The sequence below is a fragment of the Pimephales promelas genome, chromosome 1, assembly GCF_988280905.1.
Source record: "Pimephales promelas chromosome 1, fPimPro1.hap1.1, whole genome shotgun sequence".
Lineage (NCBI taxonomy): Eukaryota > Metazoa > Chordata > Actinopteri > Cypriniformes > Leuciscidae > Pimephales > Pimephales promelas.
The window spans coordinates 44,335,753-44,407,841 of record NC_142769.1 but is presented as its reverse complement, the minus strand read 5'-3'; the positions used below and the strand labels follow the sequence as shown (position 1 = coordinate 44,407,841).

The following is a 72,089-nucleotide window of genomic DNA, read 5'->3' as shown; positions in this document are numbered from 1 at the left end:
TACTGCGGAAACAAAGACACCATCTTGGATGCCCTTGAGGTAAGCTAAAACCTACCACAAATTAATTTCAAAGTGAACCATCCCTTTAAGTACACTAAATTTGCATTGAGATTTAACGTAATCATAAGTTTTAGTTCAATTAATTCCAAACAGTCTGACAGACTGATTTCAAAAAGTAACTTTTTGAACGATTTATTAAACAAAGTCATTTGCTCGTGTATCTCAAAACGCTGGTTGCATAACACTTTTTTCACTAAAAAAGAATCCGCTCATAAGAGTCATTTGCTTGTGAATCAGACATTGGACATGCAGGATGGAGAAATGGGTTTTCTTTGATTTTTTAAAAAAAAATCTAATATCACATTCAACACTGAAACTGCAAAGTCCCATTCATAGCTCGGGTAAACAAAGCAATATCCCACTGACATATCTATCGAAAGAAGGAGGACTATTGCATTTTTACATCTTCTCTTTGTTATTTCATAATCAATCTACTCTGTATTGAACAGCCAAGTATTTTTAAGCTGGCATCCGTTCAGGCCTGAACATGTGCACATTAAAGAGCAGGGCAACGGAGCCAAAGATCAATTACACTCATATTAAAGAGGGCCGGGGAAATAAAGGCACAGGAGCTGCCGGCTTGCGCTCGGTTATTTCTGTTAGATCAGGTTAAGCAGAAAAAAAAAGCAACAACCAATTTCAGGTGGAAGGTGGATGTGGGGAGGAGGGGTAATGAGAGAGCAGGTGAACAACCGCTTTCAATCACAAAGAAAAGAGGAAAAGAACAAGTAAAATAGAACGAAGCGAAGACAATAAAGACAAATGTATAACTGGATTCACATTCCCAGATGGAAACAGCAATTGTTACAAAGGCAGCAAAAAATAGTCAAAGCTTTAAAATGTAAGTTTAGGATTTGCGCATCCGATATTTGTAATTGTGAATAAACGTGATGATGCAATGTTAACTTTTCAGAGCTATGTAGTTAAATAGATGCAAGAAAGAAATAAACGCATTATGCAAATAACCACAAGAAATAAGATCAAATCCCAATTCAGCCATTTTGTGTTAAATCTTCAAATCTTACATTTCTTAAGTATAAAGTGTCTAAACTAAATAACAGGCTGAATTTTTAGGGCTGGGCAACGATTAATCGCGATTAATTGCATCATCCAAAATAAAAGTTTGTGTTTACATAATGTAGTGTGTAAAATTATTTTGCATATATAAATACACACACATGCATGTATATATTTAAGAAATATTTGCATGAATATACTGTATATATATATATATATATATATATATATACACAGTATATTTATACATAATTTATATTAAATATAAATATTAATATTTTATATATTAATATTTATATTAAATATAAATATTAATATTTTATATATTAATAACAATTTTTTCTTAAAATTTATACATGTATGTGTGTGAATTTTAAAATACAAAATAATTATACACAGCACACACACATATATTATGTAAACACAAACTTTTATTTTGGATGCGATTAATCGCGATTAATCGTTGCCCAGCCCTAGAAATTAATTACACAAAAATTTTATATTAGTTTGATAAGCAATTCAAGCGAAACTAAGAGTTTTAATCAATTGCTGCCTTTCAAAAAATGTTGTAAAAAAATCAACAGAAACCATGTCAGCTTTAGACACTGTTGAATGATGCGCTCAGAATTTCCTTTTCTTTCCTTACAATTAAGTTACCCGAAATCACACAAGCTCCACTACTTGACGTGACATGATCAGGACCAGAGCACATGCTTTCTGTTGCTGTGAATTTGCTCCACATAAGGGAAAAAAGGGCGCGCAGAAGAACGAGGAGGAAAGGAAAACAGACGAACGTGCTAGTTCTCTCTTCTGAAGCCTCTGTGAGTCCCGAGGTCACATTGGCGAGCCTTAACGAGGGTAATTGCTGTCGATGCGCAGGGGCCATGTACAGAACTGGGTCACGGCCACGATCATTTGAACACACACCGTCTAAATGTGTATGTCACAAATTTCCCTGCTAAACCACCAACACAAGGGCTGCATGAATGAAGTCAACATGAAATCAAAGCTGATTGAGCCTATTTAAAACATGGTTTTGGTCTGATTCATCTATACACATTATTCCACAGACTTTCTCTGAAGCAGCTTTCCTTTTAGGCTGATGCCAGCAAGGCCGCTTAAGTTTCAACCAACTAGCTAGTCTCCTAATATTTACAACAAACTCGGGTGTGGAATTGCCACAAAAAAAACTCCCAATGGATAAAGCCAAATACCGTCCTATTAAATATCCTTTTACTTAGAAATATTTCATGTTACAGAAGTAAAATAGGTTGTGAAATGCCATTTCACACTGCAAAAAAAAAGTTTCTTCAGGTCTCGCAACAATTAAATTAACTAGAGACTAGTCTGGACTAAATCATTCAAGAAGTCTGGCATACATCAATTTCGCCGGAAGGTCCAGTTATACATTTTGATTATACATAAAAAGTACAAACAGGCATTTAAAAAACATAAGGTGAATTTCCATTTCATGCTGACAATAAGGGCCAGATCAGATTGAAGAAATTCTTTAAAGTAGTAGTTCACTTTAAAAAAACTTTTACTGATAATTTACTCACCCCCATGTCATCCAAGATGTCCATTTCATTCTTTCTTCAGTCGAAAATAAAATAAGTTTTTTGATAAACATTCTAGGATTTTTCTCCTTATAATGGACTTTAATGGGAACCAAACGGTTCAAGGTCCAAAAGACAGTTTCAGTGCAAACTGAAAACTGTTCAAAAGGCTTTTAACGATTTCAGACAACGAATAAGGGTCTTATCAAGCGAATCGGTCATTTAAAAAAACAAACAAAAAAAACAAAGTTTAAGTTTTATAAGCACAAATGCTCGCCTTGCTCTGTTTTGTGACGACTCTCCTGTTCGAACTCAGTCATCAAAATGAACAAATCTTTTTTCATGTCATTTGGCTGATTCAACGAACGAAATGAACGAATTGACTCGGAAAAAGATTCGTTCATTATGATAAACGAGTTCAAACAGGAGAGTCACGAACGCGCATCAGAACAGAGCAAGGCGAGCATTTGAAATTGAGCTTATAAAACTTTTTATTAAATGAGAGATCGTTCCGCTTGATAAGACCTTTATTCATCGTCTTGAATCGTTTAAAGCCCTTTGAACAGTTTGCAGTTTGCACTGAAACTGTCTTTTGGACCTTGAACCGTTTGGTTCCCATTGAAGTCCATTATATGGAGAAAAATCCTGGAATGTTTTCATCAAAAACCTTAATTTCTTTTCGACTGAAGAAAGAATGACATGGATATCTTGGATGACATGAGGGTGAGTAAATTATCAGCAAAAGTTGTTTTTTAAAATGAACTACTCCTCCACTTGTGTTGAATGGCATTCCTTTACTGATGATGTCAGTTTGACGGCTTGGCTTGAATCTCCTCAACCGCTTTCCTCCAACCATCAGTCTTCTATGAGCGAGGGGAGGTGCGCTAAAGTAAAACCCCGCCCACTATTCAATATTCCGTTTCACTTGGACATACGCCACAACACTGAAGTAAACTCGGTTGCAACTTCCGAACTTTAAAGTAAAGCAAGTCAAAGTGCATGTTGACTAGAAACCCAAAACATGATGAAAAGGGCATTTTCTAATCACCCCCCCACCCTGTTTCTTCAAGCAAATGTGCAGTTGTGTGTGTTTATGTTCAGCAACACAAGCCTCTGGTAAACACGATCATTATCTCCCCAATCTAAACAAGCCTTTGCTTTCCCAGAACACACTGCTCTATAAGCAATGAGGTGATTAAGGAGAAGGCAGTGGACGAGGACCGCTACTAGCAAAGAACCACAGCCTGCATTGAGGACATTACACTACAGGTGATGCAAACCCCAATGGCTTGAAATAATGATGCATCCTTTTTAATCTTCATGTTACCGTTACTCAAAAACACATGCTGTATTAAAACGGCTCGGCTGAATGGATGGTGCCAAGTTGTCGTCCCATCACACAGACAATGAGAACTGAAGTAATGCAAAAGCCTTGCAAATAACACCATATTCAATAGTCTGGAAGAGTTAGCCAAAAACGTGATGAATGAATATGCTACCATATGAATATGAATAATGCTCAAACAGCATGTCTGCTCAAAGACTTTTTTCATCCAAAACCACAAACCACTACACGTGGCGTGAACAATCTGGTTTTAAATTGCATTCAACAAAGCATTCAGTGTACGTTTCACCTGAAATATGTAATACTGTGCCACAGCTGAGGTCAATATTAAAACCAAGAGCCCCAAAATTGTAATAGCGACTATCTATTTCTGTCTGACCCTAGTAGACCATTATGCTATTAAAGATATCTCGTGTCGGATGCATTTCAAATTGCTTATTCAGGACCAAACACCATGATAGAGATATGAGGCTAGTGCGATACTGCGAGGAAAAACATACTCTATGAATTAATGCATTGTTTCCATTTCAAAGTGAGCATCCAATAGAATAGCTTGAAACTAAATTGAATCAAAACCACAAATAGAATGTATAAAGAAAAACTGCATTTCTGGGACAACTCACATGTGCACGTGTGGCGGTTGAAAGCGGCTCTGGTTAATGTTGTAGTGGGTGAAGGCCTGTGTGGGGTTGGAGCTGTACTCGTCCACCGAGATGGTCACTTTTCCTTGTGACGGCATTCCGTGGGCCATTCTTTCTCCACGTCACACATGAGAGAGACACTTCACCAGGACCCTGGAGCGACCCACGCAGTCAGCATCCTTCAGAACCACCACTTAAACACGGAAAAGAAGAACCCTTGATAGTGCCGAGGAGGAGGACAAGATACTATCTGTAAAGAAAGAGCGAGAGGAAAAGATTATGATGAGAAATTAATTGCTGTATGAGCGATACGGAAAAAAAGAAAAGATTTTAAAACAAGGACCAACATGGAAATGAGCAAATAACTACACCATTTTAATTATGTGCAAGATTTGCTTTGTGGAAAGTCTTATTATTTAAGTGTTTTATATTCTTTACATGTGGATTGCGTTTAATACATACACTGTGCTTTTGTTACATTAAAGAGCTTTTTTCTACTTGAAAAATGATTTTTGTAGGTGTTGTCAGGTCATATTTTTGACTTGAATAAAACAAGTTAATAAAATGTAACACAATTAACAAAAAAATCCTAACAGTGGATTTCAATTTTATTTTCTAGAATACATCTGCTTAAATGTCTGTTTTCAGGGAAACATCTCATTTCTAATTATAGTTTATTATATTTTTCATAATATTTCCACTTGATAAAACTGAAAAAAATTATGCTGTAATGATGTCACTCTTATTCTGAAAAACAAATGCACAAATTAAAAATTCATGATCACTCACAGTTATAAACCTGACTGAAACCTAAACATAATGTCTAACGACAGATTTATCTTATAGTATTTATGATCCAAAACAAATCAATTAAATTGAGCAAAAGCTTCGAGACAAAAACAAAAGAAAAGAAAATGCTGAGAAACAGAAAGGTGAGCAGTTCACATCTTCCGCTCTTTAGCCATATGGAGGGCCAGTTAACTATGACCAACCCCTGAACTACTCCATCCAACCCTCTCAAAACCACTTTCATTCAATTACTCAAAATGATGTGTAAACATGTTTACTTTAAAAAACTGTGTAGTATATCGCTGTCAGTTTGTATTTTATTCTTTGGACGAAAAAAAATATATAGTCAATATATATATATGGAAAAAAATACAGAGATTCATTATTTTACTATATAAATAAAAGCAGCAATAATCACTGAATTTGCTCACCTGCCACAGAGAATGTTTTTGAGTTTCTTATGAAATAGCCTACTGGTTTACAGCTCAAGATTAGCTTTGACACCTTACTCTTAATGAGGCAACCCATTATCTCACATCCTAAAGAAACGAGTTAAAAGTGACGCTGGTCTCTCCATGTTATCTGTACCAGCCAGACAAGTGCAAAAATCACATTCGCATTATTCTACTTAATATATAAAAATATATAATATGTAAAGGACTGGAGGCATTTACCTGTTAAAATGTGATGCAAATTAATTCTGAATGACTTATTTTGTTCTTTTTTTAAATTTATCAACCATTTTTGCATCTCATACGAGTCTTGTTTTCCTGTCCTCTGTTCAATATTTCTGTAGCTTTACTACATATTATTATTAGCCTACCTATTATTTTGCAAAAAGCCTAAATATTTCACTTTTTAATTCAACAGTAACAGACTGCATAATTGTGTTTACTGTAATCTACAGTACTGTACTAATGACACCACAAATGACAAAATAATTTGAATAATTAAATTACTATTTTAAATAGTACTATTAAATGACTAAAGTACGCTCTAACTTAAGTTTAAAAAAAATAGTATGGAATACAGCATTTTCCTGTCACGTATATAACATTTAATTAACTTGTTTTACGCCAAACTCTTTACACTAATTTAAACATAACTCCACATAATGAACCAATTTGTTTCATGTAAAAAAAAAACAGTTTTTGAAAATGTCCAATTTTGCCTAAAACTATATTCATCCTCAGTACTCCACATATGCAAAAAAAATCGCTTTCCTAACCTCAGCTAGCTAGCAACCACTAGCTTAGCTGCGTAAAAACCTGCAGTTGCGTTTAATATATAACGTCTACGTGATATTTATTTGCGCTCAACTCTACTGCTTCCGGCTGAACAATGCGAGGGAACGATCAAAATAAAGGTTGGAAATCATGTCTCAAGTGCAGGCTACACTCTTTAGAGAGAGAGAGCAAAAGAGATCAAGTTGAACCTACATCACCCCGACTACAACATCCCCGACATTTCGAGTAAAAACACGCAAACTCGTGTGTAAATGTGTCTAACACACTCGCCGAGGAGGGTGATCGTTCCCCGGGTGAGTGGCCGCGCTGACACCGCCGTTCAATGACAAGCCACCTCTAACCCTTTTGTGTCTTTCTTTCTTTTTTTTCTCTCGCTCCCTGTCTAAACGTAACATTTACAAGCTGCATAACACACAAGAAGAGGATGAAAGCGTCTCTTTCTCTCTCGCCCACCTCTAAAGATGTTGCTCCATGCACGCCGGGGAATGCAGATGTCGATAGCCGAAGAGGTGGCACTCGGAGCCGGGCAGGGGCAGGACCCTCGACCCTGGGAGACCCTCCGGCGAGCTGACGGAGACACGCGGGAAAAGCAGCGCAGGCAGGCGGCGAGCCTCGCTCTGACTGGCGGAGAGGGGGAGTGAGTCTAGACCGCAGTGGAGGAAGAAAGGACTGCCACTGGGGTCAGAGAGCAGCGACGAGAGCATAGCCTCCGTACTAGCATGGCGGAGCGAGTGTGTGTGTGTTAGTGTGTGTGTGGTTACTCCTCCCCTCCCTCAAAAGAGTCTGCCATGATATGCGTTCACACGTGGAGAGGAGAGACCCTCTTCTGCTCCTTATTTTCGCGTCTTTCTGCAGCGTCCTTTGTTTTGAGGGTTACATTTTATTGCACTGTTTTAAGCAAACCTGAGAGGTGCCTTGAGGAAGTGATAATTTAGTTTTCATTTTAAAGAAGACACTATGATTTGCTTTACACTGTGTGGTAGAGCCATGTGTCTGGCTTTGTTTATGTCAAAATCAAGTGGTGTTTGCAAAGTTTTTAGTCTATCACTGGCTGAAAGGAGTCTTGCTTTCATTTATTTTGTAGGACAGTAGGGTGAAGTCAGGTAAAATGGGATGGCTACTTTTTTGATGAATTATCCACAGTCACATTTTCCACACTGCTCTTTGTGTGTCATTTCTGGTCCCTTCTGTCATTTAATGTTGAAAATATGTAACAAAAAAAGCACAAGAGTTATTTCAATATCCCAACACTCTATGTTAATGGTAAAAGGTGAACAGAGAATTGAACCCTCTTTTCATTGGATACAATTATTTCTGATCTGAAGTCAGAATGAAATGGAAATTGTCAGGAGTCTTTTCTTCCTATTGTGATATATCTGAGGGAAATGGCATTTCGAACAAGAAAAAATGTAGGGCGGGACTTGATTTTTTTTTCATGGGAAATTGATTGGATGGTTGTGGTTTGCTATTGGTCGAACTCATGTGAGTTACAGGTTGTTCTGCACTCACACCATGTACACGTGTCATCAGAGAAGAAAAGTCGCTGCAAGTTATTTTGATCAAAGATAATGAGGGCAGATGAATTTAAAATACATCAAATGATATGCACAGATACATTATTGTATGATAATCACTGCAATATTCCATAAAAGTAATAATAGTCCATTTTGATTTCATGGTGACTTTAATTTATAACACCATTTTAGGACACGCATTATGTATGCGAGTGGCAGGTTCAGTTTGTTGGACTTCCAGGTGTCAGAATAATATATAGATTTTAAAAAAACGACTTCTGCTGAAACTCAACTGTGTATAGGAGTGTGAGAGAAATTAGTGTAGGCAGAGCTCTAAAGACCATTTTATCTGACATTTGATTTAGAAACTTTATATGGGAATGTTTTTGATTTTTTTTCAAGTTGAGACAATCTTTTGAAAAGTGTCAATTGCTTTTTAGATGTTTAAGTGGTCTGTACATAATTTGAAAATGAGCTGTATAATTAGCACGCAAGAGCATTGAAATTTGATTATTTGAATTATTTAAAGAGTTTTAATTAAGGATTTTAATTATACAGTTTAGGTAACTTTGTGACCCAATTTATCTAAAATTTGATTCAGAAACTTTATGTGTGTATATTAATATATATTAGATGTTCAGTAGTGCTTTGTAAATATAAACCTTATAATTTGTGGCAATAAGCATGTCGGCTTTTCCTATTCAACATCAGAAAAATTATTTGCCCTTACCTTGGAAAACTCAAACCAATCAAGTCAGTGCTAATTATTGTTGTGGCAAAATCATTTGCAGTGATTGAATATTAAATCTGAAAATAAAATAAGACTCCAATCTTACCTGGCAGCCATTTCAGATCAAATGGCATATCCAAATTAAAGTCCTTATTGTCTCAAAAAATTCTGACAGGGTTAATTCAAAAATATTAATTACTCAGAATGAAAGCATTTAATTTTGCATTTAGTTTTGTGTGCATTTAGTTACCTGTGTCCCACAAAAAGGTGGATCTTTGAAATGTGGATTTTTCACTGTTTCAATATTCACAAACCCAGACACTAATGCAGACAAACCACTCACAACTAAACAACATTTCGATTTGACTATTCTCTAATCTCTGGAAAATGTGTTTTCATCGACTAGCCAGCGGGCAATAACGTGAAGGCAGGGTGGGAATTGTATTTGCGGAGAGCGCCGTTAAACACTGCACCATCATTTTTTCCCCTGCCCGAGAGAGAGAGAGAGAGAGAGAGAGAGAGAGAGAGAGAGAGAGAGAGAGAGAGAGAGAGAGAGAGAGAGAGAGAGAGAGAGAGAGAGAGAAAGAGATGATAGATACAGCTTCAAATGTCACTGAAGAAATGGCCTCTGACATGAATGTTTTATTCAGTCTCCTTCCCCTGATCACATCTATACAATAGAAAATGTAAATGTTATGCAGAATGCTTAAAAAATTCACTATATATTTTATGACCTTCTATAAAAGAGGGGCAAAATGACTCCATGAAAATGATAATGGAATAAAAGCCATATTAACTGGGAGGCTGGGATAGGTTCTGTGTTGACGAGAGGTGGGTGATTTTCACTTAACCCAAATCTAGCAGCAGGGGCATGAGGGGCTCTCGGATAGATTGCTATCCCCACACAAACAGTCACTCACACAGCTTTTTGATGATCACACACACACTCTTGAATAGGAAATCAGAACCAGAGACTAATCAGAAAACTAGAGACCAAGAGAAAAATAAACAATTGGATTTCATATTGCACTGTATGACGTTCTGAATTAATTTCAGTCAAAAGGATACATTTTTTAAAGCAACACCAAGTAACTTTTCCTCTGCGGTCGCCCTACAGGCTGGAAGCGGAATTGTCCATTACCCCTATCATAAATCATTTAGTCTACCGAAGCCTACTGTCGCACGCGCGCTCGTTGTTTATCGTAATAATTTAGCCTTCCGAAGCCTATTGTCGCACGCACACTCGTTGTTTATCGTAATAATTTAGCCTTCCGAAGCCTACTGTTGCACGCACACTCGTTGTTTATCTTAATAATTTAGCCTTCCGAAGCCTATTGTCGCACGCGCACTCGTTGTTTATCGTAATAATTTAGCCTTCCGAAGCCTACTGTCGCACGCGCGCTCGTTGTTTATCGTAATAATTTAGCCTTCCGAAGCCTATTGTCGCACGCGCACTCGTTGTTTATCGTAATAATTTAGCCTTCCGAAGCCTACTGTCGCACGCGCACTCGTTGTTTATCGTAATAATTTAGCCTTCCGAAGCCTACTGTCGCACGCGCGCTCGTTGTTTATCGTAATAATTTAGCCTTCCGAAGCCTACTGTTGCACGCACACTCGTTGTTTATCTTAATAATTTAGCCTTCCGAAGCCTATTGTCGCACGCGCACTCGTTGTTTATCGTAATAATTTAGCCTTCCGAAGCCTATTGTCGCACGCACACTCGTTGTTTATCGTAATAATTTAGCCTTCCGAAGCCTACTGTTGCACGCACACTCGTTGTTTATCTTAATAATTTAGCCTTCCGAAGCCTATTGTCGCACGCGCACTCGTTGTTTATCGTAATAATTTAGCCTTCCGAAGCCTACTGTCGCACGCGCGCTCGTTGTTTATCGTAATAATTTAGCCTTCCGAAGCCTATTGTCGCACGCGCACTCGTTGTTTATCGTAATAATTTAGCCTTCCGAAGCCTACTGTCGCACGCGCGCTCGTTGTTTATCTTAATAATTTAGCCTTCCGAAGCCTATTGTCGCACGCACACTCGTTGTTTATCGTAATAATTTAGCCTTCCGAAGCCTACTGTTGCACGCACACTCGTTGTTTATCTTAATAATTTAGCCTTCCGAAGCCTATTGTCGCACGCGCACTCGTTGTTTATCGTAATAATTTAGCCTTCCGAAGCCTACTGTCGCACGCGCACTCGTTGTTTATCGTAATAATTTAGCCTTCCGAAGCCTATTGTCGCACGCGCACTCGTTGTTTATCTTAATAATTTAGCCTTCCGAAGCCTACTGTCGCATGCGCACTCATCATTTATCGTAATAATTTAGCCTTCCGAAGCCTATTGTCGCACGCGCGCTCGTTGTTTATCGTAATGATTTAGCCTTCCGAAGCCTACTGTCGCACGCGCACTCATCATTTATCGTAATGATTTAGCCTTCCGAAGCCTACAGTCGCACGAGCGCTCGTTGTTAATCGTAATAATTTAGCCTTCCGAAGCCTACTGTCGCACGCACACTCGTTGTTAATCGTAATAATTTAGCCTTCCAAAGCCTACTGTCGCACATGCGCTCGTTGTTTATCGTAATAATTTAAAATTTTTAAATTTTCTACATTTTTACACATTGCACCATTAAGTTAAAATTTTTTTACATGGTGTTGCTTTAACAATTCTGTAATACCTGGGGGGGGGAAAAACTATCTGACAACATTCACCTCAATGCCCAAGGAAGCACACAACCTGCATCTTTCTTCATGCTCAGGCTGCATCCGAAATCACATTTTTCCCTATGTAGAAAAATAGTATGTGACAAAAGAAGTATGCCAGAATGGACAGTGGTCATAAGAGAGTAGGCACAAAGTACCCGGGTGACCTACTGCTTCTGGCGATACGTCCATTTGATGGACACTATATCCATGAGGTCACGGGAGAGGATTTGTGAACGGCAGTGAAACGGCACAACTGAAGCTGGTAGGTAGCATGATAATTACGGCATGATGAATGTATGCACAGATTACTTTCATACTACACACAATCATGTATAGACCACACTTTTTTAGCGGTCATGAAGTAATTACGTATTCAAAATAAGTATGAGTATGCGCTTTCGGACACAGCATCCTTATATATATATATATATATATATATATATATATATATATTTTTTTTTTTTTTTTTTTTAAGCCAGTCATCTGAGCCATTAAAGCCAAGGTCACATGTCTAATCCTTCTGGAACCAAAATGATATCATGATGGCACTGATTGACTGATGGCTGAATGCACACAAAATCCTTCAATAATGATGGCACTTTTAAAAATGAAAGTTTCCAAAGAAGGGTTTCGCCATAGAAGAACCATTTTTTGGTTCCCCAAAGAACCTTTCAGTGATCAGTTCTTAGTGTGATGAACAATTTAATTTAAAGAACCATTTTACATATTTCCTGTAGCTTTTTCTATCTGTTATAATATAAAGAATTTGCAATGAGTTGCCTGCAAAAAAAAAAAGACTTCTTCAGAATACACAGCTAATTTTGTATGGCCATCAGTAGAGAACCAATATGGTGTCATTACATTATGTACCAGCAGGGACTGACTGCCCGATTGTGTCAATGTGTGTGTCCATCAGAGACTGGCTCTGACTTCCGGCAACCAGCGTTGTCTTGTCCAGACTGCAAATATGTGCAAAAAATCTGAGCAAAAGTTGTATAGTGAATTTCAGCCTTTACAAATGGGGAAGATCTCCATCTTCATAGTACACAATGCCATGTTAAAAGTATAAACTAGAAAGGCAGGGCAAAGATGGAATGGTTTTTTTTTTTTTTCAAATAAATAAATGAACTGTAACATAATGGTGACTTCCCCATAAACAACTAAATAATATACATGTTGATATATTTAAAATTTTAACATTACCATTCCAAAGGTTACCAAAACAATACATTGATACTTTTATTTAAAAAAAACGACATAAAATCATTTACTTTTTTTAGACTTAACGTAGATTTCAAATGCCGTTCTTTTGAGATTTCTGGAAAAATATGTGTATCATTGTTAAAAACATTAAGAAGCACAGCCGTTTTTAACATTGATGATCAGAAGTGTTTCTAGAGCAGCAAATTATTATGGTTTCTAAAGGATCATGTGACATTGAAGATGATGCTACTATATTTTCGATGAAATAAATCCAGCCTTGGTGGTGAGTATAAGAAACTTCTTTCAAAAACATTGAAAAAACTTTTGTACTGTAGTGTAGGTCCTATGTTTTTGAAAATATCAGGTTCCATTTGAAAAGTTTAACCCATGTCTTTCGTTTATTGTGGCTTTGACAGTTCTGCGCCTGTGGGTCCAAAGGTGGAGGCTACAAGTATTACCTTTCCTAAGTCATGGAGAACTGGAGCAATGATCAGGGTGAGAACTATCTGCGTCACAATGCTGCTTCTACAATACATGGATTGGCCTCTTGTCATGTTTTGACAGAGTTTTCAAAGGTCTGTTGTTCCGTAACAGTAGGCCAATATCTTATAAAGACAGCTCTCATGATATTGAAGTTGATCTTTCACTACAGTGCAACTGGCATTCGAACAAAACACCTTATCCTCTTCACTCAAGAGTGGATGGATGGACACATTTTTAAAAAAGTAAAAAGTTGATTTTCTTCTCAATCCTGTCTTTCCCCTGCACTAATACTAAACCACAGAGATGGATCACTCACTCCATCTTCCCCCTCTCTCCCAATCGCATCGGAAAGTGTGACAAAACAAGAAAGAACAGAAAAGTTGTTTATTGTTGAGATGGGATATTGACAGCATGTGGAACAAAGACAGCTCGACATGTTTGAAGGCATGGAAAGCCCAAGTTTGGACTATGAAATATAGAACAAGGAGAAACATCTAAAGAAGTGAATTTCACAAAATTAATTGGTCTGACCCAATTAACCAATTTTTAAACTACACAAAGAAAAATGACGCATTTTAAAATATTACCTCAATCCCTAAAATACTCTTTCTCTATATAAAAAATAAATATAGTTTAAATAGAAGTATTTAAATGCTAAAGTTTTATACATCATGAAAGCATGTTGCATTTATGCTGATTTTAATAAAAAAAAAATCATATACAATATTTTTTATAGATTTTATGGCAAGAATCTGCTTAATTGCTATGATAAAACACATTTATATAATATATAATACTAAAATAGAATATAAGAAACAACTTAATTGACATTGAAATGTAATAATAAAAATATCTTATTCAGACTTAATTTTCACAGTGCAAAATATAATACCTTTTTAGTTTGGCATGAAATATAACTGTGTCTGACAATCTGGACAAAAGAGTATGTGTAATCATGCTGGCATCAGATGAAACATTCATTTTAGACAGTCGTGAACCAACCGTGTTTTTACTACATGATGGCCATATAAATATACACGTGTGCATTTAGACTTTATGGCCTCAGATGTACCACATGAAATGGTCTCTGATGTGAATAATGCATGTGAATCATGAATATATGTATATATTGTTTAGCTTTAGAAGTGTGTGATATATCTGGACCATGAAGTCTTTGCTTTAGCAGCACAGTTTCATTGCTTTCCACCCTGCTGTGGTTGTTGATAGTGTTTTGCTCTGAGAATTGTGTGTGTGCGGCATGCGATGTTTGTCTCTGTAACATCTTTATTTCACTCTTTGTCAAAAATGCATTCTCATCCCTCTCAATCACTCAACAGGCCTGCACTGAAAAACAGAAGGCTGACGTCTTACTTGTCCCCAATAATCAAATAAATCAGACCACAGGCCCATGCACTCTATGATTGCACGTTATATTTGGCAAGAGCAAATATGAAAACCATTTGATTTAAAATGCATTAATTATATTTTAACAGTCCCCCCCTATATTCAACGAGAAAAGAGAAATCATGGGTGCCGTTAAGCCTATTGAGAGGCTTGATGTTTTTCTCGGTCTCTCGGTTCTAATGAAATTTCAGACTCATTTGAAATGAAAGCAAACAAACCGCACTGTTTAATTTCTTGAAAGCTCAGAGCTCTCAGTTGTTTGGATGCACGTTAGAGCTATTTGGCCACATGAAAGCTGCGGTAAGGTTTGGCAGAGACAACCGGAGTGAATCCCCTAAATTATAAATGATTTGTCAGGTAACCTAAAACAATGTGCTTTGGGTAGAAACATCTAAATGAACTGATTTTATTCAAGAATATTCTATTATCAATGTTAATATAAATGTGACTTTGTGTGCATTTAAAGCAGCACTATGTAACTTTTTAAACCTTTCTAATATTTTTCCAAAACCCTGGAGATAGTACATCAACTTACAATAGGTTGAATGTCAGGTCTGCCATAGTCTGACAGTGTCTGTATCGCTTTTACTGGCACTATGTAATTTGGTGTGAGCACAAAAAGAACTACAAAATTCGACTGCTTCGAAATTCTTGTCTGCTCAAGATGCGAGAAGTCCTTCGGGGGTATCGCTTGTCAATAAATGCACGCGTGTATTCCCCTGTGGTTTTCCCTAATGGCAGATTTTACAACAGTAGTAGAAGAATACTGTTTCCGAACTGTAGGGGGACCCCGAGAGCAAAATTTCAAAAGTAACATACCGGTAATGCTGCTTTAAATGGCAAATTCCTATCGGAAGAGCATCCCTATGCCCTACTCGCTCCGAAAGTTATATCGCAGCACTTTTCACAGTGTACCAATCCATAATTCATCAATCAGCAACCAACTCCACATTCATCAGAAATTATAAGTAAATGAACTACTTATAAAGAAACAGTGCAATCTAAATATATTCACTTATAGCCATCAATTATCAGTATAACATTTATTTAAATCTTGAAATATATACGTTAAAAAATCTGGGGGCATTATATTTTTTTTAAGTAATTAAACTTTATTCAGCAAGGATGCATTAAATGGATCAAAAGTGTCAATAAAGACATTTATAATTTTGCAAAAACATTCTATTTCAAAAAACACTGTTCTTTTGAACTTTCTATTCAAAAAAAGTATCACGGTTTCCACAAAATTATGAAGCAGCAGAACTGTTTTCAACATTCATAATAATATGAAATGTTTTTTTAGCAGCAAATCATCACATTAGAATGTTTTCTGAAGGACTGAAAATTCAGCTTTGATCACAAGAATAAATTACATTTTAAATATACAAATGTGAAAAAAAGTTATTTTAAATTACAATACCATTTCACAATATTACTGTACACTAAAAATATAATATTTTGCTTACTGACAGTGCCTTCGGTATTTGAGCTTTCTTCAGGATTATGGGTTACAGGTTAAACTGTTAACATCTATAGTTGGATGTCAACCAATCTGGCTTCAAAAAAGCACATTCAACCGAGAATGCATTGCTCACGGTCACAGAAGCCCTATGGACTGCAAAAGCTGCTTTCAAATCTTCAGTTCTCATCATCAGATCCTTCTGTCCACCCTCTCATCTCTGGGCATAACATGTACTCGTCTCCACTGGTTTGAGTCCTATCTCACAGGTAGAACCTTCAAGGTCGCATGAAGAGGCGAGGTATCCAAAGCACATCAACTGACCACAGGGGTTCCCCAGGGTTCAGTGCTTGGACCGCTCCTCTTCTCCATTTACACCACACATCATACAGGCACATGGGTTCTCTTACCATTATTATGCTGATGACACACAGCTCTTCCTCTCATTTCAACCAGATGATCCCACAGTAGCTGCACGGATCTCAAGCTGTCTGGCGGACATCTCGGCATGGATGAAGGAACATCACCTGCAGCTCAACCTGGCTAAGACTGAGCTTCTCATCCTCCCTGCCAATCCATCTCTTCAACATGACTTCGCCATCCAGCTAGATTCATCATCAATCACCCCATCAAGGTCGGTCAGAAATCACCAGCTGACGTTCACAGACCAAATTACAAAGACAACTCGATCATGCCGGTTTGCACTGCACAACATCAGGAAGATCGGGCCTTTCATAACTGAGAAGGCTTGAAGCTGCTCGCATCAAGTTCAAGGCATTGACGCTTGCTTACAGATCTATCACAGGCTCAGCTCGCTCCGACGAGTCTACGTCCCTGCCCATGATCCCTACCTATACAGCCTAGGATCGGTCAATGAGCGATGGCTTGTGGTACCATCACAGAAATCCAAAAAATCACTCTCTAGAACATTCTCATTCACGGGTCCATGTTGGTAGAACGATCTCCCCACCGTCATCCGACGTGCAACATTCAAAAGACAGCTGAAAACCCATCTCTTGAGCACCTATTCCCTTAAAGGAGTAGTTCACTTTTAAAAAAACTTTTGCTGATAATTCAACGCATTCTCACCCCCATGTCATCCGAGATATCCATGTCTTTCTTTCTTCAGTCGAAAAGAAATTAAGGTTTTTGATGAAAACATTCCAGGATTTTTCTCCATATAATGGACTTCAATGGGAACCAAATGGTTCAAGGTCCAAAAGACAGTTTCAGTGCAGCTTCAAAGCGCTTTAAACGACCCCAGACAATGAACAAGGGTCTTATCAAGCAAAACGATTGCTCATTTAAAAAAAAAAAAACAAAGTTTAAGTTTTATAAGCACAAAGTGATGCGCGTTCGTGACTCTCCTGTTCAAACTCGTTCATCAAAATGAACGAATCTTTTTTCGTGTCATTTGGTTCATTCAACGAACGGATTGACTTGGAAAAAGATTCCAAGACAATTCGAACAGGAAAGAGTTCGAAACAGGAAAGTCACAAACGCGCATCACAAAATAGAGCAAGGCGACCATTTGAGCTTATATTAAACTTTGTTATTTTTTTTAAATGAGAGATTGTTTCACTTGATAAGACCCTTATTCATCGTCTGGTGTAGTTTAAAGCCCTTTGAACAGTTTGCAGTTTGAACCGTTTGGTTCCCATTGAAGTCCATTATATGGAGAAAAATCCATGTTTTCATCAAAAACCTTTTTTGAAAAAAAACCACCAAAAACCTTCGAAAATTTCTTTTCGACTGAAGAAAGAAAGACATGGACATCTTGGATGACATGGGGGTGAGTAAATTATCAGCAAAAGTTTTTTTTTTAAGTGAACTACTCCTTTAATCCTCCCTTGTCTGGTTTATGCTACTCTGAGAAATGCCCGCACTTTGTATTTTGAGCATTTCTTGTGTCGGTTTTATGATGACTCGCTTTAATTTAGTCCTAGCTTTGGATAAAAGCGTCTGCTAACCGACTAAATGTAAATGTATAGTTGGGAGATACCAAAAAACTATGGACAAGTTCAGAATTTTTTTTTTGCACACACAGAATGATATTAAAAGGGATTCACACTTCTTTAGTTTGGCTCTGTTCATTTTGTCATGGTTGTCATTCAGTGGTGAATTCGAAACAGAACTCCTGTGTGGCATATTTACTCTATCTCTGCTTCCTGCTTCCATTTACCAATTGCTCCATCCCTACACAGCATCTGTCTCTATCTCTTTCCCTTCCCCCCATCCTTCCTCTCTTCCCACTTCCATTTAACTCTCTATTCCATCTCGAGAGGAGATGGTAGATGGTCTCTTCATTATGTGGAACACAGACAGCGTGATTGTGTGTGTGCGGAATGAGTGAGAGCCAGTCGAGCACATGCAATGTTTTATATCCTGTCAATGGCATTCCTAGTTGCTGTCCCGTGGCCATGATTTACCATGTTTTAGCCAACTCTTCACTGCAGAGCTATTTCCCGCCCCTCTTCGCCTGCTTCCAATTCATCTCTATTTCTTTTTCTCACTCTGTCATGTTTTGGAGCTAGCGAGTTATTCGTATATAGTGCTTTCGTAAAAGCATTCCTGGGTCATTCCTATTTGAACTATAGGAATACACTACGGCTCTGCTAAATAATGGGATGCAAAGTAAAATATGTGCACATTTTACAGGACAAACCAATAAAATGATTACAAAATAAAAATATTTTATCTCATCTATTAAGAAAAATTTACTGAAGATATGAAAATGGACCTCTTAGTGAGAATGACCCTCCTCATTGCTTCGGTCCAATAAGATCTTCTACTGGATGCATGAAAAGCCTGTTTATGATTTACAGTACAAAACATATATCTTGCATGCACAAAAATATAAATGAAAAAGAGAGAGAGCGCTGATGAGTTGCTGGAGATATGTTTATGTCGTGTTTATGTGCATGGGCAAAAACTGAGAGCGGGAAGGGAAAGAAACAGACAAATAAAGCCTGTCTGTTAAATTGATGACCTCATGTATCTGTGGCACACGCCTCTGTAGCGTCTCAAACCTCAGGGCCATCGCACACAATCAAATTCTGCCGCTCACTGATGTGTTACATCTGGACTTATAGCGCTATATAGCACACACAAACACTCACATGCTGTCAGTTCAAAGAGCCACAATAAATACAGATGACATGAAAGAATCACAAAGACAAGCAAAGAACAACATGAATGTGTGTATAGTTTACAATGTTATTTACCTTGTAATGTAGCGGCAGCTCATGTTTCCAATCACTCACTCAACAATAGTATAATTTTCACCTTGATGTGTGAGGCTGGAGTTTTTCTTATGGATTTGCTGAAAAGCCATATATTTTTAAGAGTTTTTGTTCAGAGGGAATGAAACATGCAAAACCTGCTGCTGGAGCTGAGATATATGAATACATTGTAAAAAATAAAACCGTACATTTTACGGTAAAAAAACAGGCAGCTGTGGTTGCCAGAACTTTAACGTTAAAAATACGGTAGGAACGTTAATGGTTTCACAGACTTAACTTAAAATTTACAGTAATAAACTGTAATTTATTTTCTGATAAAATGTGGATTTACTAACTTATTGATGTATTGATATCTGTTTTAGACCATTGTAATACACTGACAACCAACAATCATCACAGCAGTGATGAAAGTTACATGAGCAATCACAGCTCATCACAAGTGAATACTTGTATAAAGCAAAACTTAATTAAAGAAGCTGCACAATGTCATTCACACAAACATTAGGCACCATCATGGTAACACACATGAAATAAAAAAAATGCACTAAAAATTAATTTAACAACATTAAATGTAACATATAACCCTAATGAACATAACTGATTAGAAAAAAAACAATAAAACTATGAGGAACCATAGTTATTTCAACAAAAATACATAAAATGTGAAGTGTCACACACAGGGAATTGTGGGAATGTCAATTTACGGTTTTTCACTGTAAATTATACAATGATTTGCTCTTTTTCACTTTCAAAAACTGTAAATTTAACGGTATTTTACTGTAAAATTATATCACAGTTATTTACCGTGTATAGTACGGAAACTTTCTGTTTACCAATTAACAGTTTTGCACTGTAGCATTTTTACAATATTTTACCGTTAAAATCACGGTTATTTTTTACAGTGTACACAACAATACACACACACACACACACAACACATTGTTGTGTACACTGTAAAAAATAACCGTGATTTTAACGGTAAAATATTGTTAAGTGTGTGTGTTTGGGGCAGACAAACCCTACAAAATGTCCACACACGGCTAGCAATATCCCGAAATCCCAACGCATTCTCATCCTAGGGCGTCATACGGTGACCCTTTTGACATTGCATCTAAATCCGACGCACATGGCACACTTTAGCATCAATGAAACACGCTTCGGTTATGGGTAGGTTTAGGTCTGGGGTAGTGTTAGGGTTAGACCACTAGGAGGCGCTATCTGGCCCATTTATATCATATGGGTGCCATGTGCATCGAATGTAGACGCAATTTCAAAACCCTTGTCCTTTTGGGGACATTTTTTGGTTCCCATGAGGAAAACAGCTCATAAATCATACTAGGTGATGTTTTTTGAAAATGTAAAAATGCAGAAAGTTTTCTGTGGTGAGCAGGTTTAGCGTTAGGGTCAGTGTAAGGGGTTAGAATATACAGATTGTGCAGAATAAAAGTCATTTTATGTAGTGTTTTTGTGTGGAATATTTCTACAGTCTCCAATTGAGATTCAGATGATAATGTAAGCAGTTTAGAAGCTTCAATAAATATAAATCTGTTTCAATTCATGTGCAATGTGGCCGCATAAATATGTATGTGTGGCCTTAAGACAAACTTACACAGAATTGGCCTAACCTGTCCCGCACTTCACTGTTATGAACTCAGCTCTGCCGGTTTAGATTCTGAGCAGTCCGTAGGCTCTGTGCCAGTCGACACAAGTATAAAGGCGAGAGAGCTCTTTGAGTAGGCCTAGGCCTGCCCGCCTGTGTCTGGGGAAGGCCCCGGAGGACTAGTAGGCGCGTGGCTAGCTTTATGCAGTATTCATGGGATGTAAAGAATGGCCCGTCTTAGAGAGAAAAAAAGAAACAGAAAGAGAGGGAGAGTAAGAGAGAAAAATGGAGCCATTATTCCAGGCCTCTAACGGGAGCTGCTTGTTTTTGCAGCACAAGCAGGGGAGCTTGAATCTTAGTATGTACAGAGGAAGCTAAGTGTGTGTGTGTGTACGTCCAGATGTGTATACACAAGGGCTCATTATACTGGGAACTGCAGCATTTACATTATATGTGTACAGGAGTGTGTGAGAGAATACTCACGAGATTCAGCCGTGCTAAACTTTAGATGCGGCTTCTGACTGAACATTCAACACAGAGACACAGTTTCTAATCTGAAATCATTGAGGGAAACTGAGTGTAATCATCTGCTAAAAATAACTGGTCAAAAGTCATTGAAAATAAGACAAGGATCACCATTTATGGGCAAAGAAAACATTTTGGTTTTTAGTCAAACAAAATGTATCCACAAAGATTGCAATATCTGACAGACAAGAACGGTTTGACCTAAAAATATAAAAATTGAGCAATGCACTTGAGGTAAACATGTAAAAAAATAATAATTTCAAAGTGAACTACCCATTTAAGGAAAAATGAATTCAGATGGTGTAGTGACCACATCTACCAGCAGGGGCAAACAGGGACATGCTAACCAGCCAAACCTTTGTTTGTGTTGACTATAAACATACAGTCTGGTCCAGTTTACAGCTTATTCTGGCTAAGAATCACCCAGGAACACAAAAAAAGTTTGTCTGATTACAGTGCATTTTGTTTTGTGTATCATTTAAGAATAAATTCATCTAAAATTGTCAAAGCCAATAAACCGCCATGGAAAAAAGTAGGCTAATTCAAAACAACGGCACTGTAGTGTCATGTAGGGCCATATCTAAAATAAAATAAAGTTATAAATTCAGTCACACATGATATCCTATCGATCACCGGAGTACAGATTTAGCTATGTCTTATTTACCATGAACCATCTCTGGGAAACAGGAACAAAGGCATTTCCTTAGGAAAAAAAAAATGAAATAGCTGCAGAAATAACAAACATCAAAGGCAGTGCTTTATTCAAATTAAATATTTAGGTTACTATGTTAGTTGCATTCATGGTGCATGATATGTGGGCTAAAATTGGAAAAAAGATGAAAATAAATATTCTATATAGGTCATACAGCTCTGGGAGTAGGGCGAGCTCCCAGACGTCCTTATGGGACATCTTACATGCTCGGACAATTAACTGCTACTTTATTAGTTTGTTAATTAGTAGTTCAGTTTTCAAGTTTATCTAGTTGTGCTGTTTTTAAGCTGTCTAGTCACACTGAGACTGCTTTTGGTCTGAATCATTCTCGGACGGCTAATTAAAATGCAATTTACTGCGAGGTGTCTTAAACCTACAACCTGAAATGTTAACTAAAAAAAGCTTAATGTGTGGAAAAATATCTGAACTTTCCAATGGGCTGCTGTTCTCACTCACTGATATGAAGATGTAATGCGTAATATGACAGATGAAGGTAAAGAAAGTCCAGCAAAATTGTGTGTAAACGTGTGTTTTATATCAATGGCAGAAAAGCTTTTTTTCAATTATACCCTTTAAGCACATCCATCATTGTATTCAGTTAATTTAATAATTAATCATTTTTATATATGAATAATATTACAAAAATAATATTTCATATGAACAGCGGCATTATTTTCTAGTACGTGATTGTACTATTTCTCACCTTCACACACAACTTAATGTTTACATTGTGCATGTATTCTGAATAAGACGATACCGATTAAGTTGTTTGTGGTTTCAATTTGTTTACATGGGCTGTTTATTCAACTTTTCGTTCAGATTCCCCATTTAACTCTCATGCTACGGTCTGATTAATGACTGCATATAAAGAATGTAAAGCACGTGTCGTAAAGTGCTTTGACTGCCATATGCTGCCATTGCTCACAAACTAAATAGAGAGTTATAGCCCGATTAAAATGTCTACGCGTATTAAATAATATGACAAAATTCGAAAAAATGTTTCACATGCCTTACTTACAGCAATTTTCTAATCCAAAAAAATTGTCTGTGGTCATATTACTGCCGTCTATGTAAACACAGCCACCGTCTGATCTTTAATCACGTAATTGACACCACGTGTGGCAGAATTCAGGTGTAGAATCGCGGCACCTGACCGGACCAGGTATAAATCATCCGTGATTACTGTAGCGAGCGATCGCCCTCACCAGCCAAGTAGCCTCTGGCTCTATATATGGAGATCTATTTATAACCCCCTGTCACTACCGCTGCTCTTTGCTGTTTTGCAATACACTGCAAATCTACTTCGTCTCTGTTCTTGTTCTGTTCACCAACCCATCCGTCCTCTGACCAAAACAGCACTACTGTCACTCCGAATGTAAATCCCAAGGCCTGAACAAAGGTTTTGGAAATATACAGGTGGAGTTGAGAACATCTGACAAGTGCTTGTGGACTGAATTCTGTTCATACATACCACAATATATGCAATTATCTGATCAAAATGTCATGCTTTGGTGCTGTTTGTAATTTAAAAAGGAATAAAACAGGTTTTCTAATTTTTTTTATGAATGTAAAACAAAGGGTAACATCACAGATCTTCAACGTTAGACAGGTCTGGTGGAGAAAGTATTTAAAATGTATTTAATATTAATATTAACCCGGAGACTAGGCCCTTTTAGGTTCGTTTTCTCTATTTTTAAATTTGGGCTTATAAACTATACTGTATGTACTGAAGATGGAACACTATAGGCGTTTCTCAATGTCAAGGAAGGATCCTCGGAAGCCGGAATTTCAAGGATGCTACGTCATCGACGTCCGTCGAAGGACTGTTCCAATGTCGAGGATCCTCAGAATTTCAACCAAGGACTGAGTCCTTCGTTCGGAAAATATCCCATACTCAGGAAAGGATGCATATGTGTAGCCTTCGTGCTCTTAAATCACCCACAATCCTATGCGCAGCTTTGCTATCTTGTTCAAAAACTAAAAAATGTCGACCGTTAGCGGAGTTGGAGTGATAACGGCAATATGCTTTCAAATGTAAGCAAGTATAATTTCAGTTTAGCCATTTATTTAATGTTTAAACTATTTAACATATCGGCTCAAATTTGCTGAGGGGATTTAAAGCTGTTCCCTTTTACTGGTGATTAACTTTTTAATTTTTACTTCATAGCCTTTTCTGTTGGTCACATATTTTACAATTGCATGTGTTTTAACAGCTAGATCATGTTGCTATGGAGGTAGTTCTGTTCACTCCGGTAATATAATCGTTTTTGAATGAATAAACTCCCTTTTAAATCAATATTTTGTGTCAAATTATTGATTTATTTGGTAGGTAGCCATGTTATAAGTGGGAAAATGTATAGCGAGGCGGTTCTTACAGCGAATACAACCGGCTGATCAAGACCCCTCTTCATTAGAGTTTGCGGGGTTGTATTCACTATAGCAACCGCCTGGTTACATTATCCCTTTATTTATTTATTTCTATGAGGACTGACAAGACAAAATAAGGACTGTCAAGTGTATTTAAACAGTGCAGTACACCAGCTCAATGATTTTTGCAGCGCCGAAGCGGACCTTTCACTGATGTAATGACGCAATGACGTGCACTTGCTAGCCTGTTCCATTTACGTGTTCTCCGAACGCTAAAGAGGACCCTTGCCTAGCCTCTGAAGGAAATGACTTGGAAGGACCCGTCCTGCCAAGGAAGTATCCTTGACATTGAGAAACACCTTATGTGTTTGGTATCTATGGATTCAGAAGACCCTAAGCTAACATAAGCATGCATGTAATGTGTTTATAAAGGAAGTATGAGTGAAAAATGTACAATATACTAGAGAATTTCAAAAACGGAAATTCGATTTTTGTCATTTATTTTTGAAAATCACACATCACACAACAATAGTGAACAGTTTTTGAGCAAAAAATACATTTGTCAAAGCCTTTGCTTGACAAACATGTGTAATTGTTAAATAAAATGTGTGAAGAACAATTAAAAATCTAACTTTATTTACAAATCCCAGGCGTTTTTCTTAGGAATGCTTATAATTTTCTAAGCAATGCGTTCTCCTCGTCACTCTTCAGTAATTGTTTCAGAGCCTGTTCCACTGTAAAGCGTTTACTGAATGCCATCATAAAAGTGCTAAAATAATACATAATGCTATAATTGTGTATATATATATATATATATATATATATATATATATATATATATTAATTCTTCTGTCTCTCTCTCATATATAAATCTCAGCGCGCTCTCTCGCTCCGTAAAGCCTTGTTTATACTTGGCGCGTCCATTCGCTTTCTGTTGTCTCCTCCACTCGACGCTGTTGTCATATACCTTACTACTGTATATAGCACCGCCCCATGCAAGGCTACAGAGACCTCCGATTTGCTAGAATACATCATGGTAACCTTCCCCTGATTGGGTAAGAAACATATTTCTCCATCAGCAATTTTTCCATTGGTTGTTGCTTGTGAATCTGCCAAACAACATCGATTTCATTGGCCTTTGACGTAGTGATATTTTGCAACAAGGAAGTGTGTATACAAGCCGGGCATCTGAGGAAGATGAAAAAGTAAGAAAGGAAGAAAAAAAGTCTGCACCTCTCTATCATGAATAGTATTTATGATAAGTACACATTTGTAAAAGTATGTCATTTTGGGTGGTATACCGCCCAATCCGTCCCCAGAGGGTTAAAGGTATCTTTGGGGTTAAAGGTAGGGTTAAAGGTAGGATTTTGTATGTTTGGTCCTCTAATGATTAAAAAAACAAACATCGCGCATTTTGCGGAAAAAACATTGTTTTGGTTGTAATTCGGCTCTGAGTGACTGTGTGCAAAAGCCAAGCCAATGTTGATTCTTGTTTTATTACGAAGTCTTTTTCATTCTCATTTTACCAGCAGATTCTTGTTTGACGTTTTTTAAAAACGGGCGATTCCCTGATTCTCGTCATACATTCCCCTTGTATGAAGACATTTCTAGCAAAAACCATCAAGTCAGGTCTAAAATATAAACCCTTATAACAGGCTTAGTGAATCCGGGTAAGACAAAAACACGATTTGGAAGAAGGATTGATGATGGATTGATGTATTGAATCCTTTTTTTTTTAAACAAAACATGTGTACCTTTAATATTAATGTATTTAAATACTTTGTGATGACAAAGACATTTATAGAAATTGTAGCAAAAATGTATTTATTTAATTTCCATCTCATTTAATACATTTAATTATGAGTAATATACTAATATAACGTCTCCTCGCAGTTTCTCTCCTTCTCTCATCTATTCTAAAAGCGAAAGTGTGAAAAAAAAAATGATTGCAACATTGAACATCTTCAGATGATATCAAATTCAATTTGCAAAAAGCTGAAAAACAATTTGCATGTCTAAGAAGAAGACATCTAAGAGCATATTTGTAAATTTCATAAATCAGCGAAGACAGAAGTAATTGTTCTGGTTTCATGTAATAATATGCATTATAACACAGCACATTCCCCCAAAGACTACATAAATAACACACTCAACAAAGGTTTGATCTTTAATTTTTCGCTAAATAGAAAGAAGAATAAAATCTTTTCATTGTCAGCCAGTTCTTTTGCCGAAGAGGTCACAGGACTTTTTGTGTGTCAGGGAAAGAGAAAAGAAGAAGAAAAAAAAAATCACAAGGGAAAATTACCTGACTTAATGCTAGTGGCAGCCTGTAATTTATGAGAATTTTTCATGAAAGCTCTGAGGTTAAGTAGGCAGGCAGGCAGGCCTTTTCAGTTCTGGTATTGACGTGTTTCTCCACTCACAATGAGTGACTAAAATGGCAGTTCCTTTATGGCCCGTCCACGCAGTTACTTCAGAACATCGGCACATACATCTCCCTTAAAGCCTTTTAAAATATCAAGTCTCAAAAGTAATATTCAAGACTGAGAAAAAGAGAAAAGGCCGGACACAGAAAATAAAACAGAAAAGTGGGAGTAATTTATTAAGTGCTCTTAGATTGAAAGGCAAGTTTTGTCTTGCATCTAAAATTAGACTACAGGAGGGTGAGGTAAGGGGTTGAGATGACATCATCAGAGGTCAGCGGGTGCGAGGAGGATGTAAAAAGTTCAATGTTTAATCTGAGCCTGAAACACAAAGGTCAAACTTTGAGGTCCCATATCATATGACATTAAAAACAGCAAAAGACCTGTTGGCTTATGTAAATAAATGTAATTCCACCACTAGGCTACCAATACATCATATGCACTTCTTTACACCAACAATATCAGGTTATGATCTGCTAATCATTTATCCTGGTCCCACCAGACTCTCGTACATTTCATTTACATTTCATGACAAGCATTAACTTCCTTGTAGGCGGGTCGTCTGTTGAAGTTTAAAACTATTGGATCTGCCCAGAGTCGCTCTGGATCAGTCATAACCAGTCGCTAACATTTGGTCGTGACGTATGATGACTCACGACATCAACGTCATCATTCTCAGCCACTCCCCCTGTTCACTGATTGGACCGGTACAAAATTGACCGGAGAAAACAAAAGAAGATACCACAAACCCAGACGTACTGAAGGAAAATGAAAATTAAAGGAGTGCGGAGCTAGGCTACCATTTATTTGCAACAGGTCTTAAATTTGGGTAAAAATGGAAAGGTTAAACCCATCTTAGTCAAATTCTGCAAAACAATTATTTTGAGGTGAAAATTTTACGATTGAAATCAAAGCAAGTTAATGATTATAGCAGACAAACTAATTATTTAGTAGTACAGTTCTTATTTTCTATTTTTCATATTTTAAAGGTAATAAGATTTTGCAGGGGTGTAGAATTTAGTAGGGACGCTAGGGACGTGTCCCTACCAATATCCAATGACACTGATATATCCCTAGCAATAATTTTGATCAAAACTTAAAATATATTTTTATATTGATGTCCCCGTCCCCACCAATTTCAAAATCAAACCTACGCACTGGATAGATGGATGTTTCCTTTCACTCGCTTTCCATCTCTTTTGTTTGCATATCTCTGCTCTGTTTATTCTGGTCTTGAAGAGATTGACAGTTCTGACACAGCCAATCAGCTGCTCAGCAGCAAGGTCACTTGTCAGGTGCAGGCTCTGATTGGCTGGGGGTAAGAAGAGTCTTTTTTGATGGGTGACAGCTTCAAATCACCAAGGGCAACTAGGTGCTATAACAGGTGATTCAATGTTTCAAGTATTCATGAGGTCTAGAAGGTGTGAGAATGTGCATGTGTGTTTATAAAGCATATCGTGCCAGGTATAGTTGTGTGTAGCTTAAGGGACAAAAAGATGTGTGTCAGTGACAAGAAACGGCTAAATAGATCATGTCCAAAAGAGAGACCAAAGGGGCCTGATGCCAATGACTGTTCATATGAAATCCCAACATACCATAAAGCAACCCGGTCTCACCCCAAGACGTCATGTAATTGACGTTTTGGGACGTCTTTTGACCATACGTCAATATTCGCCTTTTTAGGGCCCCCTTAAACGTCGGTAGATGAGGTTATGGGATCCTAACTCTACCCCATACCTAAACCTAACCCTAAACCTAACCCGTCACCTAACTGACGTTAAAGGTAAAGCGTCAGTTGTATGACGGCCCGGTATCGCCATCTACCGACGTTTAAGGGGGCCCTAAAAAGGCTGATATTAACGTATGGTCAAAATACGTCCCAAAACGTCAGTTATATGACTTTTTGGGATGAGACTGTGTTACATAAAGAGCAGTCAAACAAAGAACATTACACAACTATAGACTGATTTTAGACGTTCAATAAGGTAAAAAAAAAATCATTTAAAAAAATGGTTAAATGGTAAAATACAGTATATTTGTAAAAAAAGAACAAATTTGTACAAAAACTGTACACAAATTTTCAAAATTACTGTAAATACTGAATATAAAATCGTCTGTAATACTTTATAAGATCACATGTGAACAGTTAATTTGCTATCATGACCTATAACAATAAGCAATATATTTCTCACAGCATGTAATAGTCTTTGTGTAATATTAATAAACATACAATAGTTCATGTTAGTAACAGTGCATTAACTAATGTTAACAGATAAACTTTTGATTTGAAAAACTGTATTAGTTCATGTTGAAATTAACACGAACTAAGATTAATAAATGTTTGGTGTTTTGTGTATAAGTATTGTTCTTGGTAAGTTCATGTTAACATATAGCTAATAACTGGAATCTTATTGTAAAGTGTTATTGGTAACACTTTACTAATTAGTTAACATTAGTAAATGCATTAACTAACATGAACTAACGATGTGCAATGCATTAGTTACAGTGTTTATTAATCTTTGTTAATGTTAGTTAATATAAATACAGCTGTTCATTGTGCGTTCATGTTAGTTAACTAATACAACCTTTGATTTTAATAATGTATTAGTAAATGTTGGAATTAATATTAACTAAGATTAATAAATGCTGAATAAGTATTGTTCATTCTTAATACATGTTAACTAATCTAGTTAACTAATGTTAACTAATGAACCTTATTGTAAAGTGTTACTGTGTTACTAAATGTTCCACATATCAGATTGTTAAATACGCATGGTGCCAAAATACTGTTTTTTTTAAAAACTTTTTTTTTTTTTACTGTGATTTTAACAGGATTTGTGTATTAACAGTATTGGATTTATGTACTGTAACCAACACACAAAACACATCCATTATGAAGTCTACAACATGCTCAATGAGTGTTTTAAAGGTGGCTTGAGTCTTAAAGCTGAGGCAAATAGATAGATATGTTTTATTTAATGCCATGGCAGCATCTAATGCTATTTTCAAGGCAAAAAAAAATTCTATTACAAAAATGCAAATATCAAATATAATAAAACCAAGCAAACAAGAACACAAGAAGTCATATTATACTATTTTTATTTATTTAATTTACATATGATAAAGCTGAGGTAAAATAGCTCTACTATGGTTAGAAGAAAAACAGCAAGACTGACACAAATGTTAATAAACATCAAACCAGAGCAGATACAAGATCTGGCTGCTTAGAGTTTAAAATAAACTTCATCTGGGCACTGCATGAGATTTGTTTTGGCCTCCAAAGATGAATGGTAGACGTAGATTTTGGACTCAGAGAGATATAATTTATTGCTCACTTTCCTTTGGTGAACATACTGAAAACATCCAATGTTGCTTAGCAAAGCCAAAAATCTATTGAGTGGACTAAACTTGATGGATTTTAAAACAAATTAAAGCACGTTACCCACTATGAATGTGAATTATACTTGACGAGCACCCATTCAATGTTAAGATGCTGTAATGGTTAAGACAGCGTGCTTTCTTTTTACCAAGGACAAGGTTAAACCTTAAAATGTTTGCATAAGATGAAAACAATAACTTGAACTCATGAACTAAAGAAACTAAAAGCTTTTTTTCTGCATTGACCTCAAGAATTTGCCATCCGATGACTGTAGATAACGACCTCGAAGGGACAATGATGGAGTACATCACATGTGTTTTGTCCACACAAGTATCTTAACCCCGGCGACCCTAAAAGGCTTAACCTCTGACCTCTGACATTGGAAAAGCACTTATTGCCTTCTGATAATCAAAATGCATTGTTGCTAAGTGGCGTGGGGTTCAATTGGCATGAGGTAAGAGGCCTGAAATACATCTAAAGAAAAACTGCAGCCTGGGAAATTACATGCTGAGGTGAGGTCACTTTCGAGAGGGACACAGATGCACAGCTACAGCACTAAACTGCATGCCAAGAAAAAACCTTGAGGACACAATGGCAGGAAAACAAGGGTGGGCAAAATCTTGTTGTAAAATATTAGTCTTATCAAATATTGTGATAGATGACATTATATTGCGCCAAAACGCCCACAACACACTAGATTATTGGTGGCGAGGAGACAGAGTGATGAAGCCAATCATTATATATGGGGATTATTATTTAGGAGGCCATGTGGATGGACAAATTTGACCAATGGGCAAATTTGGCCAGGATGCCGGGGTTTAACCCCTTCTCTTTTTTCGAAGAACATCCTGGGATTTGTATTGACCACAGAGAGTCAGGACCTCGGTTTAAAGTCTCATTCGAAAGACAGTCATCCAAAGGTAAGAAAAAATAAATTAAAATTTTAAATAAATTAATTAATTAAAACTTAAATAAACATATTAAGAATATATATAAAATATATATATAAAGAATAATTTTAATTATTAGGTGGGGTTGGGTGGCTATGAATTGGCTTAGAGACTGGATTGATTCCCTGGGTCAGAAAGGGTAGAAAAGCTTGCGTTCAAAATAAAATGGTTTGCTATATAAGATCAAAACACTAATATTAGTATATATGGGGTCAATGTTGTAAAATATTAGTGTTATTAAATATTGTGAGAGAAGAACCATGCAAATGGTATGGCAGCTTTACCTTACTCAAGATAAGGATGTATTGAGTCCACATGTCATGCAAACAAGAAATGCTTCTAACCACAGGTCGAGAGCTGCCGTTCCAACTAAACAACTTTGCGATGCTGTTTGCAAAAGTTTGTAGGAACTATGATTTCGGGAAATACCAACTCGTTGAACTATGCTGATAACGACGGAAGCATAGTTTGCTTTCGCGAAACACACCCCTGAGCAGGATTCGAACCGGGGTCTTTAGGCCGGGGGAGTGAGGTTTACACGCACAGCTCTTACTGGCCTACATTATATCTAGTTGTGGCTCAGGTCACTCCTTCAAAATGTAAAGCTAGCGGAAGTCCAACCACTTAGATAAAAATAATAATTGTATTTGGTAAGTATTCAAATCAGACAGTAGGTATCTAAAGATGTGTGGTCTTACATTCCCGCCATCGTTCACTGAGCAATAGGATGTGTCGGAGAGGAGAGAGAGAAAGCAGTGATAGACAAGCTCTCAGAGCGCCAAACAGGCCAGCGTGGTGCAATCCTCCTGACATTTTTCATTGTGTGTAATTGCCATTCATGCACTAATGGAGTGCATTGTGTCAGTAATGACAGGAAATGTCAAGTCCCCAACCAGAGTAGGGGTTCGTCAATTGTTTGCCTTTTCACATGAAAATACACATGCGTTTCCCCCTGGAAAGGAGAAGAAAGAAAGGTATGCCCGTGTTGTCACTGGAGATCCTCAGTGCCATTTTCGAGATTGTGTTAAGCCTTATTACTTTGCATTCATCATATTTAATTATGCTGTGGTATGCAAAGTCTTAGTACAACCCATCATTTTCTCAACCGTCTCAGTGAAAGGTGAAGGACATCATTTGAGAGTAAAATGTCATTTGTGAAGTTCACGTTCGTGTTTTGAAACCTTCAAAATACTGGAACAATAAAAGATTAATTTGGTTTAATAAAAAATAAAAAATGAGAAAATATTAAAAATAGTTTAAATATTTCAAAGCTGAATACAATCAGACAAAAGATATGCACAAACACACACACACATATATACTGTATATATATATATATATACTTGTATATATATATATAATATAATATAATATATATATGTTATAATTTGTAATGCTAATTTTAGTATTGAATTACAAAAATGCAAAACTGAAGATTTTTCCATGGTGGCCTTATTCCTGCATAATACATTATCCATCAATATGGGATATAACAAAACAAACACTTTTTTTTTTAAGGTTCAGCATACAATCCTTTAAAACCAGTTAAACTTCAGAATGATTTCTATGGAGTTTCCTTTGTGTCTTTTTTATTCAATCAAACATACTGCGTTTGAGAGTAAAGCTAATTATTTTGTAATAAAATAAAATAAAAGAGTGCAAAAAAGTCTTCTAAAGGCTCAAAAATAAAGAAGTTGATAACAAAATTATTTGCAGTGCGTGTACTCTATTGAAAACTTTTTTTTATTTTTTGTGTACTTCAAAAACTTTTCATCAAAACCCCACACATGTTGCTCTCCTTTCTGCTGTATTTTTTGCGGGTGTAAATATTTTGTTTGCGAGTTGAAAAGTTTTGCTTGCGAGTTGAAAAGTTTTGCTTGCGCGTGTTCGCCGTACCGCAGTGGGCGGTCTCTAACAACCATATGAAAGGCCTTTTTCTATTGGTCACCCTCGATTGAAGTGACAGGTTGGCCACGCCCACTACAGTTTCCCACCGCCGCTGCTGCTGCCATCATCATCGTTCGTCGCCAGTCTGTCTGAGGGAAAAGCGAGCGATCTTCTAGAATGGCGAGCAACAGGTCGTTTACTGGGTAAGTAAGACAATTTAATATCATAGTGACAACTGACAAGTGAACTGAATGGTTCTCTCTTCTTATGCTGTCCCATTTTAATAACGTTACGTTGCGTCGGATAGACCAGTCAGTCTGTAGTTAGTGTTACCGATGACTAGATTGTATTAGCCAACACCAAATAGTACCGTGCCGTGTGATTGATTGATGTCCAGTGTTGCTATCTGAGGAGACATACATAATCACATTGGATTTTCTCAGCGTGACGTTAAAGGCCACTATTTTCGATGTCTGTACAGTTAGTTTCTGGAGTAAATACTTAGCTACACGACTTAGTTTGGCCAATGGTTTTTAGACCTTATAATTATAAGATTCCTTCGGTGCACCAGCCCCTTAAAGTCATAGGCACGTTAGTATTTTCACCCAAAAAATAGTTTAAAGTCAGTTATTCATCGGTTATGTTGCTGTAGTGTGTCAGAATTGCGTCACCTTGGAGATGTTGCCACAGCTCTTCTGGATTTAGTCTGTCTCAGTTTTTTCTGTTTCTTCATGTAATCCCAGAAAAAAATCAATGATGGCGAAATCAGATTACCTGTATAGCGGCTGTTGTCAGACTCATTGTGCATAAACACATCTCACTGGATTATTACAATTAATGGCTAAATGCATGTTTGTAAATGTAACACTGATATTTCTATTTTTGAGGGTGAAAATACTCAAGTGCCTAAAACATTTGCACAGTACTGTATGCATGTACTGATATGTGTGTGTGATCATGTGTGTATATTGATCTAGCCACATGGATTGTATTTTTGATTTTCAGTGTATTGCATGTATAGTTATTGTATGTTTTACATTAAATTTGAGTTATTTTCTTTGTCTTATTGGCAGAATTGAAAGCCAACCAGGCAGGTCACAACCGCAGGTAAGCTATTAGCTTATTTCTACAAATTAATCAGTTGGCAGTTTGTTTTGGTCAGTATTACAATACTAGTGATTTGCACCTAAACCTTTTTTCCCCAGTATAACCAACGTGCTGTAACCGAAGCAGCACAACATTTTATGTCCTTGGTGGCCAGAGTTATCCCTGAGGAAAATGCAAGACAGGGTCAGACTCAGAGCCAGATCCAGCAGTCAGTAAGACCTACTGTGGAACATGAAATGACTAGGTAGATAGCAAGCATATTTTAAAAGGACCCATTCAGGTGTTACACAGAATACTCAAACATTCATTTTTTTTTTTTATAGTGATAAAAGTTCGGCATAGGGTGCAGCAGCTAAAAATAGTATTTCTTGCTACTCAAAAATAAACACCAAAAACACACATTAATAAATGTACCTGTTCTATAATTTGCAGATCTTTTCCTGGATTTTTTAAAAATGCTGGCAAAAATAAAAGACATCTTGCCAGAAGTCAAAGGCCAACAGTACCAGCAAAAGCGCAGAAAACGTTTGATTGTTCTGTGTCTTTGCTGGGCTCTAAATCTGATACAACCCCGTCTATATCTGAAGAGCTGGAGCTTATGCAAGCAGGGCTAGGAAAGAGGACCCTGTCCTTGACATCGGATACAACACATGCAGAGGTGAGGAGCCCGATCCTAAGCAAATGCATATTCTGAATAGCATTATTTGTTGTGTCAGTGTTTTAAGGTTTTTCTTTAACCATAACATAGTTATCAAGTTTGCTGCGGGAAGCGTACTCAAAGATGAACGATTTGGAAGACAGATGGCTTCTTTTCAAAGCTGCAGGTCTGCTTTTATCATCATTTGGTGTTAAAATTCAGTAATATAAATTAGTCCATTCAGTACAGAAAACATTAATGAATTATACCGTAGAGTTATTCTCTTTTTCAGTTGTTGTATTACCCTCATATAGGTGGGAATGGAAGGAGAAGAATATCTGTAATACCATTGGAGGCAGAGGGGTATACAGGATCAGTGATCAAAAGTGCTTCTAATGGTGGGAAGAACTTGCTGTACGTCGTGCCGTTGCAGGATGAGCTTGTAATGCATCCTTGCTGAATAAAAGTATTAATTTCTTTTAAACAGTAGTGTCTAGTGTGTAATGTTGGAAAATATTTTATTTTAAATTAATACTGAAACAAAATTGTACCTAACTGTTTTCAACATTAATAATGATAAGATTTTTTCTTGAGCATCAAATCATCATATTATACTGATTTCTGAAGGATCATGTGACACTGAAGACTGGAGTAATGTCATGATGCTGAAAATTCAGCTTTACAATCACAAGGAATAAATTACACTTTACATTTACATTGTAATAATATAATAATACTGTTTCTACTGTATTTTGGATCAAATAAATGCAGCCTTGATAAACCAAGATTTTTTTTTTTTTTAAAGGGCACCTATTATGGAATTTTGAAAATGACCTTGCATGTAGTGTGTAACATAGATCTAAGTGAACAAAAACATCCTGCAAAGTTTTAAATATGAAAGTTCACCGTATACAAAGTTATTGTCTCTCAAAAGCAAGAGTCGACACCGAGTCGCTAATATGAATCGATAGACGAACAAAGCTTTTTCTCTAGCTATATGACGTCACCTCGACAAGTTATTTGAATAAGATACACCCACACTGCACGCGCCGCGCAGACACCAGTGAAACTTGAAAACCTCATGTTGACAACAAGACGCTGTGTTCTGAAGTGTAAATCAAAAGCAAACTTTTTTTTCACTTTTTTTCAGGGACAAGCATGTGAAGAATCAGTGGCTAGAGTTTATATTTACAACTATACCACACAAGTATAGGCCGAACTGCTGTGTTTGCTTTACAAACACAACTGACTGTGTCATCTGACCAATCACCGCAGATTAGCATCACACAAAGGAGTGGTTCAGAAAAATTAGTCGTTGAACGAATCATTTGTGAGTTGGTGAGCAAATCAGGTAAAAATAAATGCATATTATAAGATAACAAAAGTGTTTTTTGTCATTGCATGCATGTAAAGCTGTTGTTGGGGACTCCCAGAACAATATTACGAACATTTTAAATTCCATAATAGGTGCCCTTTAAAATATAAAACATCTTCTACAGATCCCAAACTTTTGAATGGTATGTGTAATGAGATTTATTTTATTTTATTTTTACTGTCAAATCTCATTGATTTAGTGATAACATCAACATCACAAATGACACAAGACAAACATAAAGCTATGATTAATATTTAATAAAAAAAAAAAAAATAAATATTAAATGTATTAAAAATTAACTTATCAGCTTGTGATTAGTATCTATATGGACAAGAGACAAAGGAGCAGGAACAGAGTATGTACGTCTTGCAACGCATGACAGCTGGACCATCCTTGAAATTACCCCTGCACCATCTACACGTTGCAAAGACATCTTAACTCTTTTCCATGTAACACGATGTCCCATTGCTTGTAGAGACCCTTTCACCAGCCTGTATCCAGCATGAGGTGTTCTTGCCTTTATAGATCTAACTTTCTGATCAAGCTCATGATCAGAAATATCAGAATAGTTGCTCCTGACAGACAGATTTTCCTCTTTCATTCGCCTGTATAAGGTTGATCTTGAAATGCCATGCACTTCAGCCAAAGAGGCCAGAGGTAAGTGCAAGCTGAGCAAATTTTGGAGTGTTTCTCTTCGTATGTTTAATCTGGGACGACCCACACTTCCACTCCATTCAGCCACAGCTACATTGTCCAACAATGGAGGGACTGTACTCTGTGAAAGGTAATTGGAGATAACTACATTTAACTGTTCTAGAGCATCCACCACACCCTTGGGTATGTCTATATATGAAGAGTTCAGATGCAAAAGCCTCTAAATGCCATTTGAAATTTTCTTCTTAAATGATGATTTTTATCCAACTTGTATATTTAAGTTGAGTAATTTCACTTATATGGCAATGATAATTACCTATTAATTGTTATTTAAGTGAAATTACTGAACTTAAATATACAAGTTTGATAAAAATCATCAATAAAGAAGAAAATTTCAAATGGCATTTAGAGGCTTTTGCATCTGAACTCTTCATATGATGCTCCAGCTCGAACTGTAACTCCTGACAGCAAACAAAGTGGAGATAATCAAAGTCAATGGGATGCCTATTAACAATTGAACCAATTCTATCCACAGACCTATGCAAAATCTGCCATTGCGTGGTCCTGCAAAGAGAAATAACATTTAAAAACAAAATTAGCTGATGTAACAAATATATAATATTCAGAAGCATGTCTATTTAACTGTATTACTGAGCTTTTGACTAAATCAAAATGTTGCTGTAATGTGTCAGAAGGAAATATCAGTGTTACATTTACAAACATGCATTTAGCCATTAATTGTAATAATCCAGTGAGATGTGTTTATGCACAATGAGTCTGACAACAGCCGCTATACAGGTAATCTGATTTCGCCATCATTGATTTTTTTCTGGGATTACATGAAGAAACAGAAAAAACTGAGACAGACTAAATCCAGAAGAGCTGTGGCAACATCTCCAAGGTGACGCAATTCTGACACACTACAGCAACATAACCGATGAATAACTGACTTTAAACTATTTTTTGGGTGAAAATACTAACGTGCCTATGACTTTAAGGGGCTGGTGCACCGAAGGAATCTTATAATTATAAGGTCTAAAAACCATTGGCCAAACTAAGTCGTGTAGCTAAGTATTTACTCCAGAAACTAACTGTACAGACATCGAAAATAGTGGCCTTTAACGTCACGCTGAGAAAATCCAATGTGATTATGTATGTCTCCTCAGATAGCAACACTGGACATCAATCAATCACACGGCACGGTACTATTTGGTGTTGGCTAATACAATCTAGTCATCGGTAACACTAACTACAGACTGACTGGTCTATCCGACGCAACGTAACGTTATTAAAATGGGACAGCATAAGAAGAGAGAACCATTCAGTTCACTTGTCAGTTGTCACTATGATATTAAATTGTCTTACTTACCCAGTAAACGACCTGTTGCTCGCCATTCTAGAAGATCGCTCGCTTTTCCCTCAGACAGACTGGCGACGAACGATGATGATGGCAGCAGCAGCGGCGGTGGGAAACTGTAGTGGGCGTGGCCAACCTGTCACTTCAATCGAGGGTGACCAATAGAAAAAGGCCTTTCATATGGTTGTTAGAGACCGCCCACTGCGGTACGGTGAACACGCGCAAGCAAAACTTTTCAACTCGCAAGCAAAACTTTTCAACTCGCAAGCAAAACTTTTCAACTCGCAAACAAAATATTTACACCCGCAAAAAATACAGCAGAAAGGAGAGCAACATGTGTGGGGTTTTGATGAAAAGTTTTTGAAGTACACAAAAAATAAAAAAAAGTTTTCAATAGAGTACACGCACTGCAAATAATTTTGTTATCAACTTCTTTATTTTTGAGCCTTTAGAAGACTTTTTTGCACTCTTTTATTTTATTTTATTACAAAATAATTAGCTTTACTCTCAAACGCAGTATGTTTGATTGAATAAAAAAGACACAAAGGAAACTCCATAGATTTCTGGTACTTAATTTTAGAACCACATACCTAAGAGTTTAAAACCTTTTCAGAGGTATTTGCTGGCTCGATGACAACCCTGGCCGACACAGCCTTTTGGCCCTGAACCAAATTGGTTTGTCCTTTTTTCTGATGCATTATGGGGAAGAAGGAAGTGAAAACAAGGGGAATGAGAGGTATCAAGGTCCACTTTGTGCTCCTGATTGTATTGAGAATGAGACCCCAACAACATGCACTTCAACCCTGACTACAAACAGAAAATCAATACGGTGCAATTAAGCACAAAGCAAAGCTCAGATGAGAAGCAGAGAGATTTATTTATTAAATTCAAACTCCTATGGATTCTGAAGTTAATTTGGCCTGGGTGCTTTGATAGCGCTCTCAAAGCCCCTCATTCAAGAAGAGCGAAGCACTGAGTCCACCTCCCTTCCACCTCCCTCCTGGACTGTTTTCATGAGGAGTGTCTGGAATCCGCTCCTTAAGTATATTGTGAAATATTAGTAGAATTAAAAAACTTTTTTCTCTATTTTAATATAGCCTATTATAAATTGTAATATAAAGTTATGTCATAAAACTGCATGGCAGAGTGGCTTGCATAGACCTCCTTAGGGACAGGGGCGGAGGGACCAAAAAGGGCACTAAATATTTTTATAATTAGAAATATTTTTTTAGAAATATGTGCATACAATTAGAATGCACAACACATCAAATGGAAATAGGGAAATTATGATAATATTACTAAATATTATTTACTTTACCAAACAAAACAGTGAGAATCAAGAAGGTAATAATGGGAAATTCATATTTAGTTTTGCTGATGTAAAAATTAAAAGTTGTATTTTTTATCATTAGTTAATGCACTGACTGTGACATAACATGAATAAACAATTAGCCTAACAGTTGTATTATTAACTAATATTAACAAATACAGTAACAAATATGTTGCTCATGGTTCATAGGTACATGAATTATTGTAAATTGTAAAGCGTTACTATGAAATCAAAGATATAAATTCCTTACAATTTAGAGTTGGACATGGACATTTCATTTAACTAGATATATTTCCCCAAGCTAATAACACTTGCCATGGGCTTGAATATAAACAAATGACATTGTCACTCAGAATGCGTCTGAAATTGAGTTATACTTGTATTATAGTTAAGTATAACCTGCATGCTGCCGCAACTTTTAGAGTAGCATGATAGGATAAATGTAATTTTCTGTATTAGCTTAAACGTTACCTGCTGCTCGTGTAGTTTGAAGACTCGCGCGAACTGTTGCGTAATGCGTACCAGAACCGTTAAATGCGTACGAGGCGCTGAAATTGGCGAGGCGCCAATTTTTTTTAATATAATATTTGTTTGTATTATTATTGTTAGTGGCAAGGGTGTGTAAGTGCATTTTTATTTATTATAATATTTATAATAATTATTATTATCGTATAGACCCCTTTTGCGCATCACAGTTACGTCACGGCGCTAGCTGGAGGCAAAACAAAGTGAAAACTGGAGGCAGCCAATGCAAACCAGCACAGATTCGGCTACATAATAAGGAGCTTAAATTATTGTTACTATTATTAAATGTCATCTTGTTGTGTTGTTTGGTGCAAGAATTGATGAAAAATGAATATACTGTATCTGGAATTTTTATTTCTAGAAAATATTCACATCTTTAAAATCGCACCGTAATGTCACTCTTTACATTGTCGTCGTCTCGGCAGAACTGCGGTTCGTACACACAAGTCTTGTACAGGACCATATAGGCATCTAACGATTTATATACCCTCAGTTTCTCTTTACGATCGGTTTCTCTATAAGGTAGGTGTAGAAGTCAGGCCACTCAACCGAGGTAACGTACGTTAATCCTGTCAGATCATCCGTGCATTAAGTGAGCGTGTAGGCGGCTACGGGTCGGCCAATCTGGTTCCGTCCATTAAAAATAACTTTTGGAAATAACAATCGCGGTCCTGGACACTGAATGACCTTACACATTAAGATAAAACCGGATTTTCTCAAGTCATTGTTAAAAAACAAGCTAATAATACTTGCTAACTAACTTTAGTGAGGCGGCCAGAAGGATCGTCCTGCCTCCACCGAAGCTCCGCCCACAAAAAAACGTCACCGTGTTTACCAACTGAAAAGGGGTCTATAGGGATGTTCGCCGGCGTCATAAGTGACGTCACGAAATGGGCGTGGGCGTGAACTGGTTGGCAGAAAGAACCAAAACATACGTAGCAGTCTATGTGTTCTGCCAGCATATGATCATACTTTGTACGAAGAAGCTAAAAGGAGATATAAGGTAAAGCTTTTATATAACTAGGGCTCATGCTCTCTGCCTGATCCATATCACCTGAGTGAGAATTGGAGCAAAAGCCCGAACACATGGCCACATTTGACATTCGGCGACATCTACCTGTATCTCATCGACGCGCCGTCTATGTTTACCAGCGAGTCAATGAAGGCGTACAAAACTTTAGATGCCTATAAGTCATAATTATGAATATTACTTGTGTTAACTAAGGATAACTGGTCAATTTGTTACAACTAGAGTAAAATAGAGGTGTAATTTGTCCATGGGCTATATTTTGAATCAAAATTATCTTACCTCAGATATATAACATTGGTCAACATATACATAAAAATGTATCAAAGAAAATACAATAATTTGCCCTTAATGTATAAGGATATATATACATAAATGATACTATGTACAGTACCCAATCTTTGGGTTAAATTATGACTTTATAATACTGTGCGGCAAACGGCCATTACTTTTCTGCCAACCAGAGCACATGTAACCGCGTCGTGACGTCACGGGCGAAGATCCCTTAAGGGCACAGTACATGTTGAGGCAAAGGGGCAGGGCTTTTGAGCAACTGAATGTATTCTTGCTTCTTACTGACCCCAAACTTTTAATTGATACTAGTGGATTTTGAAGGCACCTTTAAGTGTAAAGTGATTGAAGAGAAGGTATCCATTTACATTTAATCATTGAGAAAACACTCTAGTGACTTACAAATCAGGAACATCACAAGCAATTCATCATTAATGAGTCAACAATATTGCACAAGTCAGCAGTATTGCAAGGCTGAGTTACAACTATGGCCCATACAGCGTGCCCTAAGGCTCAGTCAAACAAACATTACAAATAAACATTTCCAAATATAACCAGTGGGAAAACATCTCCTATTGAACAGACAAAAAACGCCAAGTGACCACATCATTTCAAGTCTGCAATTTTAGCCTCTGTTGTCCCTGATTGGATTATGGGAACAATGGACAATATTAAAGGGATAGTTCAAAAAAAAAAAAAAAACTTGTTCCAAAATTGTATGACAATGAGACATTCCAAACATTGAGACATTTCTCAGTCTCAAGCAATTATCTTCTCTTCCTTGATGACCTGTCACTCACATAAGATCGACCAATAGCAAACCACAACCATCCAAACAATTCCTGATCAAGTCAAATCACTACAAAATCAAGTCCCATCTTAAGCCCCGTTCACACCGCCAGCGATTTTGTCGCTGTGTGTCGCTAGGCTCTGTACTGTGATGTCGCTTGTGGGCGTTCATAGTGCTGTCGCTCTTGTGTTATTGGTAGACTGCACGTCTGGCCATATCTATACAAAAGACCATCACAAGTGATATATAATTTTAATTTGACTGGGAATAAATGACTTTTAAGGCTAAAAAGAAACCATATGCTGTTGGGAGAGTGTTTTTATATCTCCACAGCTGTGTTCAGTGGATTAAATCATTTACTAGATCAACGATCGATCAATGAACAAATTAAACTCACTCATACTGTCACAAATTATAAAAACGTCATTCGAATTTGACAAATAATCAATTTTCTTGTCCCTAATAGTCAATGTAATGCAGGGGAAATTGTAAAATTAACTGCAGCAGTGCTAACGTGCATTATATAATTACAACACTCGAACTATAACGTTAAATGTATGAATTAAACTCACTGTCGACAGTTTCTTTTATTATCCATGTATGTGGTTACAGTCAAAACATATAAAACAGTGAAATCGTCCTCAAACTCTTTCTTTCTGTCTTGCCTGCACTGCACTCGAGACGGTGACGTGAGCTGAGCTCCACTGAAAGTCTTCTTTCCTATTGGTTGTCGCTCGCGAAAATCGCTTCTCATTTGCATAAAGTTGAAAATTCTCAACTTTTGTCGCTTGTCTCTTGTCGCTTGACACGCCCACATTCTGTCGCCAACGGTCACTGTCGCTCGTGTCGCCGGATGTCGCCAGCGCTCCATTGAAATGAATGGGATCTTGTCGCTTTGTCGCTGCGTGTCGCTGGCGGTGTGAACGGGGCTTTACATTTTTCCTTGTTCGCGAAGCCGTTTTACGTCACAACTTCTGTTTCATGCCGACTTAAAAAATAAAAATAAAATAAAAAAAACTCCTCAACGTCCGACATTACCCAGCTCAGGTAAATATATACTGTAGGACACAACACACTAGCTTTACCACCAATTTGGAAGAATTGCTGGACCAACCTTGCTCTCACAGACTCATAATGAAGCTGACATTGGCCGTTTCATTTTCCAGAACCGAAAAAGTGAAAAGGCTCATTTTGTTGTCGGGAGTTGATTGACGTGCGTTTACCAATGGTGTCCTAATGGGTCTGAGGGTTTCCATTTGACAGGTGTGCGTAATGAATGACCTTGTACGCTTACCAACACACACACTAACACACTCACACCACCTCAGCAAACACCCCAAGGAAATTAAAGGCCTTGTGTCGTTGTTTTCGTGAACCTTGTTTCTTTTCTCCCTCTACATCTTGTCTTGCGCTCTACCTCTCTCACTTCTTCCACGGCCGGCTGTGAAGAATCTGATACAGGTCCGGGTGTGGAAGCAAGGGGCGAGTAAATGAAATATTGATCCGCTGCTCCGTGGCCTTGCCTTCACCTTGTCCCAGCGCTGTGAGTTACCGACTTTTTCCGTTCTGCTTGTAATAGGAATTATTACAGAGGGCCAGGGCGAGTAATTACTGGGCATGGCGAAGGGGAGGGACCCTGTCGTATATTTCTGTAAAGAAGTTATTTACCGTGCCTTCTCCAACACTAACCTGGCCCTTTTCCCTGTCGCTGTCCATCCGGCCCCTGTCTTTCTTAACCTTGATTCAATTCTGTTAACTATCATTAATCATCCGAGCTGTCTGGGGAAGTTTATCAAAAGCAAAAACAGGGGTGTGAAACGGTTGAGCGGAAGTGTTGGGTTTGACATTGGTTCTAAACTTAACTGTCGTGGAATCTGAATTGAATTTACCTACAATTCATAGATAATATAAAAACTGTATATAAAGGGGTCGTGAACTGGCTTTTAAAATGTTATTATATTGTTGTCTGAGGTCAACTTAAGACGTTCGCTTGGTTTTTGCATTCAAAAACATCAAAATGAATAAGTAATAGGCTATTTTGTACCCAAGTTGTGAGCCTTCCTGAAAAACGGTCGGTTTTTATGGGCGTGTCGCACTGAAGACTTGGAAATAAACGCCCACTGCTGTGAGTGGATAACACTTTTGCATATTATAATGAGTTTCACTCACCCGTCGGTGTATGTGGGGGAAAACGTCCCATGTTGTCAAATGGCAACCGGATTCGCCCATACATGTTCGACCCAGAGTCCGTGTGTTGCACAATTCCTGTCAGATCCAATATAGACGGCACAGCACCGTTCTTTACTCTTAATCGGTCTGCAAATCCAGTCTTGTTTACAAAACAATCCTCAGTGAAATGAAGCGAACAGACGACGATGTTTTACCTCATCAGCTGGAACGTCATTAAAAATAAAGTTTATCCATGAAGTCCTATTGGAATCCAGAGGAAGCTTATGCAGCGACTGTCTTCTTTCACAACCAGGCACTGCAAAATATTCTATATTGCTCGGTAGAACGATCCGGTTTGTCATCACGAGGTAGGCATGTAAGTTAGGCTACTTAGCTATGCGTGTAATGCGCGAATCGGTGGGCGGGGCTAAACCGGCCGTGTTGAAGTGTGTTGATCTTCTTCTGCGGGGGTGGTGTTTTAACCCCTTCGACGTCATAGTTTTCCACTTTTCAAAAGGAGACGTTTTCATAAGGTTGGTGTAAATAAAAGCTTTTATTGGACTAACAAGGACGTTTTCAGTTCTGAAACTTACAGGATATTCTTATAATATGATAACCTCTTAGATATCAAAAGCTCAAGGAAAATTTGATTTCTCAGTTCATCACCCCTTTAAACTAAATGGGCAAGAACAGATTAGGCCTACTTACCTAAGGTCAGACTCAGAAATATCCTATACACAAGCATGCAGATGTGCGTTTGGCCAACTTCGTAACGATTGAAGATGCTTGACCTGAAAGAAAAAAAGGGACCAAAAATAAGTTGTTTAAAGGATAATTCCGGTATTTAACACCTTGAGTCTATTTTGTAGTTTGTTTTGAATGAAATAGAGTGGTGGACTTAGAAATTTTGACATTGGGTCCTGTCTCAACTTTTTGACTTTTTCGCCTGTGACAGCTTTAGACTGGGTGTCTATGGGCATGTACAAACATGTCCATAAAACAACCCTTAACGTTAATTTTCAAAACTGTGCAACTCGCCGAGTGGTTGATGGTGTTCGTTGATGTTTTGAAACAAGTAGCGTATAGCGAAATACCGTTTCTGACATGTTTTATTTGTCATTTTTTAAAATCGCATTGATGTCTGCTGGAAGACTCAGTGCTCGTTGATATTACTGCGCTAGCTACCGGAAAAGGAAAGGGGTCTGTTAACATTTGGTTGTAGTCTTTTCGCTCGGTTCTCCGTCTCTCAGAAGGCTAGCGTGAGCAGAGCAACTGTGTTCCCAGACTTTTTTTTACGGTGCGCTAGACACCGTGTTGCGTACAGCGTCCTGGTTGTCGCCATCTAGTGGTTGGGAGTGTGCTAACGCTTCAGACTCAAATATCGAGCGGAAGTTTATACGCAGTTGTGAGGTATCTGAATAAATAGTTCCACAATAGCAAACAGCACGGATTGAAAGCATACATAGCGCCGATATATTTGTTTTTAATCATCAACGAACACCACCAACCACTCGGTGAGCTGCACAGTTTTGAAAATGAACGTTAAGGGTTGTTTTAAGGACATGTTTGTGCATGCCCATAGAGTCTAACGCTGTCATAGGCGATTCTAAAAAAAGTCAAAAAGTCGAGACAGGACCCATTGTCAAAATTTCTAAGTCCACCACTCTATTTCATTCAAAACAAACTACAAAATAGACTCAAGGTGTTAAACACCGGAATTATCCTTTAAGTTAATGTTCACTATAGTCTTCATTGGCAGCACTGCAAATTGCATGGAGTTTGTTCAAGATCTATCGCTGTGTTCATTTCTATGTTGTATTTACTATAAATAAAGCTCTGTATCTTTCACATTGCTCTCACTGTACTTTGATGTCACACACCGACTGAATTGCACTGCCGCCAACACAAACACAGGCATAAAAAGTGAAAAATTATCTCATGTTTATGGAAACACACCATATGTTTTGATGTTTATTCATACTGAAAATTCAATTAATTCAATTCATTCCATTTTAGTTCAAATTGAAGAATAAATAATTAATGAATAATCAATTCAGCACAACTCTGGTCAGGTCAATGTGTAAGTGTGGTTCACTTTTATCATGTATCCTTACAGTATGTGTGTGTACACCTGCACCTGCTGCCATACGTATGAAAAAAGCCTGGAAAAAAAGGTCTTTGTTGGTGTTGATGTATACCGGCGTCACTTGTAGAAGAAATGGCCGTTTATTTGCCTGATAGATAGAGTGCACCAGTGCCCTTGCTTTGCTTAGCAGGAAGGAAAGGCTGCGTGTTGGATTGGGTTGTGCATGTACTGAAGGTCACCGTTGAGAATAGATCTAGGGTTAGCGGGGGATTTATCTTGGGTACGTACCCCTGAGGGGACGATATGACATCCCAACTTAACCTTTTCCTGTCTCACTATGGTCTGTTCCTGCAGAACACCATGTATTTATGTAGTATACATGCTGCAAAGACTAAATGGTGCATTGGGTACATGATGCGTTAGATTATTAATGATAATGCAACTCTTCTCCATTCCAAGCCAAACAGTCTATTCTTGTCTGATTTGGCCTTTGAGACTTTATTCTTACCCAGATGGCCAGCCACGCTAAAAATATTTGTAATGCCTATTCAAGTTGAAATAAAGTGCAAAAGTTTGAGAGCGCTAAAGTACAAGAGCAAGACCTGATTTGATTCATTTGGAGAATGAATGAGAGGATAAAAGCAATAGAGATGGAAAACGAGGGGGAGGGAATAAGAGAGTCAATAAGGTATGAGTGATGAGTGGAGAGGAATCAGGATCAAGGGCAGACGGAGAAAAATACTAATGGATGTAAAGAACAAGTACGCAACTACTGCAAATGAAAGAAATTAAAGAAATACGGTAAGACGTCAATGCCATATCTACAGATGACCTAAACCCATACAGTAAATTGCAGGTTTATAACAAATAAGTTATTTTTTGCAATTACAAAACAATTTTTCTTTTCAAATTGGTTTATAAATTCACTACGAACACTTGACATGTTATTAAGCTAATGTCACAAACATTGTGCTTAGATGCCAGGATTTGACAAAGTGGCTATTCACCCATTGACTTCTAGTGAGGTGAACCAAGTTTAAGTTTATAATTCAGTCAAGCATGTGACATGTGAGATCTGAATTCAATGAAACAAAAGGAGGCAATGTGCAATGTGTGATTTGTGTTAGTAGATCAACAAATTGTTATTAGTGATTTACTGTTTATTGTTATTTTGAGTCATCATAAAATGCATCGGACACAGAATCGGTCTGAACCAACAACTGACTCACTCTGTGAATAGAACTGCGACCTGATAGCATGCTTGAAGTGAATTGAGGATTTGGCTTGCTCTCAAAAATCTCAATCTTACAAATAAATAGAAATAAGTGTATGATGAAACAGAGTTTGTTTTAACCCTCAATCAATGTTTAATGTCTGTAAATACGTAATATTTTTGCTTCAGATTTAACGGCTTCTCCTAATTTAATGGGGGGAACTCTGTAAACGTAAAATTAACCTGCTAATATTTTTTCAAAAGTCCTGTACATATTTTGTAGCATTGGTGTTCCTTTTAGGCCCTTTCAGTTATATCATAAAACAGAAGAAACTCGTGTTACTATCCTTGATAAAATAGTTTTTCTTTCCAAAGATTACAAAAATCTAATCTTAGAAATATTATAAAACAAATAAAACACCAAATATATTTATACTTTTCCAATTTTAGGTCAATCAGTAAGATTTTATGTCGATTTGCAAATAGTCGTGCAATGGGTATTCTGGATGTATAAGGGGTTAGGTCGGGTGGGGAGATGGGTGGTGGGTGGATGTCAACTTAAAAGGTTACTTAAGTAGTCAACAAAGACATAAATTAACTGAGACAAACCTTTGTAAAAAAAAAAAAAATGTCATCAGATTTGAGAGTAACAGGAGGGTTAATAAATAACAAGTATTGTGGCTAAATCATGGCTGCAACAAACATAGACACCTTAAATAACACCCTTAATAAAACATAACTAAATCATGCATCTCTTTTTTTAAAGCAGTTACTTTTATTCAGCATGAATCAAATTAAACTGGTGAAGTGACAGTAATGGCATTTATACCGTTTCAGAATGTTTACATTTTAAAAATATGCCATTGAACTTTTTATTAAAGTATCCAGAAAAATGTATCACAGTTTGCACAAAAATATTAAGCAGCACAACTGATTTTAACACTGATAATAATAGGACATGTCTCTTGAGCAACAAATCAGCATATTTATGAAGGATCATGCACTCTAAAAAATGCTGGGTTGTTTTAACCCATCTTTGGGTCATATATGGACAAACCCATTGGGTTAAATGTTTAAATTACATTTTTAACCCAACATTTGGGTTTTTCCATATTTGATTCAAATTTGGGTTAAAAAAATGGGGGGGGGGGGGGGGGGTCTTCATTTGGTAAAAAAGGGAGTAATTTTAACATACATCTTAAATATGTTACCATCCAATTTTACCAAGTTTGCTAACCTCAAGCCAATAAAAGAGCTATTGTTATGAAACAACAAATACCTACACTGTTTTCAGTTTTCAGAATGTACATATTGACAGAGAAGAGGTAGAGAGAGAGAGAGAGAGAGAGAGAGAGAGAGAGAGAGAGAGAGAGAGAGAGAGAGAGAGAGAGCTCCACTAAAAGCCTCTGCTTCAATTCAAACAAAGCTGAACCTTTGATTTTTTTCTCCTCATGGAGCCTGTCCAGAACTTGCCCTTCTAACAAGATCAAGTCCACTGCCCATAGATTCCATTACCCTCTTCTCAATTAAATTACATCTACATTTGTGCAGGTTAAGGACCGATGCGCGCTGCCAAGACTCCAACTTCATTGGACAGAAAGAGATCCTGGCATTCGCCCTCCCTGACACGGGCGCAAGTAAAAACAAGCCAAGAACACAAGAGAGTAGAGGCGAGCGAGAGATAGAGAGAAGGGGGAAAAGAAGAGAATAGAAAATCAATATAGCAGGAAAGCAGGGATGAAGATTGAAGGGTGGGACAGAGGAAGAGAGAGAGAGTGTGACTGCGAGACCACCGAGACTGGCAATCGCCAAGAGCATATCGATGAAAGTCGGCAGGGAGAGGTTCGGTAGAGGTGACCCAGAGGCAGAGAGGGTCTCTGGGGATGAGCAGAAGCAGTCTGCCCTGTCAGATGAGCCTGGAAGTAGAGGTTATTGAGTCCTGTCTCCCCTTCCCGCTGCTCCATTCATGTGTGTGTCGACATCTCTGTGCTTTTGGAAGCACTGCAGACAGCCCTTCAGGGACCTCCAGAGCCCATCCGGAATTCTTTGATATGGTCAAAAGCTGTGACACTAAAGCAATGAGGTGGAATGTTTGAAGGCCAAAGTCAATGACTGCCAGGATACAGCACAGGGTCTTAGGGTGCGTTCACACTTGGCATTGTGTGGTTCGATTAAAACAAACCCTTCCATGAAAACATGAGTCTCGGTCCTTTTGCAAACGAACACTGGTGCGGTTTGACAGGAATATGAACTCAACACAAACCAAAAACAGGATGTGATCACCATATGCGACCCTAACAAGGAAAGCATGAAGCATAGGCCTACCTGTTTTGTCTCACCATATGAGCTCATTACAGTTCGGTACAGGTGTCAGCAATGCCATCTCCTTGCAGCAGATCTTCGTTTGTGTACAACAGCAGCAACAAGGTTTTATTACGTCCTTCGTGGTGCCAACTCACACCAGGAGCATTTCAGAAGTGAAGCGACTGGATGTGCGAGACCACTTGATTTGCCTCTCTGACGTTGTTTTTCTTGATTTTTGGGTTTCTACCTTACAGTCTTTGGTTTCTACCAGGGTGCGAATGGCTCCACTTAATAAGATATGGACTCCCCTGAAAATGTAATTTGTGAAATTTTAGGGGGTCTCAAAAAATATTGACAATGTGTTAGTTTGACAACTTCAGTTTTTTGTACTGTGATCAACGTGGATTATTATGTGTAAAATAGCAACCTTCTCTGAAACCTCAATACAGCTGTGAGTAATGAGTACCCAGGTGTCTCTTATTTGTGTAGAGGGAATGGGAATAGATTATGCCATTAAATAAGAAGTTACGCACCCAATAATCTTGGATACAAAACTGCATCTTAGGCAGTGGTGGAGGAAGTACTGAATCTCAGTACTTAAGTAAAAGTACAAATAACCAGATAAATATTTACTTTAGTAAAAGTAGAAGTAACACAATGGCAACCATACTTAAGTAAAAAGTACCTGATTTTAAATGTACTTTAAGTATTAAAAGTAAAAGTACTTGCATAACAATGTATATTTTAATATATTTTTTATTTTATTGCATAACAATTGATTCTCTTAATGACTATTTTCTTAATTTATGGTGTAATTCTGAACCTCTTGGCTTGCCATAATCCTAACCAAACGTATATTACACACAGTGTGTTTCCTTTCCTATGCACGTAAAAACAAATTTTCGCGTATAAATTGCACGATAAACACACTGCGTGCGAGACGCATTTAGTTGATGTATCTATGGCAACCAAACGTCACTGGTGAGACAAACGTGCAACGAACGGACGGTCAGATTATGTTTTGGCCGGGGAAAAACTGATCAGAAAATGTAATGAAAATGTAACAGAAGTTGTAGAAATGTAGTGGAGTAGAAAGTATAATAATTGCTGCAAAATGTAACAAAGTACAAGTAAAAAGTATGCACTATTTATTCTACTTAAGTAAAGTAAAGATACGTGAAAAATGTACTTAAGTAAAGTAACAAAATATTTGTACTTCGTTACATTCCACCACTGATCTTAGGGTTCCCACTAATTGGCATTGCTAATCTAATGTTGCAAAGTTGAATGGATCTTCTATGAACATCTGTAACCAGTCCTACTTGCACCGCTCCAAGCACAATTCAAACCGTTGTCTCCTACATGGGATGTGTCTGTGAACACTGTCTCTAGCATCATATGTCATATGTCATATGATCATATGTCTTGAGGCCAAGGGAGTGAGGTTTACACACACAGCTTTTACTAGCTTGCCTCCATTACATTACCCACAACTAGCTTTATAACACTATAGGTGCTAAAGGCTGGTCTGTGTATGCTGGTTTTTATCCTACCTGCATTTGAAGGGAGAAATTGAGACAGTGTTAAAAGGATTTCAAGAGTTTCATGACCTATTTTCGCCATCCTGCAAGCCTACTTCCAAAGCACCACTAATGAATATTCCTCTTTGATTGAGCGAACAGAAAATAATCTCTCGTGTTCGCCATAAAAACAAAACAAAACAAACATAGGAATAATTTTATACATATTTTTTGTTGAACTTGTAGGTTTCAGTCAACCACCCTTTAGCCATGCAAATTTTAACTGTATAATAAACTGTAAAAGAGAGACGTCCACTTATACGTATTGTATATGAACGCTGAAGTGTCTCACCTCAGAGCCAATCGCCTTTAATATTTAAGCATCTCAACACTCAATATGGCAGCTGCATGAATTAAAGTCCTGCCTTACAGTCAATTGACTGTTTGTTTGAATCCTCAACTGGGGTCGTATGGATTACGACTGTGTTCACTTTTTGTGTTTTTTCAAGCATCCACATTTAAGGTCCTATACACGTGCATTACATGGACTAAATTAATTAGCTTGTTTCCACAACAGAACTTTTTTCTCTCAATTGCGAGTTTTAAAGTCCACATTGATTTCAATCTTTCCCCATTGAGGCAGAAAACAGCTGTAGTTCCATACTGTAGCTTTGTTTTGTTTTTGTAGTCTAGTTTAACTGTTTGTTTAGCCAATATCGAAAAGTTACAAAAGCTGTTATCAGAGTCACTTAATTAGCAAAAACGCTAAATCATTTGACCTCTAGTGTGCACCATGACCGTCAAGCTGATTGGCATCCCCCAAGGCTCAAACTCAGGTCCTTTTCATTTTCCAGCGGTGCTGCAGGCCACCTTCTGCTCTATCAGCTGAATCAAAAGGGGCTGGTAGGTATGATTACCCAGTAAAAGGGGTTCTTGCCAGGCCCAGGGACAGCTGGCAGCTGGGGGTCCTGCAGCCATCTCTGGAGTCATGCTGATGGCAGAAATGGGGAATAGGATGGACACAGGTGATGAAATGGTGTCCACAAGGCTGTTACTGATAGTCTGCTCACAAATGAAGCACATCTGAAAACCCTGAGGGCAAAAGAGCAAGGATGCAATGAAACCACATCATGCATTTGATGATGCTCAATATTATGTTTAGACCAACTTGATATGGGTAGACATATTTGTACCACGCCTGTTCTGAATGAGATCCTGGACAATTTCAGACTATCAAGGGTGTTTGGGTGAGAAGTGCTGTGCCGTTGAGACAGACAGCCTATGGCTAGTTGTCACACTTTTTTAATGTAATGTTTTGTAAATGTATAAACCGTAAAGTCGTGGTTACAAAAAGTGAACATTTCCACTCTGATTTAACACCTTTTGTGACAATGTGCCTGGTATGGGAATCTTTGGTTCCTTGACACAATTTTAAAAATAATTACTTTTTTGAAATATTAGTGTGAAAGTAAAAATGCCACTCCTACCTTTTTATTTTATAAAATAGCTGAATTATAAAAGAATATTTGTCAACATTTTCAACATCCTCGTGTTGTTCAGAAAACCTGTAGGACTTTATACAGCTTTTAGTTTTGGGTGAACCAACAATTTTTTTAGTGCCTTTTCAGCCATATTGAGCAATTATGAAAAAAAAAAAAAAAATTATATATATATATATATATATATATATATATATAAACCGTAAAAAATTAAAATTAAAGTTCAAAAATAAACAATAAAATGTAGTATTAAATACTAAAGTAAAAAAAATTTGATTAAACCAATCTCCTTCTTTGTATTAACAAATTTTTTTTTTACTTTCAATGAACTAAATTTTTAAGGCTACCAAGTTACTTACATTTTTAAGTTAAACCAACAATAATTTGTATGAGTTTGGGGTGACACCTGTTTTTCTAAACAATAGAAGATATTAGGAGTATTTGAAACAGTCATTCCTTTGCAGTTCAGTTTGCTAAGTAATAATTTTCTTCAATGTTAATCCAAATACACTGCATACTGCATTCCAAGCAGAAGTAGTATGGTAGTATATCATTTCAAACAACCCAACATCCTGTACTTCAGGCATCATTCAAAGTGTAAGCAGTCACACATGGCACCTCATCACCTCCAGCTGTCTCCCTTGACACTCTTTCCTTGGGCAGGAGACAATTTAAAGCAAATCGATAGCATTTCTCCTCTGTAGCATGGAAGGCAGGTTAGCGATTTCTCTGCCTCTCCCTGTCTCACCTCATTGGCATTTTCTATTTCCATTCCATTTTCAGCTAAATGCCGTTTGGCCTGAATTAAGCCCTGAACACAGCCGTCACTAATTCAGCACACAGAGAGAGCTGGAGCTGGGTTGAGTGGGCTTACTGCTTGCACAAATGGATTTAATACCATTCCACCATGAGCTTACCTGTTGACCAGCATTTTAAGTCCTAGAGCCTGTTCTGCATTCCTAAAGCAGGTTTTCTGAGGATTATTTTAACATAAACATTTAAGATGAATAGAGAATTAAAGCCCACTTGAAATCAGAATTGAAGTTTTGTGGCTTTATACATCTGATAGCTTTGAGGCCATCTATGGTGGGATCCAGAAATCTGAAACAAATGGTAAAAATTATTTTATTTTACAGTTTTTTATTACATGAATCATTTTTTATTATTATTAATTAAAAATGTACATAAAATTTAGAATGTCTATAATTATTGTAGTTTCTTAAATTAGATTTTGAATCCCATGTGTCAAAAATGAAACCTGTGTTTCATGCATGCATTAATCCGCTGGTCCCGCTACTGAAATTAAAAAGACTTAACTTTTTATTAAGATACATGACATGAAGCACCAATGTGAAAAACTGTACAATAAAGGTTTACTGGAACATATTTGTACTCCCTGACAAAGTTATAAAACATTGCTACTTTGACAAGGTGAAAAGAAATATCTTATGATGTGTGTTTGCCAACTTGGCGCAGAACCTCAAAGCAGTCTCATCATCAAATATTATATGAAAATTCCATTGTGACAAAGAGAAAAATCAAATTCATCATTTTGAATCTTAAACATTGCAAGCTGAGAAACAAGTTGTTTATATACATAGTTTTGCATAAGCTTTCCATGACGTGGTGTTTACTCAAACGGGCAAAAACGTTCCTCATCTGAATGCGTGCAATAAATTCCTGGATGCCTCGCAAATGTTATTATGCATGAATACTTTATGAATGTGACATCTGGGTCTGTCATGTTTCTGCTTTCTACACACAAATGCTGAAAAGTGATTCAGCTTAACAATGTCTCTTTAATGCAACATATGCAACACAGCAATACATTTCCCCACAAGGCCAACAGTGGTGTGGAGAAACTGAGGGAAGAGATGAAGCAGTCAAAGATGAGTGAACAGTTGCAACTTTATTCTCAACTTTCATTGATTGCTGTGATGCAAGTTTGATATCGCAGTTAAAGGTGAATAGCCTGTGTTCTCGCATAGCGCACTATAGTTTACTATGACTAGGGTTGGGTATCGTTTGAATTTGAACGATTCTGATTCCGATTCCGATTCCTTGTTTCGATTCCGGTTCCTAACGATTCTCAATTCCGATTCTTTTAAGAGGCAGGGTCAAAAAAGTTTAGCTAACCTTGCTAACCAACGGTCTTTCTGAAGGAAATAATCCTTTCTGAAGGAAATACTCCTTTTGTCACAAATTTTGCATTTTGCCGAGATTTCGTTATTTTTAGAAAAGTGAAGCCACACTTTGGATCGCCGACGTAAGCTACTCATGTTCGACTCGCGCGGTTATGCTAACACTTCCGGTAGACGCTTCTTCGTTGGTGTTGTTCAGCGGTTTCTTCTTCCGCTCGGCGGACTGTGAATATCGAAACTAGGAATCGAAATTTTTACTTTTGAACGATTCCGGGAAAAACGAAAAGTTAGTCCCGGTTCCAAACGATACTCGATTCTCGATACCCAACCCTAACTATGACTTCTGTTCATACTACACTTGTATTCTCAGATGGGTTGCCTATGCATCTGATGCCGACCGCGCACAAAAATAAGGTATCTAAGACTGACTAAAATCCTATATGTCAACTTTCCAAGTAATTGGTAACAATTTACAATGAAGTTCAATTGGTTAACATTAGTTAATGTAGTTCAGAACATGACAAAACAATTAACATTTTAGAACAATTATTAATCTTTTAACATACAGTATATACTAAATAGAATCATAAGCATATTCCATTCTGATACATTTACAGCACTAATGGCCCGTTCACCAAGAACGAGAATTACCGTAAATCTTCAAATAATAGTCAAGTCCCAAATAGACGCCTGTCTCTTTTACACGCCTGGTGTGGCTGCAGGTTTGGGTAAATAAAAGCCGGTCTCAAATAGAGGCCGGGCCTGTTTTTTTAGTTTCGGGTTGTTAAAGGGGTGATAAACTGAGAAATCAAATTTTCCTTGAGCTTTTGACATCTAAGAGGTCATTATATTATAAGAATATCATGTAAGTTTCAGAAATGAAAGCTTTAGCATAAGTTCTGCCAGGAAGACTTAATTACCGCGTCAAGTGTTACCTTCGGGTTATCCAATCACGTTCTTGTCGTATAAAAGGCCGGTACTTACACATGTTTGAGTTCGCAGATGCAGACTTTCGCAGATTTCAGACTTTTCTCAACAACCTCCACCCTCCCCACTGAAGCACCAGCGGACTTTTTTTTCATAATGTTGACTATGTGGTTAGTAGTTGTATTTACCTTATTTTAACGAGGTACTGCAATCAGCAGACATCATTGGAGAGGAACGGAGCAGACAGAGGCCACTTAATGAAAGTGCGGGGCGAGTGCTTGCGTTTGATTCAGCGAGAATGAGGGCGGAGCCTTGATTTCGTGGCTTTACTTCCTGCTCACGACTGTGCATGTCTGGTCCCAAAACGCAAATTCCAAGATGTCAGCGCCATTTTGGGATGCTGGCGGCTTCACTTCTCTCTGATGGAAAAGAGCGAAGGGGCGTCGTCCATCTTTTTTACAGTCTATGACGTCAACTCCTTACTCAATAGAAGCAGGTCTCAGTTACAAGTCAGTGCAGTTCAACGATTTGGGAAAATAAAAGCCCAGGCTATTATTTGAAGTTTTACGGTATAAAGATATCTATAATAACGTTCACAACAGTGGACATTATAATTCTGTCTGCGTCTTTAAATGCTGGGGTTCGTTATAGCAGGATTGATTCTGATTGGCTGTCAATATTTCAATCGTTCATCGGCTGGATAAAATCGTTCTGAAAGTTAGTCCAATGCCGTTATCGTTATAGCTGTGGTGTGAACTCATCTATGATTTTTAGAACTATATCTTTATCATTATCTTTATTATTTTATTGTCCTTGGTGTGAAAAGCTTTATTGAATTGCATCACAAGTGACAGTAAAGACTTCAATTGTTACAAAAGATTCCTGTTCCAATTAAATGCTTTTCTCATGAGTGTCCTTGGTCTACAATGCAGGGCTGTGACCAGCTGTCTGGATGTTTGCTTTTATAAACACCAAAAATAAGAAAATTCAATGTGAAATTTAAAAAGGTTCTTGTATGAAAAAAAAAACAGACTTATACATTTCCTGAATCAGCTTTTATACTGGATTGTTTTTTTTTCTTTCCAATACATGCATGTCAGAAGGATGGCTACTGTACAGTAGCTTGTGTATTTCTTCAAATGATTAGCCTAATGATTGTTGCGAGTAAAGAAACAGAGGAGCAGCTGTAGCCTTACTAAAGCATTCACTGGCTCATGGACAGGCATACTTGAGGGTGCAAAGATTTTTCCTCAAAACTAAAGCCTTCAGTCATTCAGTTTCATTATTAACACAATTCAAATCAAGGTTTTTCTGTGGACTTTCTTTTCATTACCAATGCCAATACCACTTGGCTTCAGTACAGCCCGTCAACCTTCGTTTTGAAAGAGATTCAGTAGTTTCGAAATTCATTCTGTACATGACACCGTTTTCAACTAAAAATGGAACAGTTTTTATGCGCTTTGGCCATTCATTCACTCGACAATGGCGTTTTGGAGGCCTGGAAATCCAAGCTTTTCAAAACCTGATTCGAAGTGTATTTGAAAACAAAAAAAAAGTTTGTGTAAACTACAAAACCACAAACTTGTGAAAACGGTGTCGTCATGTTTATTGCATGTTCAGTCTATAGGCTTGTAGTGTTTCTTTGCAAAGTGACAACTAAGAAAAGAAAAGTTTTTCCTTTGCGTTTTTTTACGTACAGATGATACAAAACAATCTCCGTTCACATGGATCAGTGAAAAAAACACTGTATTGTTCATGTCAGGCCATTAGTTGGCGTATACATCGTTGTCTTGTATATGTACGCTTAGAAAGTCAAATCACTTAATTTTTTTTTAGGTTTTCCAAATTTAAAGTAACAAGCAAAACTTGAAAATGACATTCACACACACACACACACACACACACACCTGTGTATATATTACACAAAGACATACAAACATTTACATATATATACACATGTACATATTTTATCTACTTATATATTTTTTAAAGGGGGGGTTGATTGCGATTTCACTTTTTTGATTTGAAATATATTGCCTACAAAAACGACTCGATTGGGACTACAGCTGGGTTTTAGATGTCACTAACCCACACATTTGCATCAACCCCTCCCTCCGGAAAATGCAAAAAAGGGCATGGCCATATTTCAGCGGCTCGTCGAGTGTTTTGTGTTCACCAGCTGTCAGGTCTTCTGTGTTCGAGCTTCCCACGGACGCTGTACTTCGTCAACAATGGATACAATTTATGATTGATTATGTTCCTGAAAATGACGATCGTAATTTAGCTCTCTGTGCTGCGCATTTTAGGGATGACAGCTTCCAGAATATCCACGAATTCAACACCGGATTCAACAAGAAACTGTTACTAAAACATTAAACAGTTCCAACTTTAAAACCAGAGGCAGCAGTTGTTGGACCACAACCTGTAAGTAGGCTAAGGGCCAATCCCAATTCTATCCCTTACCCCTTCCCTTTCCCCTAGCCCTACCCCTTCGCCTTCCCCTTGACCCTTGAAACAGAGTGGCAATGCGTAGGGGTGAAAATATTCCCCTAAGAAATGGGACACCACTACGCCTCCGTTAAACGTCATTATAAATCGTCGCTAGCGCCTACGTCACAGGAGATGCGCCGATGTTTATCACAACTTCCAAGATGCCGTCGACAGCTGCAGTTATCTGTCGCGTGGGTTACAGCTATTTTCTTGCATCTTGTGAAGTTCGCAGGAAACAACGGAGACGACGAAAATATGTTGCGGGACTATCGTTAGCAAACTACAGTAATTTTAGCGATTTTTTTTTTTTTTTTACAAACGTTTCTGTGAAGAAACTGACCGTAAATATGAACACAATATTGAATGTAACATAAAGCAAATCATTATTTGTCGTTATAATACTTATTAAAGCCACAAATACTTAAATTTATGGGTCTCCTTTGTCGCTTGGGCAGCCAGCCTGGGTTAGCAGTGACGCTTCTCATACCCCTTCGTTTGAAGTGTGCTCCCGAAAAATCTTCGTTTGAAGGGCTATCTGGCCCTTCACCCTAGCCCTCCCCCTCCAACCAAAAGAGAATTGGGGCAGCCCTACCCCTTCACGTGGACGCGCAAAACGGAGGGGAAGGGGAAAGTGAAGGGGTAAGGGGTAGAATTGGGATTGGCCCTAAGACTTCATCATTTTAAATGTATTTGCATGTATAATTCCAGACGTAGCCTTGTGTTTTATTTTTTATCAAATGCCAGCGCTGGCTTTATAGCCACTAGCCTATGCTATTTTGGATCTACGACAAATGCGTACAAACATTATGGACCTGAATTTTGTACAAGTACTAATGTTTTAAACGTATTTTTCATGTATATATGCTTTATAACGTTATTTTTGATTTGATCAAGAACGTAAACTAATGCCAACACTGTTGGTGTTTAACATTAGTAGCCAGTCAGTTGCTATTGTTGCCAGTCAGATGCTATTTAGCCAATCACCATACACCAGCCCAAACTAACCAATCTGAGCCCACTGCCTGTTTCTGAGGGAGTGGTTTCATAGACTCAGGAAGTCAACCAGTCGTTCAAGGACAGAGGAGAGCGCGGCTTACAATAAAGGTGAAGTTTATGAAAAATACGATTTAAAAAAAAAGAAAAACCACGAATACATGTTATGTTGCACCCCATAAACACAATCATGCAAAGAAAAAAAGCAGTAAACCCCCACTTTAAATATATAACATCAACAATGAGGAGACAATATGGAATTATATAGATTTTTTTTTTTTAACCGTCACACTGGGAACGTTGTGATAGTATACCTTTCAACAAATTTTATAGAGTAAAAGATTATGAAACGCTCAAAATGTTAAGAGTTCAAACTATCAAACCATTGTTTTGCCCAATAAAAATTGTAATTAATAAACGGCATAAAACAAAAGCTAAGATAAAAATAATGAAGATCTGTTCAAGTTTTTGACCCAACAGCTATAACAAAAAATATGATGGATTTTTGGAGGACAGAATACACTCAAAGTATACTAATTTAAGAGGGTTTCTTTAATATATCCCTTCTGACAACTTCCCATGTGACAACTAGCCCCGGTCTCCCCATAATGAACAATTTAAATTCTCCCATATTTAGAATCTCATCAAATGACTGTTTATTACCAATTTCTTTTCTCTTGTGTCTGGAGGCTGTGTATTTGTGTGCAAGTATGTCCCTATATGTGTACAAAATGATTTATACTGATAATTTCATTCCAATAAACCCCATTCCTCTCTGAATACACAGTGGATTGCTTTTGAAAGCAAGGCCGAGAAAAACTGTCTTATTAGTGCAGTTCATTAAAATCATTAATAGTCATGAAATGAGAGTGACTAGAGTCCAAAAGGCTTAATGCCCTATCCATATTAATTAGGGACCAGCAAATCCAAACTGAAAAAGAAAAGGATAGAGAGAACAGATTTGGGGGATGGGAAAAGAAGAAGGAGAGATGGAGCACTGACAGCACAAGGGTAACGCTGCGCTAACAACCTCCCTTGCCTGGACGCCACACCGCCTCCCCCCACTCCGATTAAAATTCAGTTTAATTAAAATTGATTATATTAAGGGACTCATGTGCTTAATTAACTGCAGTCCATTCTGCTACAACTGACAGAGGCATTGTAGTACACCTGACCGTGAAAGGTGAGGGCATACATATACATGTAGGAGTGCAGGTGAGGTATAGGGATTTGAGCTAGTGTCTGTAGATGCATTTTGACTTCTTTCACCATTGCTTTGTGTATACTTTCTTAGTGCAAGACCGCAAGTGATATTCCACCGCTGTACAAGCTGTACGATTCGAAAACATCATGGTTTTTATCCTTGGTGGTCACATACTGTATACACTGCAGTTAATGTTTTTCTTTCCTCTAGTGCGATCTTAATTCAGCTTTTTTTTTTTCACACAGCGTTTGGTCATTGACATGATTAACACTTTCTACAACCAAATTTACTTAGGTAGCAACATGACATCATGACTTTTGCGTAAACATATACGCCACTTTCGCGCCAGGTGGCGTGTTATCTCTACGCATTTTGAGCTATCCGCGTGTATCCGCGTGTATGCGTATATGCCGACGCCATTAACGTCCGCGTCATTTCGCGTGTCTGTACACGCAGTCAAATCTCCAGTCATAAATGCCATAAACCCCAGTGACGGTTAAGTTTAGGGACGGGGTTGAGGTAAGTCATATCTTTTTCTTTCCTAGGATGGTAAGGGAACAGTCATAAATGCCATTAACCCCAGTGACGGTTAGGTTTAGGGACGGGGTTGAGGTAAGTCATATATTTATATAACGTTAAGTCAACGGCGTTCATAAACACGCTGAAAGGCGATTATGCGTCTTGATAGCACGCCAAAAATGGAAATACGAATTGGCGTGTCATACACACGCTATTTCATGAGATCAGTCTGTAGGTAGTGACACTTTCAATCCACCATTAAATCCACATTGCATCAGAGTGAAGTAGTTCACTAATTCACAAATTGACAGTCTCCCTGTGTCTGAATGTGCATATTTCCCTAGTAGTATACTATATAATAAAGCAATAGATCTTATATGTTTCATTATATGCAGTATTCATTCAAAAAAACAGAAACAAAAAAACAAAGGCTCTTATTAGTAGAAATGGCAACAATGCAAAGAGAATGTGGTAATAAGAAACATCAGCTTCATGAGCACAAAAAACAGCACCTCTGTTAACGGTGGTTTAACCAGAGATAGGCTACTGTATGTCATTGGTTGCAAGTCATACCGTTGCCGAATTGGCATTGCATTTCAGAACTAATTTGTTCCATAGGGCAGAATTCACTCTTGCATTTAAATCTCTCTCCAAACTTTTCAGTGTAGGCCATTGTGACTTTAAGGCTGTAGAAAAAAGAGGCCATTATATCACACAATGGTAAAAACACATCAACTTTGACAAAGGATTGAGTAAAGAAGTTCAACAGAGGATTTTGAATAGAAATCTATATGATTTTTCAGCTCAAGACCAGTGTCTCCTAAACTGGGATTTGCAGGGGGTTCACAAGCTGATGAAAAGCGAATTAATTAATTAAATCGTAAAAACGTTTTACACAAATTTGATTAATTTACCTGCATCTGATGTGACCGCAAACATCAGAGATCCAGTCACATGCAAATGTGTTATTTAAACATTAACTTAAAATCTCAGAGGGGGTTTTCAAGTAATTAAATGTTTTAAATCAAAAGGGTTCCACTGACAATAAAGTTTGTAAATATCTGCTCTAGACCAATTATCCTTTGTCAACTCAACTATGTTCAAAAGGGAATAGCATTGCACAGTTTTCACCGCATACTACTAACAAATTTTAATATAGTATGCGAAACAGAACATGCTATGCAACAGTAAATATTTAAATAAATAATATGCTACCTCAAAAAGCCTATGTCACAAATGACAGGTCTTTGTCTATTTGGTCACTGCCACTGAATAGGTTTAGATCCGCTCTCAACAATTACATGCTCATTCTCAGTCTCAATAATAAGGGTTCCAGAATGCGATGCCAGCAATGGCAACAGTTCTTGAAATAATTATTTTTTTTCTCAAGTGTGAAGAACATTTAAAATAACTTCATGATGCCAAATAATAACCTTTATTTTTAAAGAGGCATTGCGCAAGTCTCAGAGTTTTTGCAGAACTATGCCCCCTCTGGCGACAAGCGAAACAGCAACCAGAGGTGTGCATGCTCATGGACCACACGCACGTTTGCACGAGCTGTTCAAAACCAAAGGAGCATCAGCCACACAAATCTTTTGTTACAGTCATAATGTCTACAGAGGTAATAAAGTTATAAATCTGCAAGTCATTTTAGATATATGAAAGGAAAGGTATTTGTGTAAAGTACACACTTATGTGTGTGTGAGGGGAAAACGGGGGTAGTAGAAAACTTCAGTTTTGGTTTCCATCTATCTCCATGTTGAACTTTTTTATGTATCCAATTTTTACTGTATCCAATTATGATTGTATTATTATGGAAACACATTCATGAACAATATCACGCCCAGTCTCAAATTCCCTACCGAATCCCTCTTATTTATTTTACTGTACAGGATTTGAGGCAATCGAATCGCAGTGATCAGAGAAGTGGTACATTCAGCCCATCAGGCAATTGTTTAAACATGTATGGGTTAGAAAAAAGGGTATTTTTAACAAGAAATGTTGCGCAATGCACCTTTAAGATATGACTAAATGAACCAAACTAAGGAAAAGTGCCAGAATCTGAAATAAACATTTCAAACTCCTTTAATCTGTCTCTTTTGTCCACTTTCAACAAGTTCTGTCTGAATTTCTTTGAGGGGGAGGGTCTATGGACCGGTAAATATATGGGCCTTTTCAGATCTTTCAGTCTAATGGACGCAATAAGATCACAGAATGTACACGAACACGATAGAGGAGAAAACAGAAAAAAATATGAAGAGCAGCAGATTTCGTTTCTGCTCTGACAGCCGCAAGACCAGCCGAATTCTCTAAAAAAAAAATGCTGTGAGCGAGTATTAGAAACCAGGAATGGTGAGAAAACATTATGCTTGGTACGTTTTTTGTTTTCAAACCAAACTGATGTCGGCAGCCAAAAAGTTTAATTCCCATCTGGCTAGCGAGTTTCCCATAATGTTTACACATTAATAGGCGTTCTTCTGTGGCTCTTCAAACGCATAAGCGTATTACACAATTAAAGCAATTCGGTCAAATGAGTTTTCAACTGTCCGACTCCAAACACATTCGATCACACAAGCGTTTACACGACGAAAGCAATTCAGTCAAATGCGTTTTCGACTGTTCAAACGCATCCGATCACATAAGCGTTTACACGACAAAGGCAATTCGGTCAAATGTGTTTTCGACTGTTCGAACACATTCGATCACATAAGCGTTTAAACAACGAAAGCAATTCGGCCAAATGTATTTTCAACTGTTCAAACGCATTTGATCACATAAGCATTTACACGACAAAAGCAATTCGGTCAAATGTATTTTCGACTGTTCGAACACATTGAATCACATAAGCGTTTAAACGACGAAAGCAATTCGGTCAAATGTATTTTCGACTGTTCAAACGCATTTGATCACATAAGCATTTACACGACAAAAGCAATTCGGTCAAATGTATTTTCGACTGTTCAAACGCATTCAATCACATAAGCGTTTAAACAACGAAAGCAATTCGGCCAAATGTATTTTCGACTGTTCAAACGCATCCGATCACATAAGCGTGTACATGACGAAAGCAATTCGGTCAAATGCGCTTTCAACTGTCCGACTCCAAACGCATTCGATCACACAAGCGTTTACACGACCAAAGCAATTCAGTCAAATGCGTTTTCGACTGTTTAAACGCATTTGATCACATAAGCATTTACAAGACAAAAGCAATTCGGCCAAATGTATTTTCGACTGTTCAAACGCATTCGATCACATAAGCGTTTAAACGACAAAAGCAATTCGGCCAAATGTGTTTTCGACTGTTCAAACGCATCCGATCACATAAGCATTTACATGACGAAAGCAATTCGGTCAAATGCGCTTTCAACTGTCCGACTCCAAACACATTCGATCACACAAGCGTTTACACGACGAAAGCAATTCAGTCAAATGCGTTTTCGACTGTCCAAACGCATCCGATCACATAAGCGTTTACACGACAAAGGCAATTCGGTCAAATGTGTTTTCGACTGTTCGAACACATTGAATCACATAAGCGTGTACATGACGAAAGCAATTCGGTCAAATGTGTTTTTGACTGTTCAAACGCATTCGATCACATGAGCGTTTACACGACAAAAGCAATTCGGTCAAATGCGTTTTCGACTGTTCAAACACATTCGATCACATAAGCGTTTACACGATGAAAGCAATTCGGTCAAATGCGTTTTCGACTGTTCAAACGCATTCGATCACATGAGCGTTTACATGAAGAAAGCAATTCGTGCAAATGCATTTTCGACAAAGTGGACAAGCTCAAAACGTTTTAGACCCAATTTACTTTACACCTGCATTTTACGTAGTCCAATTATGATCTGGTCAACCAAAGACTAAAGGAGGAAATAATAAGGCTAGTATGGTAGTATGCCATTTCAAACATAACCCACTACTCCGAGATTTTACGAAATTTTCAATAAGATCCTGTAAGCAAAATCGACCCCTACAGGAGCTTACATGGACAACATCTGCTCGCTTTCTCCACTACCCACATCTCTTTTTCTCAGCAGAGTGAGAACTTATGGGTTCTGGCCAGCAAGATGACAGCGCTACAAACAGTGGATAGATAAGGCTCCGACCTAAGGGCCGGCCGGAGGATGAGATGAATACATTACTCAGACAGAGACGGGGGACCTGGGTCAATGCGGTTCAAGATCCAGGGCGCCCTTAACTAAATCTGCTGCATCTGTAACAAGAAGGGCCGAGGGAAAAGAGGGCACGGAGCATGTAGAGAAGGAGGGAGCGAGAGAAAAACGGAGAGGGCGGGGGGTTGTCCTCCAGAGCCCCTTATGGCATCTCGCCGCACTCGAGCAAGGTCTGCAAAATTGGCCGACATCCCGAATGCAAGGCCTCTTTACTACAAGGCCCCACTCTATCAAGTCTGCGAGTCGAGATGATGTGTGTGAGTGTGTGTGCCAGCCAATGGCATCATTTATCCAGCAGGGCAGACAAAAACAAGCTGCTGCCAGTATTGATGGGCCCTCCTCAGGGCCCTCTGCGGATTGGGGTCGCCGGGTCAGCGCTCGCCAGCAATCTGGAGGTAAATGGAAACTGGGGGCTGTTAGATGTATGACCGGTCACCGCAGAACAAAGCCCAGGTGTGTGTGTGTGTGTGTGTGTGTACGAATAAAAGCAAGTGGCTCCCTTTCTACTGTATTGTACCTCTCTTCCTATAACTATGCCCTCTACAGATAACAGGATTAAGTTCTTGTTTATTGCCAGGATTTTGACCTCACTTACTCTCATAACTTCATTGCACTGCCTTCCCAGTGTAGCCAATTTAGAACAATAGGATTGTGCAGAAAGGGACATGCTTGGAGAAGTGCACCGCTATCATTCGATCCCAGAGCATCTGAATGGCTGATCAACGGGAGACGTCGGTACTGAACTTAAAGAGGTCTTGAAATTAAGGATCTATATGAGAGAAAACAGGAGAATTTGAGGAAATTTGAGTAAACTCACCACCAAGATGCTAGGGTGTTGTGGGTGGTTCTTGGGGTATTGATAGATGGTTTTTCGGGTTTTCTTAAAGTTATAAGGCTTACTGGACAAGCCAACATACCCAAAGCCAAGTTACTGTTCCGGTCACTAGATTTTCAACTGACAGATGAAAAAGAAATAGACTTCGTCTACAACACTGATAGAGGATGCGTCTCAATCAGCACCCTAATTCAGTAGTCAGGGCACTGATCTGGGAGTCGTATATTTTAAGGACATTTCATTATGTACTTTAAAGAATTAGTTCACTTTTGAAAAAACTTTTGCTGATAATTTACTCACCCCCATGTCATCCAAGATGTCCATGTCTTTCTTTCCTCAGTCGAAAAGAAATTTAGGTTTTTGATGAAAACATTCCAGGATTTTTCTCCATATAATGGACTTCAATGGGAACCGGATGGTTCAGGTCCAAAAGATAGTGTTAATTACAGTTTCAGATGCAGCTTCAAATGTCTTTAAACGATATCAGACGATGAATAAGGGTCTTATCATGCGAAACGATCGGTTATTTCAAAACTTATTCCAAAAATGTAACTTTTATAAGGACAAATGCTAGCCTTGCTATATTCTGTGAGGCGCGTTTGCAACGTCACGTATTACGTAATTACGTTCAAAAGGTCACGGGCGACGTAGCCGAAAGTACAGAGTCAGTGTTTACAAGTTGAACGCATAGGTTGAACGTGCAAACTAACTCAAACACCGTTTACAAAAAAAGGAATTAAAAGGAAAAACAACGATGTCGGACGATTTTGATCCTGTACTTCCGGCTACGTCGCCCGTGACCTTTTGAACGTAATTACGTATTACGTGACGTTACAGAGAATATAGCAAGGCTAGCATTTGTCCTTATAAAAGTTACATTTTTGGAATAAGTTTTGAAATAACCGATCGTTTTGCATGATAAGACCCTTATTCATCGTCTGGTGTCGTTTAAAGACATTTGAAGCTGCATCTGAAACAGTTATTAACCGTCTTTTGATACTTGAACCATCCGGTACCCATTGAAGTCCATTATATGGAGAAAAATCCTGGAATGTTTTCATCAAAAACCTAAATTTCTTTTCGACTGAGGAAAGAAAGACATGGACATATTGGATGACATGGGGGGTGAGTAAATTATCAGCAAAAGTTTTTTCAAAAGTGAACTAATCCTTTAACATTAAAAAAATTCATGTCAGAAAACTACCAGTTCTGCTTTTGTCATAAATACCAGTTGTGACATTGTACAATGAGGTTGTTGTCGTGTCACCATCAATGTGTAGTGAGCCAGCCAGGGTCCCATGTCCTTACCAGTGCACATATTTGTGTACACGGTATACTGATTCATGACCTAAAGAGCTGATAGAGACCCACTGTGACTTGAGTTGCACTCTAAGACCAAGGCTGCATCCGAAAGCTTGCAAATGTTGCTTTTGGAGTGGTCAAGGTAGAGCGGCATCAAGGCACGTCCGAAACCAATGTTGGCAGTGTGAGAACAGTCATATACCAATGTTTAAGGGTGCCTAGACTTGCTATCTCATGACCAATTCGTACGAATTTGTACGAGTGATAAAAATGTAACTAATTCGTAAGAATTCGTACGACCTCACTCGTACGAATTTGTACGATTTGTCTAAACCCATGTGATGGGTTGGTTTAGGGGCGGGGTCAGGGGTAGGTCATTCGTATGAATTCATACGATTTGGCCAACTCGTAAAATATGTACGATTTAGCAAAAATCGTACTAATTCTTACCAGTGAGGTCGTATGAATAAGCCATCTCGTAAAATTTGTACGAATTGCCGTGAGATTGGGTTGGACCAACATATGAATCTCTCCACGGACTACTAAAACTGAACTAATCATTATCCGTTCAAATGAATCATTGTGCTTTAGGATTATCAGTTTAAACTGCCTTTGCTGCAAAAATTATGAACATAACATAACTTGTATTGAATGTAGCCAGATAACATTTAGGATGGCAAAGAAATTGTCTCTAATTGCAGATGCATGAAGAAAGTAAATAGCTTTAGTTTTTTCTTCTTCTCCAAGCTTACTTTTTAACTTGGCTCTTTCCACACCCTCAAAACACATCTCGGTTTGTCAAATGCTCAGAGGCTCAAAGCCCTCTCTCTAGTGTAAGCACTACTTATGGTTGTTGGGTTTGGCAAGCACATCTAATAGAGGAAAGCATAGGGGAAGAGAGAGAAGAGGATAGTAAGATGGCAGAAGAGGAGGAAATGCTGCTGATGGGAACCTGAGACCGTGCCCTTCCATTCACTCCGGTATCATTGTAACACATCATCCAATTTTCCGAGAGCTGGAGAGGGGAATGGGCCTGCATTTACATAATGCTGCGTCCTCACTATTTTAATTCACCCCAAGCGCAGCCATGTGTGTGAGCTGCTGCTAGCTGTTTGCGTGAGTGTGTATGAGTGTGTAGTTGCAGGGCTCTTCAACTGGAATGGTAGATGAACTCTCAGGTAAGTTAAGCATAGTCCTCTTCAGTTAAAGTACTGTATAGCCTTACAGGGAAGAGCATATGCTGTCAACATATTTTCCACTGCATTATTATACAGCCAATAGTATCAAAGTGCTTGATACCAACACAAATTAGGCCTGGTCTTCGGATAAAATGCAGATTAATAGGGATTATCCTCTGAAAATCTTTCCATTAAAACTATCCAGCATCAACTGTGTTAAAGGGAAAGTTCACACAAAAAGATTTTTTTTCATCATTTATTCACCCTTCACTCACAACTGATGGCACCCATTGACTTCCATTGTAATGGTTTTCCTAATATGGAAGTCAATGGGTGGCGTTAAAGCAGTAGTTCACTTTTAAAAAAAACTTAAATAATTTACTCACCCGCATGTCATCCAAGCTGTCCATGTCTTTTTTTTTCAGCCGAAAAGAAATTACGGTCTTTGATGAAAACATTCCAAGATTTTTCTCCATATAATGGACTTCAATGGGAACCAAACGGTTCAAGGTCCAAAAGACAGTTTCAGTGCAAACTGTTCAAAGGGCTTTAAACGATTCCAGAGAATGAATAATCAAAATGAACGAATCTTTTTCCGAGTCAGTTCGTTCATTTCATTCGTTGAATGAACCAAAAGAAGAAATGACACGAAAAAAGATTCGCTCATTTTGATAAACGAGTTCGAACAGGAGACTCACACAGAACAGAGCAAGGCAAGCATTTGAGTTTATAAAACTTAAACTTTGTTTTTTTTTTTTTAAATGAGCGATCATAAGACCCTTATTCATCGTCTGGAACTGTTTAAAGCCCTTTGAACTGTTTGCAGTTTGCACTAAAACTGTCTTTTGGACCTTGAACCATTTGGTGGCCAGTAAAGTGCATTATATGGAGAAAAATCCTGGAATGTTTTCATCAAAAAAATGCATTTTCGACTGAAGAAAGAAAGACATGGACATAACAGCAGTGCAACACTTAATTTTTAGCATTTCACGAGTTTACAAGTAGGCTACACGAAATCAAATAGGCTATAGTAATTTATGCGTATTGGCGTGATGTCCGTGTGAGGGCTTCGAGTTCAGAACCCAGAGTACTCCCCTCCATTACTGGGATAGAAACCTGCCAAGAGGGAGGGTGCATGGAGAGATGTGAAACTGTCACGGACTCACGGGACAGGTATGAGATGGATATACCGGTTTCCTTATGCGCTGATTGGTCGATTCCCCAAACGTGCTCTTTGTTAAATAAAACATCATACAAAATATTAAAATTGCATGATATTTAAAATATATGTAGCCTACATTTAATTTCTTTTGTTTGCCCAACTTAGATATTTTGGGTGAATTTGCAGATAAAACAAACAAAAAAATGATTCGAGTGAAACATGTTACATTTAATAGTGAGTCATTTCTACACTTTCTAGGTAATACAGTAGTGTTCACGTACAAAAGTCAGTTTAGCCTATATGGTTTGCAGTTCAGCACATAAAACACACTCCAGCGCCATCTGCTGTCAAAAGGGACCAAATAAAAGGTGTGTTTGTACTATAATATTTTTCAGGTGCTCTTTTTAATTGCTCCTCAAACTTCACAGATTCATTTGCCTTTACATATTGTTGTTTATCTATGTCTGTGCAGTTAAAAGAAGTTATTTGCCAGCCAAGGGTTTTTATGACCCAAACACACTCTGCCAACTTAGGCACCCCTAAAGTAAAACGTCATTACATTGTCTAATGGAAAACTCAATTTCACACATTTTCTTTGCAGAACCGGGCCCGCAAAACCTTCATACTACTGTTTGAAAAGCTTTGTGCGAGCTAAACAAATCATATGGCCCTGTCTTCCGAGTATAATTGTACAATTTCCGTAAAAAGCCAAGCTACTTATCAAATATGTCTGCAATATGTGTCTGTTACTCTGTTCTATACCATAGAATGGAAATGATTACAAAAGGATCGGCTCTAAAACCTTCACGGGGACCTCCAAGGTGTCTCTCTAAGATTTAGATTTTTTTTCCCGCATTCATGTGGGAAAACAAGTTTAGTTACCATAGTTAGCCTACTCACTTCTAAATAGGCCACAATAGATATAGCTGGGTTTTTTAAAGAAAACATAAAATGTCTTTCTTTCTTTCTGGCCCTTTTTGATACCGTTCACATAAAGAAAAATAACTTTGAAGAGTGGTTGAAACAAAATAAATGAATGCATCAACTTTACTAGCTGCTTTACTAGCATGCATTAGCATACTAAGTTAGTTTACTAGCTGGTTCCCTTGCATCCTCAATACAAGCTGCAATTAGTCCAAAATGCCGTTCCAACCAGGTCAATATAACACCAATTGTATCCTCTCTTCACTGCTTATAAGTTCTGTATCAAGTTACAATTGCTACTCACATAAAGGCCCTGAACGGGTTAGGTCCTGTAACTGATCTTCTGTCGGCCATCACGCTCAATCCAGTGGCGTAGGTTTGATTTTGAAATTGGTGGGGACGGGGACATCAATATACAGTAGGCCTATAAATATATTTTAAGTGTTGATCGAAATTATTGCTATATTATTATTGAGATTAAACAATTATATAAGAATTTATTATACAATAAACTTTTTATTATTATTGTTGTTTTAATTGATAGTCAAAGCCTGGCGAAGTCTGTAATTTTCCATAGTTTCTCTTGAAGTTTATTCTTTGTCCACAAGATGGAGACAACATACTAAATATTGAAGCTTCAAAAGCATGGAGACTTCTGCAAAGATGGAGCTCCAAATAACTAATAATTATGAGTCATATTTAAAGGTTCACATGGAACTTTTAGAATGAGTATTTTAATTATAATGCCCTGCTGAGATAGAAGCAGTTAAAATTAATGTGCTTTATATAATGCCATTAGAACTGTGCCTACTACACAACACACCCAATACAAGGTCGAAGTCTGGTGTGTTTCAGAAAAAACTGGAGGAACTTTGACATGACTGAAGGTCAGTGAGATTCAGTGAAAAGGGAGCTTTAAAAACACATTTAATATTATGTCTTAAAAACAGCTCCTCATTAAGACACTACAGCACATCAACATCTCTCATCATATTGGTGGGGGAACTGATTCTGACAGCTGTATTATTTGTCAAGGGAAGACTGATAAAACACCCAGTGTTTGTGATACCAAGACTTGTGTCCCCTCTCTTAGGACTACCTGCCATA

General features: G+C 37.7%; 2 protein-coding genes across 3 annotated transcripts in view; one reads left to right on the top strand and one right to left on the bottom strand.

The window, feature by feature from the left end:
- mpped2a (metallophosphoesterase domain containing 2a) overlaps window positions 1-7,249 on the bottom strand; it is a 73,333-nt gene extending 66,084 nt beyond the window's left edge. Inside the window, exons 1-2 of the mRNA XM_089129980.1 lie at window positions 7,109-7,249; window positions 4,602-4,869 (exon numbers count right to left, since the gene is read on the bottom strand). Coding sequence (XP_088986106.1) covers window positions 4,602-4,729 — 128 coding nt within the window. The 5' untranslated portion in view covers window positions 4,730-4,869; window positions 7,109-7,249. The remainder of the gene's footprint in view (window positions 1-4,601; window positions 4,870-7,108) is intronic.
- Window positions 7,250-33,289: 26,040 nt separating this feature from the next.
- On the top strand, window positions 33,290-35,467 carry LOC120485839 (uncharacterized). Of its 2 annotated transcripts, XR_016162266.1 has the most exons (5): window positions 33,292-34,346; window positions 34,445-34,590; window positions 34,779-35,004; window positions 35,095-35,170; window positions 35,298-35,467. XR_016162266.1 is itself a non-coding variant. In XM_089129544.1 (4 exons), exons 1-4 carry the CDS (start codon window positions 34,484-34,486, stop codon window positions 35,441-35,443), a joined length of 555 nt encoding a protein of 184 aa, XP_088985670.1. In that variant the 5' UTR covers window positions 33,290-34,483; the 3' UTR covers window positions 35,444-35,467. The 2 variants fall into 2 exon arrangements, 1 of the variants encoding a protein (XP_088985670.1); XM_089129544.1 differs by having other exon boundaries at window positions 33,290-34,590.
- The last annotated feature ends 36,622 nt before the right edge of the window (window positions 35,468-72,089 follow it).

Coding starts and splice junctions, on each gene's coding strand:
- LOC120485839 (XM_089129544.1), top strand. CDS start 34,484: ATGTCCTTGGTGGCCAGAGTTATCCCTGAGGAAAATGCAAGACAGGGT. Junction 34,591..34,778: donor GTGGAACATGAAATGACTAG/GTAGATAGCAAG, acceptor TATAATTTGCAG/ATCTTTTCCTGGATTTTTTA. Junction 35,171..35,297: donor GCTTCTTTTCAAAGCTGCAG/GTCTGCTTTTAT, acceptor ACCCTCATATAG/GTGGGAATGGAAGGAGAAGA.